We start from the raw sequence: 72089 nt of genomic DNA, 5'->3' as shown, positions 1-72089 counted from the left end.
TTGAAGCTACTGACTGAATGAAAGGGGCTGGCATCTCACTCTCTTTGAATCTTCTTTATCATGCTAAGAGGAGAAGGAAAAAGCAAAAAATTTCAGAATTGCACCTTGCAATGCGGAGAAATTACTGGTTGTGCATTTACAGTATTCATTGATTTTTGCCATTGAAAAACATCATGTTATTCATATACCAGAAATGTTTGAAGCTACTGACTGAATGAAAGGAGCTGGCATCTCACTCTCTTTGAATCTTCTTTATCATGCTAAGAGGAGCAGGAAAAAGCAAAAAATTTCAGAATTGCACCTTGCAATGTGGAGAAATTACTGTTTGTGCATTTACAATATTCATTGATTTTTGCCATTGAAAAACGTCCAGAAATTATTGAAGCTACTGACTGAATGAAAGGAGCTGGCATCTCACTCTCTTTTAATCTTCTTTATCATGCTAAGAGGAGCAGGAAAAAGCAAAAAATTTCAGAATTGCACCTTGCAATGCGGAGAAATTACTGTTTGTGCATTTACAATATTCATTGATTTTTGCCATTGAAAAACGTCCAGAAATGATTGATGCTACTGACTGAATGAAAGGAGCTGGCATCTCACTCTCTTTGAATCTTCTTTATCATGCTAAGAGGAGCAGGAAAAAGCAAAAAATTTCAGAATTGCACCTTGCAATGTGGAGAAATTACTGTTTGTGCATTTACAATATTCATTGATTTTTGCCATTGAAAAACATCATGTTATTCATATACCAGAAATGTTTGAAGCTACTGACTGAATGAAAGGAGCTGGCATCTCACTCTCTTTGAATCTTCTTTATCATGCTAAGAGGAGCAGGAAAAAGCAAAAAATTTCAGAATTGCACCTTGCAATGCGGAGAAATTACTGTTTGTGCATTTACAATATTCATTGATTTTTGCCATTGAAAAACGTCATGTTATTCATATACCAGAAATGTTTGAAGCTACTGACTGAATGAAAGGAGCTGGCATCTCACTCTCTTTGAATCTTCTTTATCATGCTAAGAGGAGCAGGAAAAAGCAAAAAATTTCAGAATTGCACCTTGCAATGCGGAGAAATTACTGTTTGTGCATTTACAATATTCATTGATTTTTGCCATTGAAAAACGTCCAGAAATGATTGAAGCTACTGACTGAATGAAAGGAGCTGGCATCTCACTCTCTTTGAATCTTCTTTATCATGCTTAGAGGAGCAGGAAAAAGCAAAAAATTTTAGAATTGCACCTTGCAATGCGGAGAAATTACTGTTTGTGCATTTACAGTATTCATTGATTTTTGCCATTGAAAAACATCATATTATTCATATGCCAGAAATGTTTGAAGCTACTGACTGAATGAAATGAGCTGGCATCTCACTCTCTTTGAATCTTCTTTATCATGCTAAGAGGAGCAGGAAAAAGCAAAAAATTTCAGAATTGCACCTTGCAATGTGGAGAAATTACTGTTTGTGCATTTACAATATTCATTGATTTTTGCCATTGAAAAACGTCCAGAAATGATTGAAGCTACTGACTGAATGAAAGGAGCTGGCATCTCACTCTCTTTGAATCTTCTTTATCATGATAAGAGGAGCAGGAAAAAGCAAAATATTTCAGAATTGCACCTTGCAATGCGGAGAAATTACTGTTTGTGCATTTACAATATTCATTGATTTTTGCCATTGAAAAACATCATGTTATTCATATACCAGAAATGTTTGAAGCTACTGACTGAATGAAAGGAGCTGGCATCTCACTCTCTTTGCATCTTCTTTATCATGCTAAGAGGAGCAGGAAAAAGCAAAAAATTTCAGAATTGCACCTTGCAATGTGGAGAAATTACTGTTTGTGCATTTACAATATTCATTGATTTTTGCCATTGAAAAACGTCCAGAAATGATTGAAGCTACTGACTGAATGAAAGGAGCTGGCATCTCACTCTCTTTGAATCTTCTTTATCATGCTAAGAGGAGCAGGAAAAAGCAAAAAATTTCAGAATTGCATCTTGCAATGCGGAGAAATTACTGTTTGTGCATTTACAATATTCATTGATTTTTGCCATTGAAAAACATCATGTTATTCATATACCAGAAATGTTTGAAGCTACTGACTGAATGAAAAGAGCTGGCATCTCACTCTCTTTGAATCTTCTTTATCATGCTAAGAGGAGCAGGAAAAAGCAAAAAATTTCAGAATTGCACCTTGCAATGTGGAGAAATTACTGTTTGTGCATTTACAATATTCATTGATTTTTGCCATTGAAAAACGTCCAGAAATGTTTGAAGCTACTGACTGAATGAAAAGAGCTGGCATCTCACTCTCTTGGAATCTTCTTTATCATGCTAAGAGGAGCAGGAAAAAGCAAAAAATTTCAGAATTGCACATTGCAATGCGGAGAAATTACTGGTTGTGCATTTACAGTATTCATTGATTTTTGCCATTGAAAAACATCATGTTATTCATATACCAGAAATGTTTGAAGCTACTGACTGAATGAAAGGAGCTGGCATCTCACTCTCTTTGAATCTTCTTTATCATGCTAAGAGGAGCAGGAAAAAGCAAAAAATTTCAGAATTGCACCTTGCAATGTGGAGAAATTACTGTTTGTGCATTTACAATATTCATTGATTTTTGCCATTGAAAAACGTCCAGAAATTATTGAAGCTACTGACTGAATGAAAGGAGCTGGCATCTCACTCTCTTTTAATCTTCTTTATCATGCTAAGAGGAGCAGGAAAAAGCAAAAAATTTCAGAATTGCACCTTGCAATGCGGAGAAATTACTGTTTGTGCATTTACAATATTCATTGATTTTTGCCATTGAAAAACGTCCAGAAATGATTGATGCTACTGACTGAATGAAAGGAGCTGGCATCTCACTCTCTTTGAATCTTCTTTATCATGCTAAGAGGAGCAGGAAAAAGCAAAAAATTTCAGAATTGCACCTTGCAATGCCGAGAAATTACTGTTTGTGCATTTACAATATTCATTGATTTTTGCCATTGAAAAACATCATGTTATTCATATACCAGAAATGTTTGAAGCTACTGACTGAATGAAAAGAGCTGGCATCTCACTCTCTTTGAATCTTCTTTATCATGCTAAGAGGAGCAGGAAAAAGCAAAAAATTTCAGAATTGCACCTTGCAATGTGGAGAAATTACTGTTTGTGCATTTACAATATTCATTGATTTTTGCCATTGAAAAACATCATGTTATTCATATACCAGAAATGTTTGAAGCTACTGACTGAATGAAAGGAGCTGGCATCTCACTCTCTTTGAATCTTCTTTATCATGCTAAGAGGAGCAGGAAAAAGCAAAAAATTTCAGAATTGCACCTTGCAATGCGGAGAAATTACTGTTTGTGCATTTACAATATTCATTGATTTTTGCCATTGAAAAACGTCCAGAAATGATTGAAGCTACTGACTGAATGAAAGGAGCTGGCATCTCACTCTCTTTGAATCTTCTTTATCATGCTAAGAGGAGCAGGAAAAAGCAAAAAATTTCAGAATTGCACCTTGCAATGTGGAGAAATTACTGTTTGTGCATTTACAATATTCATTGATTTTTGCCATTGAAAAACGTCCAGAAATGATTGAAGCTACTGACTGAATGAAAGGAGCTGGCATCTCACTCTCTTTGAATCTTCTTTATCATGCTAAGAGGAGCAGGAAAAAGCAAAAAATTTCAGAATTGCACCTTGCAATGCGGAGAAATTACTGTTTGTGCATTTACAATATTCATTGATTTTTGCCATTGAAAAACGTCCAGAAATGATTGAAGCTACTGACTGAATGAAAGGAGCTGGCATCTCACTCTCTTTGAATCTTCTTTATCATGCTAAGAGGAGCAGGAAAAAGCAAAAAATTTCAGAATTGCACCTTGCAATGCGGAGAAATTACTGTTTGTGTATTTACAATATTCATTGATTTTTGCCATTGAAAAACGTCCAGAAATGATTGAAGCTACTGACTGAATGAAAGGAGCTGGCATCTCACTCTCTTTGAATCTTCTTTATCATGCTAAGAGGAGCAGGAAAAAGCAAAAAATTTCAGAATTGCACCTTGCAATGCGGAGAAATTACTGTTTGTGCATTTACAATATTCATTGATTTTTGCCATTGAAAAACGTCCAGAAATGTTTGAAGCTACTGACTGAATGAAAGGGGCTGGCATCTCACTCTCTTTGAATCTTCTTTATCATGCTAAGAGGAGAAGGAAAAAGCAAAAAATTTCAGAATTGCACCTTGCAATGCGGAGAAATTACTGGTTGTGCATTTACAGTATTCATTGATTTTTGCCATTGAAAAACATCATGTTATTCATATACCAGAAATGTTTGAAGCTACTGACTGAATGAAAGGAGCTGGCATCTCACTCTCTTTGAATCTTCTTTATCATGCTAAGAGGAGCAGGAAAAAGCAAAAAATTTCAGAATTGCACCTTGCAATGTGGAGAAATTACTGTTTGTGCATTTACAATATTCATTGATTTTTGCCATTGAAAAACGTCCAGAAATTATTGAAGCTACTGACTGAATGAAAGGAGCTGGCATCTCACTCTCTTTTAATCTTCTTTATCATGCTAAGAGGAGCAGGAAAAAGCAAAAAATTTCAGAATTGCACCTTGCAATGCGGAGAAATTACTGTTTGTGCATTTACAATATTCATTGATTTTTGCCATTGAAAAACGTCCAGAAATGATTGATGCTACTGACTGAATGAAAGGAGCTGGCATCTCACTCTCTTTGAATCTTCTTTATCATGCTAAGAGGAGCAGGAAAAAGCAAAAAATTTCAGAATTGCACCTTGCAATGTGGAGAAATTACTGTTTGTGCATTTACAATATTCATTGATTTTTGCCATTGAAAAACATCATGTTATTCATATACCAGAAATGTTTGAAGCTACTGACTGAATGAAAGGAGCTGGCATCTCACTCTCTTTGAATCTTCTTTATCATGCTAAGAGGAGCAGGAAAAAGCAAAAAATTTCAGAATTGCACCTTGCAATGCGGAGAAATTACTGTTTGTGCATTTACAATATTCATTGATTTTTGCCATTGAAAAACGTCATGTTATTCATATACCAGAAATGTTTGAAGCTACTGACTGAATGAAAGGAGCTGGCATCTCACTCTCTTTGAATCTTCTTTATCATGCTAAGAGGAGCAGGAAAAAGCAAAAAATTTCAGAATTGCACCTTGCAATGCGGAGAAATTACTGTTTGTGCATTTACAATATTCATTGATTTTTGCCATTGAAAAACGTCCAGAAATGATTGAAGCTACTGACTGAATGAAAGGAGCTGGCATCTCACTCTCTTTGAATCTTCTTTATCATGCTTAGAGGAGCAGGAAAAAGCAAAAAATTTTAGAATTGCACCTTGCAATGCGGAGAAATTACTGTTTGTGCATTTACAGTATTCATTGATTTTTGCCATTGAAAAACATCATATTATTCATATGCCAGAAATGTTTGAAGCTACTGACTGAATGAAATGAGCTGGCATCTCACTCTCTTTGAATCTTCTTTATCATGCTAAGAGGAGCAGGAAAAAGCAAAAAATTTCAGAATTGCACCTTGCAATGTGGAGAAATTACTGTTTGTGCATTTACAATATTCATTGATTTTTGCCATTGAAAAACGTCCAGAAATGATTGAAGCTACTGACTGAATGAAAGGAGCTGGCATCTCACTCTCTTTGAATCTTCTTTATCATGATAAGAGGAGCAGGAAAAAGCAAAATATTTCAGAATTGCACCTTGCAATGCGGAGAAATTACTGTTTGTGCATTTACAATATTCATTGATTTTTGCCATTGAAAAACATCATGTTATTCATATACCAGAAATGTTTGAAGCTACTGACTGAATGAAAGGAGCTGGCATCTCACTCTCTTTGCATCTTCTTTATCATGCTAAGAGGAGCAGGAAAAAGCAAAAAATTTCAGAATTGCACCTTGCAATGTGGAGAAATTACTGTTTGTGCATTTACAATATTCATTGATTTTTGCCATTGAAAAACGTCCAGAAATGATTGAAGCTACTGACTGAATGAAAGGAGCTGGCATCTCACTCTCTTTGAATCTTCTTTATCATGCTAAGAGGAGCAGGAAAAAGCAAAAAATTTCAGAATTGCATCTTGCAATGCGGAGAAATTACTGTTTGTGCATTTACAATATTCATTGATTTTTGCCATTGAAAAACATCATGTTATTCATATACCAGAAATGTTTGAAGCTACTGACTGAATGAAAAGAGCTGGCATCTCACTCTCTTTGAATCTTCTTTATCATGCTAAGAATAGCAGGAAAAAGCAAAAAATTTCAGAATTGCACCTTGCAATGTGGAGAAATTACTGTTTGTGCATTTACAATATTCATTGATTTTTGCCATTGAAAAACGTCCAGAAATGTTTGAAGCTACTGACTGAATGAAAAGAGCTGGCATCTCACTCTCTTGGAATCTTCTTTATCATGCTAAGAGGAGCAGGAAAAAGCAAAAAATTTCAGAATTGCACCTTGCAATGTGGAGAAATTACTGTTTGTGCATTTACAATATTCATTGATTTTTGCCATTGAAAAACGTCCAGAAATGTTTGAAGCTACTGACTGAATGAAAGGAGCTGGCATCTCACTCTCTTTTAATCTTCTTTATCATGCTAAGAGGAGCAGGAAAAAGCAAAAAATTTCAGAATTGCACCTTGCAATGCGGAGAAATTACTGTTTGTGCATTTACAATATTCATTGATTTTTGCCATTGAAAAACGTCCAGAAATGATTGATGCTACTGACTGAATGAAAGGAGCTGGCATCTCACTCTCTTTGAATCTTCTTTATCATGGTAAGAGGAGCAGGAAAAAGCAAAAAATTTCAGAATTGCACCTTGCAATGCCGAGAAATTACTGTTTGTGCATTTACAATATTCATTGATTTTTGCCATTGAAAAACATCATGTTATTCATATACCAGAAATGTTTGAAGCTACTGACTGAATGAAAAGAGCTGGCATCTCACTCTCTTTGAATCTTCTTTATCATGCTAAGAGGAGCAGGAAAAAGCAAAAAATTTCAGAATTGCACCTTGCAATGTGGAGAAATTACTGTTTGTGCATTTACAATATTCATTGATTTTTGCCATTGAAAAACATCATGTTATTCATATACCAGAAATGTTTGAAGCTACTGACTGAATGAAAGGAGCTGGCATCTCACTCTCTTTGAATCTTCTTTATCATGCTAAGAGGAGCAGGAAAAAGCAAAAAATTTCAGAATTGCACCTTGCAATGCGGAGAAATTACTGTTTGTGCATTTACAATATTCATTGATTTTTGCCATTGAAAAACGTCCAGAAATGATTGAAGCTACTGACTGAATGAAAGGAGCTGGCATCTCACTCTCTTTGAATCTTCTTTATCATGCTTAGAGGAGCAGGAAAAAGCAAAAAATTTTAGAATTGCACCTTGCAATGCGGAGAAATTACTGTTTGTGCATTTACAGTATTCATTGATTTTTGCCATTGAAAAACATCATATTATTCATATACCAGAAATGTTTGAAGCTACTGACTGAATGAAAGGAGCTGGCATCTCACTCTCTTTGAATCTTCTTTATCATGCTAAGAGGAGCAGGAAAAAGCAAAAAAATTTCAGAATTGCACCTTGCAATGTGGAGAAATTACTGTTTGTGCATTTACAATATTCATTGATTTTTGCCATTGAAAAACGTCCAGAAATGATTGAAGCTACTGACTGAATGAAAGGAGCTGGCATCTCACTCTCTTTGAATCTTCTTTATCATGCTAAGAGGAGCAGGAAAAAGCAAAAAATTTCAGAATTGCATCTTGCAATGCGGAGAAATTACTGTTTGTGCATTTACAATATTCATTGATTTTTGCCATTGAAAAACATCATGTTATTCATATACCAGAAATGTTTGAAGCTACTGACTGAATGAAAAGAGCTGGCATCTCACTCTCTTTGAATCTTCTTTATCATGCTAAGAGGAGCAGGAAAAAGCAAAAAATTTCAGAATTGCACCTTGCAATGTGGAGAAATTACTGTTTGTGCATTTACAATATTCATTGATTTTTGCCATTGAAAAACGTCCAGAAATGTTTGAAGCTACTGACTGAATGAAAAGAGCTGGCATCTCACTCTCTTGGAATCTTGTTTATCATGCTAAGAGGAGCAGGAAAAAGCAAAAAATTTCAGAATTGCACCTTGCAATGTGGAGAAATTACTGTTTGTGCATTTACAATATTCATTGATTTTTGCATTTGAAAAACGTCCAGAAATGATTGAAGCTACTGACTGAATGAAAGGAGCTGGCATCTCACTCTCTTTGAATCTTCTTTATCATGCTAAGAGGAGCAGGAAAAAGCAAAAAATTTCAGAATTGCACCTTGCAATGCGGAGAAATTACTGTTTGTGCATTTACAATATTCATTGATTTTTGCCATTGAAAAACATCATGTTATTCATATACCAGAAATGTTTGAAGCTACTGACTGAATGAAAGGAGCTGGCATCTCACTCTCTTTGAATCTTCTTTATCATGCTAAGAGGAGCAGGAAAAAGCAAAAAATTTCAGAATTGCACCTTGCAATGCGGAGAAATTACTGTTTGTGCATTTACAATATTCATTGATTTTTGCCATTGAAAAACATCATGTTATTCATATACCAGGAATGTTTGAAGCTACTGACTGAATGAAAGGAGCTGGCATCTCACTCTCTTTGAATCTTCTTTATCATGCTAAGAGGAGCAGGAAAAAGCAAAAAATTTCAGAATTGCACCTTGCAATGCGGAGAAATTACTGTTTGTGCATTTACAATATTCATTGATTTTTGCCATTGAAAAACATCATGTTATTCATATACCAGAAATGTTTGAAGCTACTGACTGAATGAAAGGAGCTGGCATCTCACTCTCTTTGAATCTTCTTTATCATGCTAAGAGGAGCAGGAAAAAGCAAAAAATTTCAGAATTGCACCTTGCAATGCGGAGAAATTACTGTTTGTGCATTTACAATATTCATTGATTTTTGCCATTGAAAAACATCATGTTATTCATATACCAGAAATGTTTGAAGCTACTGACTGAATGAAAGGAGCTGGCATCTCACTCTCTTTGAATCTTCTTTATCATGCTAAGAGGAGCAGGAAAAAGCAAAAAATTTCAGAATTGCACCTTGCAATGCGAAGAAATTACTGTTTGTGCATTTACAATATTCATTGATTTTTGCCATTGAAAAACATCATGTTATTCATATACCAGAAATGATTGAAGCTACTGACTGAATGAAAGGAGCTGGCATCTCACTCTCTTTGAATCCTCTTTATCATGCTTAGAGGAGCAGGAAAAAGCAAAAAATTTCAGAATTGCACCTTGCAATGCGGAGAAATTACTGTTTGTGCATTTACAATATTCATTGATTTTTGCCATTGAAAAACGTCCAGAAATGATTGAAGCTACTGACTGAATGAAAGGAGCTGGCATCTCACTCTCTTTGAATCTTCTTTATCATGCTAAGAGGAGCAGGAAAAAGCAAAAACTTTCAGAATTGCACCTTGCAATGCGGAGAAATTACTGTTTGTGCATTTACAATATTCATTGATTTTTGCCATTGAAAAACATCATGTTATTCATATACCAGAAATGATTGAAGCTACTGACTTAATGAAAGGAGCTGGCATCTCACTCTCTTTGAATCCTCTTTATCATGCTTATAGGAGCAGGAAAAAGCAAAAAATTTCAGAATTGCACCTTGCAATGCGGAGAAATTACTGTTTGTGCATTTACAATATTCATTGATTTTTGCCATTGAAAAACGTCCAGAAATGATTGAAGCTACTGACTGAATGAAAGGAGCTGGCATCTCACTCTCTTTGAATCTTCTTTATCATGCTAAGAGGAGCAGGAAAAAGCAAAAAATTTCAGAATTGCACCTTGCAATGCGGAGAAATTACTGTTTGTGCATTTACAATATTCATTGATTTTTGCCATTGAAAAACATCATGTTATTCATATACCAGAAATGTTTGAAGCTACTGACTGAATGAAAAGAGCTGGCATCTCACTCTCTTTGAATCTTCTTTATCATGCTAAGAGGAGCAGGAAAAAGCAAAAAATTTCAGAATTGCACCTTGCAATGTGGAGAAATTACTGTTTGTGCATTTACAATATTCATTGATTTTTGCCATTGAAAAACGTCCAGAAATGTTTGAAGCTACTGACTGAATGAAAAGAGCTGGCATCTCACTCTCTTTGAATCTTCTTTATCATCCTAAGAGGAGCAGGAAAAAGCAAAAAATTTCAGAATTGCACCTTGCAATGTGGAGAAATTACTGTTTGTGCATTTACAATATTCATTGAATTTTGCCATTGAAAAACGTCCAGAAATGATTGAAGCTACTGACTGAATGAAAGGAGCTGGCATCTCACTCTCTTTGAATCTTCTTTATCATGCTAAGAGGAGCAGGAAAAAGCAAAAAATTTCAGAATTGCACCTTGCAATGCGGAGAAATTACTGTTTGTGCATTTACAATATTCATTGATTTTTGCAATTGAAAAACATCATGTTATTCATATGCCAGAAATGTTTGAAGCTACTGACTGAATGAAAGGAGCTGGCATCTCACTCTCTTTGAATCTTCTTTATCATGCTAAGAGGAGCAGGAAAAAGCAAAAAATTTCAGAATTGCACCTTGCAATGCGGAGAAATTACTGTTTCTGCATTTACAATATTCATTGATTTTTGCCATTGAAAAACATCATGTTATTCATATACCAGAAATGATTGAAGCTACTGACTGAATGAAAGGAGCTGGCATCTCACTCTCTTTGAATCTTCTTTATCATGCTAAGAGGAGCAGGAAAAAGCAAAATATTTCAGAATTGCACCTTGCAATGCGGAGAAATTACTGTTTGTGCATTTACAATATTCATTGATTTTTGCCATTGAAAAACATCATGTTATTCATATACCAGAAATGTTTGAAGCTACTGACTGAATGAAAGGATCTGGCATCTCACTCTCTTTGCATCTTCTTTATCATGCTAAGAGGAGCAGGAAAAAGCAAAAAATTTCAGAATTGCACCTTGCAATGTGGAGAAATTACTGTTTGTGCATTTACAATATTCATTGATTTTTGCCATTGAAAAACATCCAGAAATGATTGAAGCTACTGACTGAATGAAAGGAGCTGGCATCTCACTCTCTTTGAATCTTCTTTATCATGCTTAGAGGAGCAGGAAAAAGCAAAAAATTTCAGAATTGCACCTTGCAATGCGGAGAAATTACTGTTTGTGCATTTACAATAATCATTGATTTTTGCCATTGAAAAACGTCCAGAAATGATTGAAGCTACTGACTGAATGAAAGGAGCTGGCATCTCACTCTCTTTGAATCTTCTTTATCATGCTAAGAGGAGCAGGAAAAAGCAAAAAATTTCAGAATTGCACCTTGCAATGCGGAGAAATTACTGTTTGTGCATTTACAATATTCATTGATTTTTGCCATTGAAAAACATCATGTTATTCATATACCAGAAATGTTTGAAGCTACTGACTGAATGAAAGGAGCTGGCATCTCACTCTCTTTGAATCTTCTTTATCATGCTAAGAGGAGCAGGAAAAAGCAAAAAATTTCAGAATTGCACCTTGCAATGCGGAGAAATTACTGTTTGTGCATTTACAATATTCATTGATTTTTGCCATTGAAAAACGTCCAGAAATGTTTGAAGCTACTGACTGAATGAAAGGAGCTGGCATCTCACTCTCTTTGAATCTTCTTTATCATGCTAAGAGGAGCAGGAAAAAGCAAAAAATTTCAGAATTGCACCTTGCAATGTGGAGAAATTACTGTTTGTGCATTTACAATATTCATTGATTTTTGCCATTGAAAAACGTCCAGAAATGATTGAAGCTACTGACTGAATGAAAGGAGCTGGCATCTCACTCTCTTTTAATCTTCTTTATCATGCTAAGAGGAGCAGGAAAAAGCAAAAAATTTCAGAATTGCACCTTGCAATGCGGAGAAATTACTGTTTGTGCATTTAAAATATTCATTGATTTTTGCCATTGAAAAACGTCCAGAAATGATTGAAGCTACTGACTGAATGAAAGGAGCTGGCATCTCACTCTCTTTGAATCTTCTTTATCATGCTAAGAGGAGCAGGAAAAAGCAAAAAATTTCAGAATTGCACCTTGCAATGCGGAGAAATTACTGTTTGTGCATTTACAATATTCATTGATTTTTGCCATTGAAAAACATCATGTTATTCATATACCAGAAATGTTTGAAGCTACTGACTGAATGAAAAGAGCTGGCATCTCACTCTCTTTGAATCTTATTTATCATGCTAAGAGGAGCAGGAAAAAGCAAAAAATTTCAGAATTGCACCTTGCAATGTGGAGAAATTACTGTTTGTGCATTTACAATATTCATTGATTTTTGCCATTGAAAAACGTCCAGAAATGTTTGAAGCTACTGACTGAATGAAAAGAGCTGGCATCTCACTCTCTTTGAATCTTCTTTATCATCCTAAGAGGAGCAGGAAAAAGCAAAAAATTTCAGAATTGCACCTTGCAATGTGGAGAAATTACTGTTTGTGCATATACAATATTCATTGATTTTTGCCATTGAAAAACGTCCAGAAATGATTGAAGCTACTGACTGAATGAAAGGAGCTGGCATCTCACTCTCTTTGAATCTTCTTTATCATGCTAAGAGGAGCAGGAAAAAGCAAAAAATTTCAGAATTGCACCTTGCAATGCGGAGAAATTACTGTTTGTGCATTTACAATATTCATTGATTTTTGCCATTGAAAAACATCATGTTATTCATATACCAGAAATGTTTGAAGCTACTGACTGAATGAAAAGAGCTGGCATCTCACTCTCTTTGAATCTTCTTTATCATGCTAAGAGGAGCAGGAAAAAGCAAAAAATTTCAGAATTGCACGTTGCAATGTGGAGAAATTACTGTTTGTGCATTTACAATATTCATTGATTTTTGCCATTGAAAAACGTCCAGAAATGTTTGAAGCTACTGACTGAATGAAAAGAGCTGGCATCTCACTCTCTTTGAATCTTCTTTATCATCCTAAGAGGAGCAGGAAAAAGCAAAAAATTTCAGAATTGCACCTTGCAATGTGGAGAAATTACTGTTTGTGCATATACAATATTCATTGATTTTTGCCATTGAAAAACGTCCAGAAATGATTGAAGCTACTGACTGAATGAAAGGAGCTGGCATCTCACTCTCTTTGAATCTTCTTTATCATGCTAAGAGGAGCAGGAAAAAGCAAAAAATTTCAGAATTGCACCTTGCAATGCGGAGAAATTACTGTTTGTGCATTTACAATATTCATTGATTTTTGCCATTGAAAAACATCATGTTATTCATATACCAGAAATGTTTGAAGCTACTGACTGAATGAAAGGAGCTGGCATCTCACTCTCTTTGAATCTTCTTTATCATGCTAAGAGGAGCAGGAAAAAGCAAAAAATTTCAGAATTGCACCTTGCAATGCCGAGAAATTACTGTTTGTGCATTTACAATATTCATTGATTTTTGCCATTGAAAAACATCATGTTATTCAGATACCAGAAATGATTGAAGCTACTGACTGAATGAAAGGAGCTGGCATCTCACTCTCTTTGAATCTTCTTTATCATGCTAAGAGGAGCAGGAAAAAGCAAAATATTTCAGAATTGCACCTTGCAATGCGGAGAAATTACTGTTTGTGCATTTACAATATTCATTGATTTTTGCCATTGAAAAACATCATGTTATTCATATACCAGAAATGTTTGAAGCTACTGACTGAATGAAAGGAGCTGGCATCTCTCTCTCTTTGCATCTTCTTTATCATGCTAGGAGGAGCAGGAAAAAGCAAAAAATTTCAGAATTGCACCTTGCAATGTGGAGAAATTACTGTTTGTGCATTTACAATATTCATTGATTTTTGCCATTGAAAAACATCCAGAAATGATTGAAGCTACTGACTGAATGAAAGGAGCTGGCATCTCACTCTCTTTGAATCTTCTTTATCATGCTTAGAGGAGCAGGAAAAAGCAAAAAATTTCAGAATTGCACCTTGCAATGCGGAGAAATTACTGTTTGTGAATTTACAATAATCATTGATTTTTGCCATTGAAAAACGTCCAGAAATGATTGAAGCTACTGACTGAATGAAAGGAGCTGGCATCTCACTCTCTTTGAATCTTCTTTATCATGCTAAGAGGAGCAGGAAAAAGCAAAAAATTTCAGAATTGCACCTTGCAATGCGGAGAAATTACTGTTTGTGCATTTACAATATTCATTGATTTTTGCCATTGAAAAACATCATGTTATTCATATACCAGAAATGTTTGAAGCTACTGACTGAATGAAAGGAGCTGGCATCTCACTCTCTTTGAATCTTCTTTATCATGCTAAGAGGAGCAGGAAAAAGCAAAAAATTTCAGAATTGCACCTTGCAATGCGGAGAAATTACTGTTTGTGCATTTACAATATTCATTGATTTTTGCCATTGAAAAACGTCCAGAAATGTTTGAAGCTACTGACTGAATGAAAGGAGCTGGCATCTCACTCTCTTTGAATCTTCTTTATCATGCTAAGAGGAGCAGTAAAAAGCAAAAAATTTCAGAATTGCACCTTGCAATGCGGAGAAATTACTGTTTGTGCATTTACAATATTCATTGATTTTTGCCATTGAAAAACATCATGTTATTCATATACCAGAAATGTTTGAAGCTACTGACTGAATGAAAGGAGCTGGCATCTCACTCTCTTTGAATCTTCTTTCTCATGCTAAGAGGAGCAGGAAAAAGCAAAAAATTTCAGAATTGCACCTTGCAATGCGGAGAAATTTCTGTTTGTGCATTTACAATATTCATTGATTTTTGCCATTGAAAAACATCATGTTATTCATATACCAGAAATGTTTGAAGCTACTGACTGAATGAAAGGAGCTGGCATCTCACTCTCTTTGAATCTTCTTTATCATGCTAAGAGGAGCAGGAAAAAGCAAAAAATTTCAGAATTGCACCTTGCAATGCGGAGAAATTACTGTTTGTGCATTTACAATATTCATTGATTTTTGCCATTGAAAAACATCATGTTATTCATATACCAGAAATGTTTGAAGCTACTGACTGAATGAAAGGAGCTGGCATCTCACTCTCTTTGAATCTTCTTTATCATGCTAAGAGGAGCAGGAAAAAGCAAAAAATTTCAGAATTGCACCTTGCAATGCGGAGAAATTACTGTTTGTGCATTTACAATATTCATTGATTTTTGCCATTGAAAAACGTCCAGAAATGATTGAAGCTACTGACTGAATGAAAGGAGCTGGCATCTCACTCTCTTTGAATCTTCTTTATCATGCTTAGAGGAGCAGGAAAAAGCAAAAAATTTTAGAATTGCACCTTGCAATGCGGAGAAATTACTGTTTGTGCATTTACAGTATTCATTGATTTTTGCCATTGAAAAACATCATATTATTCATATACCAGAAATGTTTGAAGCTACTGACTGAATGAAAGCAGCTGGCATCTCACTCTCTTTGAATCTTCTTTATCATGCTAAGAGGAGCAGGAAAAAGCAAAAAATTTCAGAATTGCACCTTGCAATGTGGAGAAATTACTGTTTGTGCATTTACAATATTCATTGATTTTTGCCATTGAAAAACGTCCAGAAATGATTGAAGCTACTGACTGAATGAAAGGAGCTGGCATCTCACTCTCTTTTAATCTTCTTTATCATGCTAAGAGGAGCAGGAAAAAGCAAAAAATTTCATAATTGCACCTCGCAATGCGGAGAAATTACTGTTTGTGCATTTACAATATTCATTGATTTTTGCCATTGAAAAACGTCCAGAAATGATTGAAGCTACTGACTGAATGAAAGGAGCTGGCATCTCACTCTCTTTGAATCTTCTTTATCATGCTAAGAGGAGCAGGAAAAAGCAAAAAATTTCAGAATTGCATCTTGCAATGCGGAGAAATTACTGTTTGTGCATTTACAATATTCATTGATTTTTGCCATTGAAAAACATCATGTTATTCATATACCAGAAATGTTTGAAGCTACTGACTGAATGAAAAGAGCTGGCATCTCACTCTCTTTGAATCTTCTTTATCATGCTAAGAGGAGCAGGAAAAAGCAAAAAATTTCAGAATTGCACCTTGCAATGTGGAGAAATTACTGTTTGTGCATTTACAATATTCATTGATTTTTGCCATTGAAAAACGTCCAGAAATGTTTGAAGCTACTGACTGTATGAAAAGAGCTGGCATCTCACTCTCTTGGAATGTTCTTTATCATGCTAAGAGGAGCAGGAAAAAGCAAAAAATTTCAGAATTGCACCTTGCAATGTGGAGAAATTACTGTTTGTGCATTTACAATATTCATTGATTTTTGCATTTGAAAAACGTCCAGAAATGATTGAAGCTACTGACTGAATGAAAGGAGCTGGCATCTCACTCTCTTTGAATCTTCTTTATCATGCTAAGAGGAGCAGGAAAAAGCAAAAAATTTCAGAATTGCACCTTGCAATGCGGAGAAATTACTGTTTGTGCATTTACAATATTCATTGATTTTTGCCATTGAAAAACATCATGTTATTCATATACCAGAAATGTTTGAAGCTACTGACTGAATGAAAAGAGCTGGCATCTCACTCTCTTTGAATCTTCTTTATCATGCTAAGAGGAGCAGGAAAAAGCAAAAAATTTCAGAATTGCACCTTGCAATGCGGAGAAATTACTGTTTGTGCATTTACAATATTCATTGATTTTTGCCATTGAAAAACATCATGTTATTCATATACCAGAAATGTTTGAAGCTACTGACTGAATGAAAGGAGCTGGCATCTCACTCTCTTTGAATCTTCTTTATCATGCTAAGAGGAGCAGGAAAAAGCAAAAAATTTCAGAATTGCACCTTGCAATGCGGAGAAATTACTGTTTGTGCATTTACAATATTCATTGATTTTTGCCATTGAAAAACATCATGTTATTCATATACCAGAAATGTTTGAAGCTACTGACTGAATGAAAGGAGCTGGCATCTCACTCTCTTTGAATCTTCTTTATCATGCTAAGAGGAGCAGGAAAAAGCAAAAAATTTCAGAATTGCACCTTGCAATGCGGAGAAATTACTGTTTGTGCATTTACAATATTCATTGATTTTTGCCATTGAAAAACATCATGTTATTCATATACCAGAAATAATTGAAGCTACTGACTGAATGAAAGGAGCTGGCATCTCACTCTCTTTGAATCCTCTTTATCATGCTTAGAGGAGCAGGAAAAAGCAAAAAATTTCAGAATTGCACCTTGCAATGCGGAGAAATTACTGTTTGTGCATTTACAATATTCATTGATTTTTGCCATTGAAAAACGTCCAGAAATGATTGAAGCTACTGACTGAATGAAAGGAGCTGGCATCTCACTCTCTTTGAATCTTCTTTATCATGCTAAGAGGAGCAGGAAAAAGCAAAAACTTTCAGAATTGCACCTTGCAATGCGGAGAAATTACTGTTTGTGCATTTACAATATTCATTGATTTTTGCCATTGAAAAACATCATGTTATTCATATACCAGAAATGTTTGAAGCTACTGACTGAATGAAAAGAGCTGGCATCTCACTCTCTTTGAATCTTCTTTATCATGCTAAGAGGAGCAGGAAAAAGCAAAAAATTTCAGAATTGCACCTTGCAATGTGGAGAAATTACTGTTTGTGCATTTACAATATTCATTGATTTTTGCCATTGAAAAACGTCCAGAAATGTTTGAAGCTACTGACTGAATGAAAAGAGCTGGCATCTCACTCTCTTGGAATCTTCTTTATCATGCTAAGAGCAGCAGGAAAAAGCAAAAAATTTCAGAATTGCACCTTGCAATGTGGAGAAATTACTGTTTGTGCATTTACAATATTCATTGATTTTTGCATTTGAAAAACGTCCAGAAATGATTGAAGCTACTGACTGAATGAAAGGAGCTGGCATCTCACTATCTTTGAATCTTCTTTATCATGCTAAGAGGAGCAGGAAAAAGCAAAAAATTTCAGAATTGCACCTTGCAATGCGGAGAAATTACTGTTTGTGCATTTACAATATTCATTGATTTTTGCCATTGAAAAACATCATGTTATTCATATACCAGAAATGTTTGAAGCTACTGACTGAATGAAAGGAGCTGGCATCTCACTCTCTTTGAATCTTCTTTATCATGCTAAGAGGAGCAGGAAAAAGCAAAAAATTTCAGAATTGCACCTTGCAATGCGGAGAAATTACTGTTTGTGCATTTACAATATTCATTGATTTTTGCCATTGAAAAACATCATGTTATTCATATACCAGGAATGTTTGAAGCTACTGACTGAATGAAAGGAGCTGGCATCTCACTCTCTTTGAATCTTCTTTATCATGCTAAGAGGAGCAGGAAAAAGCAAAAAATTTCAGAATTGCACCTTGCAATGCGGAGAAATTACTGTTTGTGCATTTACAATATTCATTGATTTTTGCAATTGAAAAACATCATGTTATTCATATACCAGAAATGTTTGAAGCTACTGACTGAATGAAAGGAGCTGGCATCTCACTCTCTTTGAATCTTCTTTATCATGCTAAGAGGAGCTGGAAAAAGCAAAAAATTTCAGAATTGCACCTTGCAATGCGGAGAAATTACTGTTTGTGCATTTACAATATTCATTGATTTTTGCCATTGAAAAACATCATGTTATTCATATACCAGAAATGATTGAAGCTACTGACTGAATGAAAGGAGCTGGCATCTCACTCTCTTTGAATCCTCTTTATCATGCTTAGAGGAGCAGGAAAAAGCAAAAAATTTCAGAATTGCACCTTGCAATGCGGAGAAATTACTGTTTGTGCATTTACAATATTCATTGATTTTTGCCATTGAAAAACGTCCAGAAATGATTGAAGCTACTGACTGAATGAAAGGAGCTGGCATCTCACTCTCTTTGAATCTTCTTTATCATGCTAAGAGGAGCAGGAAAAAGCAAAAACTTTCAGAATTGCACCTTGCAATGCGGAGAAATTACTGTTTGTGCATTTACAATATTCATTGATTTTTGCCATTGAAAAACATCATGTTATTCATATACCAGAAATGATTGAAGCTACTGACTTAATGAAAGGAGCTGGCATCTCACTCTCTTTGAATCCTCTTTATCATGCTTAGAGGAGCAGGAAAAAGCAAAAAATTTCAGAATTGCACCTTGCAATGCGGAGAAATTACTGTTTGTGCATTTACAATATTCATTGATTTTTGCCATTGAAAAACGTCCAGAAATGATTGAAGCTACTGACTGAATGAAAGGAGCTGGCATCTCACTCTCTTTGAATCTTCTTTATCATGCTTAGAGGAGCAGGAAAAAGCAAAAAATTTCAGAATTGCACCTTGCATTGCGGAGAAATTTCTGTTTGTGCATTTACAGTATTCATTGATTTTTGCCATTGAAAAACATCATGTTATTCATATACCAGAAATGTTTGAAGCTACTGACTGAATGAAAGGAGCTGGCATCTCACTCTCTTTGAATCTTCTTTATCATGCTAAGAGGAGCAGGAAAAAGCAAAAAATTTCAGAATTGCACCTTGCAATGTGGAGAAATTACTGTTTGTGCATTTACAATATTCATTGATTTTTGCCATTGAAAAACGTCCAGAAATGATTGAAGCTACTGACTGAATGAAAGGAGCTGGCATCTCACTCTCTTTTAATCTTCTTTATCATGCTAAGAGGAGCAGGAAAAAGCAAAAAATTTCATAATTGCACCTTGCAATGCGGAGAAATTACTGTTTGTGCATTTACAATATTCATTGATTTTTGCCACTGAAAAACGTCCAGAAATGATTGAAGCTACTGACTGAATGAAAGGAGCTGGCATCTCACTCTCTTTGAATCTTCTTTATCATGCTAAGAGGAGCAGGAAAAAGCAAAAAATTTCAGAATTGCACCTTGCAATGCGGAGAAATTACTGTTTGTGCATTTACAATATTCATTGATTTTTGCCATTGAAAAACATCATGTTATTCATATACCAGAAATGTTTGAAGCTACTGACTGAATGAAAAGAGCTGGCATCTCACTCTCTTTGAATCTTCTTTATCATGCTAAGAGGAGCAGGAAAAAGCAAAAAATTTCAGAATTGCACCTTGCAATGTGGAGAAATTACTGTTTGTGCATTTACAATATTCATTGATTTTTGCCATTGAAAAACGTCCAGAAATGTTTGAAGCTACTGACTGAATGAAAAGAGCTGGCATCTCTCTCTCTTTGAATCTTCTTTATCATCCTAAGAGGAGCAGGAAAAAGCAAAAAATTTCAGAATTGCACCTTGCAATGTGGAGAAATTACTGTCTGTGCATTTACAATATTCATTGATTTTTGCCATTGAAAAACGTCCAGAAATGATTGAAGCTACTGACTGAATGAAAGGAGCTGGCATCTCACTCTCTTTGAATCTTCTTTATCATGCTAAGAGGAGCAGGAAAAAGCAAAAAATTTCAGAATTGCACCTTGCAATGCGGAGAAATTACTGTTTGTGCATTTACAATATTCATTGATTTTTGCCATTGAAAAACATCATGTTATTCATATACCAGAAATGTTTGAAGCTACTGACTGAATGAAAGGAGCTGGCATCTCACTCTCTTTGAATCTTCTTTATCATGCTAAGAGGAGCAGGAAAAAGCAAAAAATTTCAGAATTGCACCTTGCAATGCGGAGAAATTACTGTTTGTGCATTTACAATATTCATTGATTTTTGCCATTGAAAAACATCTTGTTATTCATATACCAGAAATGATTGAAGCTACTGACTGAATGAAAGGAGCTGGCATCTCACTCTCTTTGAATCTTCTTTATCATGCTAAGAGGAGCAGGAAAAAGCAAAATATTTCAGAATTGCACCTTGCAATGCGGAGAAATTACTGTTTGTGCATTTACAATATTCATTGATTTTTGCCATTGAAAAACATCATGTTATTCATATACCAGAAATGTTTGAAGCTACTGACTGAATGAAAGGAGCTGGCATCTCACTCTCTTTGCATCTTCTTTATCATGCTAAGAGGAGCAGGAAAAAGCAAAAAATTTCAGAATTGCACCTTGCAATGTGGAGAAATTACTGTTTGTGCATTTACAATATTCATTGATTTTTGCCATTGAAAAACGTCCAGATATGATTGAAGCTACTGACTGAATGAAAGGAGCTGGCATCTCACTCTCTTTTAATCTTCTTTATCATGCTTAGAGGAGCAGGAAAAAGTAAAAAATTTCAGAATTGCACCTTGCAATGTGGAGAAATTACTGTTTGTGCATTTACAATATTCATTGATTTTTGCCATTGAAAAACGTCCAGAAATGTATGAAGCTACTGACTGAATGAAAGGAGCTGGCATCTCACTCTCTTTGAATCTTCTTTACCATGCTAAGAGGAGCAGGAAAAAGCAAAAAATTTCAGAATTTCACCTTGCAATGCGGAGAAATTACTGTTTGTGCATTTACAATATTCATTGATTTTTGCCATTGAAAAACATCATGTTATTCATATACCAGAAATGTTTGAAGCTACTGACTGAATGAAAGGAGCTGGCATCTCACTCTCTTTGAATCTTCTTTATCATGCTAAGAGGAGCAGGAAAAAGCAAAAAATTTCAGAATTGCACCTTGCAATGCGGAGAAATTACTGTTTGTGCATTTACAATATTCATTGATTTTTGCCATTGAAAAACATCATGTTATTCATATACCAGAAATGTTTGAAGCTACTGACTGAATGAAAGGAGCTGGCATCTCACTTTCTTTGAATCTTCTTTATCATGCTAAGAGGAGCAGGAAAAAGCAAAAAATTTCAGAATTGCACCTTGCAATGCGGAGAAATTACTGTTTGTGCATTTACAATATTCATTGATTTTTGCCATTGAAAAACATCATGTTATTCATATACCAGAAATGTTTGAAGCTACTGACTGAATGAAAGGAGCTGGCATCTCACTCTCTTTGAATCTTCTTTATCATGCTAAGAGGAGCAGGAAAAAGCAAAAAATTTCAGAATTGCACCTTGCAATGCGGAGAAATTACTGTTTGTGCATTTACAATATTCATTGATTTTTGCCATTGAAAAACGTCCAGAAATGATTGAAGCTACTGACTGAATGAAAGGAGCTGGCATCTCACTCTCTTTGAATCTTCTTTATCATGCTAAGAGGAGCAGGAAAAAGCAAAAAATTTCAGAATTGCACCTTGCAATGCGGAGAAATTACTGTTTGTGCATTTACAATATTCATTGATTTTTGCCATTGAAAAACATCATGTTATTCATATACCAGAAATGATTGAAGCTACTGACTGAATGAAAGGAGCTGGCATCTCACTCTCTTTGAATCCTCTTTATCATGCTTAGAGGAGCAGGAAAAAGCAAAAAATTTCAGAATTGCACCTTGCAATGCGGAGAAATTACTGTTTGTGCATTTACAATATTCATTGATTTTAGCCATTGAAAAACATCATGTTATTCATATACCAGAAATGATTGAAGCTACTGACTGAATGAAAGGAGCTGGCATCTCACTCTCTTTGAATCCTCTTTATCATGCTTAGAGGAGCAGGAAAAAGCAAAAAATTTCAGAATTGCACCTTGCAATGCGGAGAAATTACTGTTTGTGCACTTACAATATTCATTGATTTTTGCCATTGAAAAACATCCAGAAATGATTGAAGCTACTGACTGAATGAAAGGAGCTGGCATCTCACTCTCTTTGAATCTTCTTTATCATGCTAAGAGGAGCAGGAAAAAGCAAAAAATTTCAGAATTGCACCTTGCAATGCGGAGAAATTACTGTTTGTGCATTTACAATATTCATTGATTTTTGCCATTGAAAAACATCATGTTATTCATATACCAGAAATGATTGAAGCTACTGACTGAATGAAAGGAGCTGGCATCTCACTCTCTTTGAATCCTCTTTATCATGCTTAGAGGAGCAGGAAAAAGCAAAAAATTTCAGAATTGCACCTTGCAATGCGGAGAAATTACTGTTTGTGCATTTACAATATTCATTGATTTTTGCCATTGAAAAACGTCCAGAAATGTTTGAAGCTACTGACTGAATGAAAGGAGCTGGCATCTCACTCTCTTTGAATCTTCTTTATCATGCTAAGAGGAGCAGGAAAAAGCAAAAAATTTCAGAATTGCACCTTCCAATGCGGAGAAATTACTGTTTGTGCATTTACAATATTCATTGATTTTTGCCATTGAAAAACGTCCAGAAATGATTGAAGCTACTGACTGAATGAAAGGAGCTGGCATCTCACTCTCTTTTAATCTTCTTTATCATGCTTAGAGGAGCAGGAAAAAGTAAAAAATTTCAGAATTGCACCTTGCAATGTGGAGAAATTACTGTTTGTGCATTTACAATATTCATTGATTTTTGCCATTGAAAAACGTCCAGAAATGTATGAAGCTACTGACTGAATGAAAGGAGCTGGCATCTCACTCTCTTTGAATCTTCTTTACCATGCTAAGAGGAGCAGGAAAAAGCAAAAAATTTCAGAATTTCACCTTGCAATGCGGAGAAATTACTGTTTGTGCATTTACAATATTCATTGATTTTTGCCATTGAAAAACATCATGTTATTCATATACCAGAAATGTTTGAAGCTACTGACTGAATGAAAGGAGCTGGCAACTCACTCTCTTTGAATCTTCTTTATCATGCTAAGAGGAGCAGGAAAAAGCAAAAAATTTCAGAATTGCACCTTGCAATGCGGAGAAATTACTGTTTGTGCATTTACAATATTCATTGATTTTTGCCATTGAAAAACATCATGTTATTCATATACCAGAAATGATTGAAGCTACTGACTGAATGAAAGGAGCTGGCATCTCACTCTCTTTGAATCCTCTTTATCATGCTTAGAGGAGCAGGAAAAAGCAAAAAATTTCAGAATTGCACCTTGCAATGCGGAGAAATTACTGTTTGTGCATTTACAATATTCATTGATTTTTGCCATTGAAAAACGTCCAGAAATGATTGAAGCTACTGACTGAATGAAAGGAGCTGGCATCTCACTCTCTTTGAATCTTCTTTATCATGCTAAGAGGAGCAGGAAAAAGCAAAAAATTTCAGAATTGCACCTTGCAATGCGGAGAAATTACTGTTTGTGCATTTACAATATTCATTGATTTTTGCCATTGAAAAACATCATGTTATTCATATACCAGAAATGATTGAAGCTACTGACTGAATGAAAGGAGCTGGCATCTCACTCTCTTTGAATCCTCTTTATCATGCTTAGAGGAGCAGGAAAAAGCAAAAAATTTCAGAATTGCACCTTGCAATGCGGAGAAATTACTGTTTGTGCATTTACAATATTCATTGATTTTTGCCATTGAAAAACGTCCAGAAATGATTGAAGCTACTGACTGAATGAAAGGAGCTGGCATCTCACTCTCTTTGAATCTTCTTTATCATGCTTAGAGGAGCAGGAAAAAGCAAAAAATTTCAGAATTGCACCTTGCAATGCGGAGAAATTACTGTTTGTGCATTTACAATATTCATTGATTTTTGCCATTGAAAAACATCATGTTATTCATATACCAGAAATGATTGAAGCTACTGACTGAATGAAAGGAGCTGGCATCTCACTCTCTTTGAATCCTCTTTATCATGCTTAGAGGAGCAGGAAAAAGCAAAAAATTTCAGAATTGCACCTTGCAATGCGGAGAAATTACTGTTTGTGCATTTACAATATTCATTGATTTTTGCCATTGAAAAACGTCCAGAAATGATTGAAGCTACTGACTGAATGAAAGGAGCTGGCATCTCACTCTCTTTGAATCTTCTTTATCATGCTAAGAGGAGCAGGAAAAAGCAAAAAATTTCAGAATTGCACCTTGCAATGCGGAGAAATTACTGTTTGTGCATTTACAATATTCATTGATTTTTGCCATTGAAAAACATCATGTTATTCATATACCAGAAATGATTGAAGCTACTGACTGAATGAAAGGAGCTGGCATCTCACTCTCTTTGAATCCTCTTTATCATGCTTAGAGGAGCAGGAAAAAGCAAAAAATTTCAGAATTGCACCTTGCAATGCGGAGAAATTACTGTTTGTGCATTTACAATATTCATTGATTTTTGCCATTGAAAAACGTCCAGAAATGATTGAAGCTACTGACTGAATGAAAGGAGCTGGCATCTCACTCTCTTTGAATCTTCTTTATCATGCTTAGAGGAGCAGGAAAAAGCAAAAAATTTCAGAATTGCACCTTGCAATGCGGAGAAATTACTGTTTGTGCATTTACAATATTCATTGATTTTTGCCATTGAAAAACATCATGTTATTCATATACCAGAAATGATTGAAGCTACTGACTGAATGAAAGGAGCTGGCATCTCACTCTCTTTGAATCCTCTTTATCATGCTTAGAGGAGCAGGAAAAAGCAAAAAATTTCAGAATTGCACCTTGCAATGCGGAGAAATTACTGTTTGTGCATTTACAATATTCATTGATTTTTGCCATTGAAAAACGTCCAGAAATGATTGAAGCTACTGACTGAATGAAAGGAGCTGGCATCTCACTCTCTTTGAATCTTCTTTATCATGCTAAGAGGAGCAGGAAAAAGCAAAAAATTTCAGAATTGCACCTTGCAATGCGGAGAAATTACTGTTTGTGCATTTACAATATTCATTGATTTTTGCCATTGAAAAACATCATGTTATTCATATACCAGAAATGATTGAAGCTACTGACTGAATGAAAGGAGCTGGCATCTCACTCTCTTTGAATCCTCTTTATCATGCTTAGAGGAGCAGGAAAAAGCAAAAAATTTCAGAATTGCACCTTGCAATGCGGAGAAATTACTGTTTGTGCATTTACAATATTCATTGATTTTTGCCATTGAAAAACGTCCAGAAATGATTGAAGCTACTGACTGAATGAAAGGAGCTGGCATCTCACTCTCTTTGAATCTTCTTTATCATGCTTAGAGGAGCAGGAAAAAGCAAAAAATTTCAGAATTGCACCTTGCAATGCGGAGAAATTACTGTTTGTGCATTTACAATATTCATTGATTTTTGCCATTGAAAAACGTCCAGAAATGATCGAAGCTACTGACTGAATGAAAGGAGCTGGCATCTCACTCTCTTTGAATCTTCTTTATCATGCTAAGAGGAGCAGGAAAAAGCAAAAAATTTCAGAATTGCACCTTGCAATGCGGAGAAATTACTGTTTGTGCATTTACAATATTCATTGATTTTTGCCATTGAAAAACGTCCAGAAATGATTGAAGCTACTGACTGAATGAAATTAGCTGGCATCTCACTCTCTTTGAATCTTCTTTATCATGCTAAGAGGAGCAGGAAAAAGCAAAAAATTTCAGAATTGCACCTTGCAATGCGGAGAAATTACTGTTTGTGCATTTACAATATTCATTGATTTTTGCCATTGAAAAACATCATGTTATTCATATACCAGAAATGATTGAAGCTACTGACTGAATGAAAGGAGCTGGCATCTCACTCTCTTTGAATCCTCTTTATCATGCTTAGAGGAGCAGGAAAAAGCAAAAAATTTCAGAATTGCACCTTGCAATGCGGAGAAATTACTGTTTGTGCATTTACAATATTCATTGATTTTTGCCATTGAAAAACGTCCAGAAATGATTGAAGCTACTGACTGAATGAAAGGAGCTGGCATCTCACTCTCTTTGAATCTTCTTTATCATGCTAAGAGGAGCAGGAAAAAGCAAAAAATTTCAGAATTGCACCTTGCAATGCGGAGAAATTACTGTTTGTGCATTTACAATATTCATTGATTTTTGCCATTGAAAAACATCATGTTATTCATATACCAGAAATGATTGAAGCTACTGACTGAATGAAAGGAGCTGGCATCTCACTCTCTTTGAAGCCTCTTTATCATGCTTAGAGGAGCAGGAAAAAGCAAAAAATTTCAGAATTGCACCTTGCAATGCGGAGAAATTACTGTTTGTGCATTTACAATATTCATTGATTTTTGCCATTGAAAAACGTCCAGAAATGATTGAAGCTACTGACTGAATGAAAGGAGCTGGCATCTCACTCTCTTTGAATCTTCTTTATCATGCTTAGAGGAGCAGGAAAAAGCAAAAAATTTCAGAATTGCACCTTGCAATGCGGAGAAATTACTGTTTGTGCATTTACAATATTCATTGATTTTTGCCATTGAAAAACGTCCAGAAATGATTGAAGCTACTGACTGAATGAAAGGAGCTGGCATCTCACTCTCTTTGAATCTTCTTTATCATGCTAAGAGGAGCAGGAAAAAGCAAAAAATTTCAGAATTGCACCTTGCAATGCGGAGAAATTACTGTTTGTGCATTTACAATATTCATTGATTTTTGCCATTGAAAAACGTCCAGAAATGTTTGAAGCTACTGACTGAATGAAAGGAGCTGGCATCTCACTATCTTTGAATCTTCTTTATCATGCTTAGAGGAGCAGGAAAAAGCAAAAAATTTCAGAATTGCACCTTGCAATGTGGAGAAATTACTGTTTGTGCATTTACAATATTCATTGATTTTTGCCAATGAAAAACGTCCAGAAATGATTGAAGCTACTGACTGAATGAAAGGAGCTGGCATCTCAATCTCTTTGAATCTTCTTTATCATGCTAAGAGGAGTAGGAAAAAGCAAAAAATTTCAGAATTGCACCTTGCAATGCGGAGAAATTACTGTTTGTACATTTACAATATTCATTGATTTTTGCCATTGAAAAACATCCAGAAATGATTGAAGCTACTGACTGAATGAAAGGAGCTGGCATCTCACTCTCTTTGAATCTTCTTTATCATGCTTAGAGGAGCAGGAAAAAGCAAAAAATTTCAGAATTGCACCTTGCAATGCGGAGAAATTACTGTTTGTGCATTTACAATATTCATTGATTTTTGCCATTGAAAAACGTCCAGAAATGATCGAAGCTACTGACTGAATGAAAGGAGCTGGCATCTCACTCTCTTTGAATCTTCTTTATCATGCTAAGAGGAGCAGGAAAAAGCAAAATATTTCAGAATTGCACCTTGCAATGCGGAGAAATTACTGTTTGTGCATTTACAATATTCATTGATTTTTGCCATTGAAAAACGTCCAGAAATGATTGAAGCTACTGACTGAATGAAAGGAGCTGGCATCTCACTCTCTTTGAATCTTCTTTATCATGCTAAGAGGAGCAGGAAAAAGCAAAAAATTTCAGAATTGCACCTTGCAATGCGGAGAAATTACTGTTTGTGCATTTACAATATTCATTGATTTTTGCCATTGAAAAACATCATGTTATTCATATACCAGAAATGATTGAAGCTACTGACTGAATGAAAGGAGCTGGCATCTCACTCTCTTTGAATCCTCTTTATCATGCTTAGAGGAGCAGGAAAAAGCAAAAAATTTCAGAATTGCACCTTGCAATGCGGAGAAATTACTGTTTGTGCATTTACAATATTCATTGATTTTTGCCATTAAAAAACGTCCAGAAATGATTGAAGCTACTAACTGAATGAAAGGAGCTGGCATCTCACTCTCTTTGAATCTTCTTTATCATGCTAAGAGGAGCAGGAAAAAGCAAAAAATTTCAGAATTGCACCTTGCAATGCGGAGAAATTACTGTTTGTGCATTTACAATATTCATTGATTTTTGCCATTGAAAAACATCATGTTATTCATATACCAGAAATGATTGAAGCTACTGACTGAATGAAAGGAGCTGGCATCTCACTCTCTTTGAATCCTCTTTATCATGCTTAGAGGAGCAGGAAAAAGCAAAAAATTTCAGAATTGCACCTTGCAATGCGGAGAAATTACTGTTTGTGCATTTACAATATTCATTGATTTTTGCCATTGAAAAACGTCCAGAAATGATTGAAGCTACTGACTGAATGAAAGGAGCTGGCATCTCACTCTCTTTGAATCCTCTTTATCATGCTTAGAGGAGCAGGAAAAAGCAAAAAATTTCAGAATTGCACCTTGCAATGCGGAGAAATTACTGTTTGTGCATTTACAATATTCATTGATTTTTGCCATTGAAAAACGTCCAGAAATGATTGAAGCTACTGACTGAATGAAAGGAGCTGGCATCTCACTCTCTTTGAATCTTCTTTATCATGCTTAGAGGAGCAGGAAAAAGCAAAAAATTTCAGAATTGCACCTTGCAATGCGGAGAAATTACTGTTTGTGCATTTACAATATTCATTGATTTTTGCCATTGAAAAACATCATGTTATTCATATACCAGAAATGATTGAAGCTACTGACTGAATGAAAGGAGCTGGCATCTCACTCTCTTTGAATCCTCTTTATCATGCTTAGAGGAGCAGGAAAAAGCAAAAAATTTCAGAATTGCACCTTGCAATGCGGAGAAATTACTGTTTGTGCATTTACAATATTCATTGATTTTTGCCATTGAAAAACGTCCAGAAATGATTGAAGCTACTGACTGAATGAAAGGAGCTGGCATCTCACTCTCTTTGAATCTTCTTTATCATGCTAAGAGGAGCAGGAAAAAGCAAAAAATTTCAGAATTGCACCTTGCAATGCGGAGAAATTACTGTTTGTGCATTTACAATATTCATTGATTTTTGCCATTGAAAAACATCATGTTATTCATATACCAGAAATGATTGAAGCTACTGACTGAATGAAAGGAGCTGGCATCTCACTCTCTTTGAATCCTCTTTATCATGCTTAGAGGAGCAGGAAAAAGCAAAAAATTTCAGAATTGCACCTTGCAATGCGGAGAAATTACTGTTTGTGCATTTACAATATTCATTGATTTTTGCCATTGAAAAACGTCCAGAAATGATTGAAGCTACTGACTGAATGAAAGGAGCTGGCATCTCACTCTCTTTGAATCTTCTTTATCATGCTTAGAGGAGCAGGAAAAAGCAAAAAATTTCAGAATTGCACCTTGCAATGCGGAGAAATTACTGTTTGTGCATTTACAATATTCATTGATTTTTGCCATTGAAAAACGTCCAGAAATGATCGAAGCTACTGACTGAATGAAAGGAGCTGGCATCTCACTCTCTTTGAATCTTCTTTATCATGCTAAGAGGAGCAGGAAAAAGCAAAAAATTTCAGAATTGCACCTTGCAATGCGGAGAAATTACTGTTTGTGCATTTACAATATTCATTGATTTTTGCCATTGAAAAACGTCCAGAAATGATTGAAGCTACTGACTGAATGAAAGGAGCTGGCATCTCACTCTCTTTGAATCTTCTTTATCATGCTAAGAGGAGCAGGAAAAAGCAAAAAATTTCAGAATTGCACCTTGCAATGCGGAGAAATTACTGTTTGTGCATTTACAATATTCATTGATTTTTGCCATTGAAAAACATCATGTTATTCATATACCAGAAATGATTGAAGCTACTGACTGAATGAAAGGAGCTGGCATCTCACTCTCTTTGAAGCCTCTTTATCATGCTTAGAGGAGCAGGAAAAAGCAAAAAATTTCAGAATTGCACCTTGCAATGCGGAGAAATTACTGTTTGTGCATTTACAATATTCATTGATTTTTGCCATTGAAAAACGTCCAGAAATGATTGAAGCTACTGACTGAATGAAAGGAGCTGGCATCTCACTCTCTTTGAATCTTCTTTATCATGCTTAGAGGAGCAGGAAAAAGCAAAAAATTTCAGAATTGCACCTTGCAATGCGGAGAAATTACTGTTTGTGCATTTACAATATTCATTGATTTTTGCCATTGAAAAACGTCCAGAAATGATTGAAGCTACTGACTGAATGAAAGGAGCTGGCATCTCACTCTCTTTGAATCTTCTTTATCATGCTAAGAGGAGCAGGAAAAAGCAAAAAATTTCAGAATTGCACCTTGCAATGCGGAGAAATTACTGTTTGTGCATTTACAATATTCATTGATTTTTGCCATTGAAAAACGTCCAGAAATGTTTGAAGCTACTGACTGAATGAAAGGAGCTGGCATCTCACTATCTTTGAATCTTCTTTATCATGCTTAGAGGAGCAGGAAAAAGCAAAAAATTTCAGAATTGCACCTTGCAATGTGGAGAAATTACTGTTTGTGCATTTACAATATTCATTGATTTTTGCCAATGAAAAACGTCCAGAAATGATTGAAGCTACTGACTGAATGAAAGGAGCTGGCATCTCAATCTCTTTGAATCTTCTTTATCATGCTAAGAGGAGTAGGAAAAAGCAAAAAATTTCAGAATTGCACCTTGCAATGCGGAGAAATTACTGTTTGTACATTTACAATATTCATTGATTTTTGCCATTGAAAAACATCCAGAAATGATTGAAGCTACTGACTGAATGAAAGGAGCTGGCATCTCACTCTCTTTGAATCTTCTTTATCATGCTTAGAGGAGCAGGAAAAAGCAAAAAATTTCAGAATTGCACCTTGCAATGCGGAGAAATTACTGTTTGTGCATTTACAATATTCATTGATTTTTGCCATTGAAAAACGTCCAGAAATGATCGAAGCTACTGACTGAATGAAAGGAGCTGGCATCTCACTCTCTTTGAATCTTCTTTATCATGCTAAGAGGAGCAGGAAAAAGCAAAATATTTCAGAATTGCACCTTGCAATGCGGAGAAATTACTGTTTGTGCATTTACAATATTCATTGATTTTTGCCATTGAAAAACGTCCAGAAATGATTGAAGCTACTGACTGAATGAAAGGAGCTGGCATCTCACTCTCTTTGAATCTTCTTTATCATGCTAAGAGGAGCAGGAAAAAGCAAAAAATTTCAGAATTGCACCTTGCAATGCGGAGAAATTACTGTTTGTGCATTTACAATATTCATTGATTTTTGCCATTGAAAAACATCATGTTATTCATATACCAGAAATGATTGAAGCTACTGACTGAATGAAAGGAGCTGGCATCTCACTCTCTTTGAATCCTCTTTATCATGCTTAGAGGAGCAGGAAAAAGCAAAAAATTTCAGAATTGCACCTTGCAATGCGGAGAAATTACTGTTTGTGCATTTACAATATTCATTGATTTTTGCCATTAAAAAACGTCCAGAAATGATTGAAGCTACTAACTGAATGAAAGGAGCTGGCATCTCACTCTCTTTGAATCTTCTTTATCATGCTAAGAGGAGCAGGAAAAAGCAAAAAATTTCAGAATTGCACCTTGCAATGCGGAGAAATTACTGTTTGTGCATTTACAATATTCATTGATTTTTGCCATTGAAAAACATCATGTTATTCATATACCAGAAATGATTGAAGCTACTGACTGAATGAAAGGAGCTGGCATCTCACTCTCTTTGAATCCTCTTTATCATGCTTAGAGGAGCAGGAAAAAGCAAAAAATTTCAGAATTGCACCTTGCAATGCGGAGAAATTACTGTTTGTGCATTTACAATATTCATTGATTTTTGCCATTGAAAAACGTCCAGAAATGATTGAAGCTACTGACTGAATGAAAGGAGCTGGCATCTCACTCTCTTTGAATCTTCTTTATCATGCTAAGAGGAGCAGGAAAAAGCAAAAAATTTCAGAATTGCACCTTGCAATGCGGAGAAATTACTGTTTGTGCATTTACAATATTCATTGATTTTTGCCATTGAAAAACGTCCAGAAATGTTTGAAGCTACTGACTGAATGAAAGGAGCTGGCATCTCACTCTCTTTGAATCTTCTTTACCATGCTTAGAGGAGCAGGAAAAAGCAAAAAATTTCAGAATTGCACCTTGCAATGTGGAGAAATTACTGTTTGTGCATTTACAATATTCATTGATTTTTGCCAATGAAAAACGTCCAGAAATGATTGAAGCTACTGACTGAATGAAAGGAGCTGGCATCTCACTCTCTTTGAATCTTCTTTATCATGCTAAGAGGAGCAGGAAAAAGCAAAAAATTTCAGAATTGCACCTTGCAATGCGGAGAAATTACTGTTTGTGCATTTACAATAATCATTAATTTTTGCCATTGAAAAACGTCCAGAAATGTTTGAAGCTACTGACTGAATGAAAGGAGCTGGCATCTCACTCTCTTTGAATCTTCTTTATCATGCTAAGAGGAGCAGGAAAAAGCAAAAAATTTCAGAATTGCACCTTGCAATGCGGAGAAATTACTGTTTGTGCATTTACAATATTCATTGATTTTTGCCATTGAAAAACATCATGTTATTCATATACCAGAAATGTTTGAAGCTACTGACTGAATGAAAGGAGCTGGCATCTCACTCTCTTTGAATCTTCTTTATCATGCTAAGAGGAGCAGGAAAAAGCAAAAAATTTCAGAATTGCACCTTGCAATGCGGAGAAATTACTGTTTGTGCATTTACAATATTCATTGATTTTTGCCATTGAAAAACGTCCAGAAATGATTGAAGCTACTGACTGAATGAAAGGAGCTGGCATCTCACTCTCTTTGAATCTTCTTTATCATGCTAAGAGGAGCAGGAAAAAGCAAAAAATTTCAGAATTGCACCTTGCAATGCGGAGAAATTACTGTTTGTGCATTTACAATATTCATTGATTTTTGCCATTGAAAAACGTCCAGAAATGTTTGAAGCTACTGACTGAATGAAAGGAGCTGGCATCTCACTCTCTTTGAATCTTCTTTATCATGTTAAGAGGAGCAGGAAAAAGCAAAAAATTTCAGAATTGCACCTTGCAATGCGGAGAAATTACTGTTTGTGCATTTACAATATTCATTGATTTTTGCCATTGAAAAACATCATGTTATTCATATACCAGAAATGTTTGAAGCTACTGACTGAATGAAAGGAGCTGGCATCTCACTCTCTTTGAATCTTCTTTATCATGCTAAGAGGAGCAGGAAAAAGCAAAAAATTTCAGAATTGCACCTTGCAATGCGGAGAAATTACTGTTTGTGCATTTACAATATTCATTGATTTTTGCCAATGAAAAACGTCCAGAAATGATTGAAGCTACTGACTGAATGAAAGGAGCTGGCATATCACTCTCTTTGAATCTTCTTTATCATGCTAAGAGGAGCAGGAAAAAGCAAAAAATTTCAGAATTGCACCTTGCAATGCGGAGAAATTACTGTTTGTGCATTTACAATAATCATTAATTTTTGCCATTGAAAAACGTCCAGAAATGTTTGAAGCTACTGACTGAATGAAAGGAGCTGGCATCTCACTCTCTTTGAATCTTCTTTATCATGCTAAGAGGAGCAGGAAAAAGCAAAAAATTTCAGAATTGCACCTTGCAATGCGGAGAAATTACTGTTTGTGCATTTACAATATTCATTGATTTTTGCCATTGAAAAACATCATGTTATTCATATACCAGAAATGTTTGAAGCTACTAACTGAATGAAAGGAGCTGGCATCTCACTCTCTTTGAATCTTCTTTATCATGCTAAGAGGAGCAGGAAAAAGCAAAAAATTTCAGAATTGCACCTTGCAATGCGGAGAAATTACTGTTTGTGCATTTACAATATTCATTGATTTTTGCCATTGAAAAACATCATGTTATTCATATACCAGAAATGTTTGAAGCTACTGACTGAATGAAAGGAGCTGGCATCTCACACTCTTTGAATCTTCTTTATCATGCTAAGAGGAGCAGGAAAAAGCAAAAAATTTCAGAATTGCACCTTGCAATGCGGAGAAATTACTGTTTGTGCATTTACAATATTCATTGATTTTTGCCATTGAAAAACATCATGTTATTCATATACCAGAAATGTTTGAAGCTACTGACTGAATGAAAGGAGCTGGCATCTCACTCTCTTTGAATCTTCTTTATCATGCTAAGAGGAGCAGGAAAAAGCAAAAAATTTCAGAATTGCACCTTGCAATGCGGAGAAATTACTGTTTGTGCATTTACAATATTCATTGATTTTTGCCATTGATAAACGTCCAGAAATGATTGAAGCTACTGACTGAATGAAAGGAGCTGGCATCTCACTCTCTTTGAATCTTCTTTATCATGCTAAGAGGAGCAGGAAAAAGCAAAAAATTTCAGAATTGCAACTTGCAATGCGGAGAAATTACTGTTTGTGCATTTACAATATTCATTGATTTTTGCCATTGAAAAACGTCCAGAAATGTTTGAAGATACTGACTGAATGAAAGGAGCTGGCATCTCACTCTCTTTGAATCTTCTTTATCATGTTAAGAGGAGCAGGAAAAAGCAAAAAATTTCAGAATTGCACCTTGCAATGCGGAGAAATTACTGTTTGTGCATTTACAATATTCATTGATTTTTGCCATTGAAAAACGTCCAGAAATGTTTGAAGATACTGACTGAATGAAAGGAGCTGGCATCTCACTCTCTTTGAATCTTCTTTATCATGCTAAGCGGAGCAGGAAAAAGCAAATAATTTCAGAATTGCACCTTGCAATGCGGAGAAATTACTGTTTGTGCATTTACAATATTCATTGATTTTTGCCATTGAAAAACGTCCAGAAATGTTTGAAGCTACTGACTGAATGAAAGGAGCTGGCATCTCACTCTCTTTGAATCTTCTTTATCATGTTAAGAGGAGCAGGAAAAAGCAAAAAATTTCAGAATTGCACCTTGCAATGCGGAGAAATTACTGTTTGTGCATTTACAATATTCATTGATTTTTGCCATTGAAAAACATCATGTTATTCATATACCAGAAATGTTTGAAGCTACTGACTGAATGAAAGGAGCTGGCATCTCACTCTCTTTGAATCTTCTTTATCATGCTAAGAGGAGCAGGAAAAAGCAAAAAATTTCAGAATTGCACCTTGCAATGCGGAGAAATTACTGTTTGTGCATTTACAATATTCATTGATTTTTGCCATTGAAAAATGTCCAGAAATGATTGAAGCTACTGACTGAATGAAAGGAGCTGGCATCTCACTCTCTTTGAATCTTCTTTATCATGCTAAGAGGAGCAGGAAAAAGCAAAAAATTTCAGAATTGCACCTTGCAATGTGGAGAAATTACTGTTTGTGCATTTACAATATTCATTGATTTTTGCCATTGAAAAACGTCCAGAAATGATTGAAGCTACTGACTGAATGAAAGGAGCTGGCATCTCACTCTCTTTGAATCTTCTTTATCATGCTAAGAGGAGCAGGAAAAAGCAAAAAATTTCAGAATTGCACCTTGCAATGCGGAGAAATTACTGTTTGTGCATTTACAATATTCATTGATTTTTGCCATTGAAAAACGTCCAGAAATGATTGAAGCTACTGACTGAATGAAAGGAGCTGGCATCTCACTCTCTTTGAATCTTCTTTATCATGCTAAGAGGAGCAGGAAAAAGCAAAAAATTTCAGAATTGCACCTTGCAATGCGGAGAAATTACTGTTTGTGCATTTACAATATTCATTGATTTTTGCCATTGAAAAACATCATGTTATTCATATACCAGAAATGTTTGAAGCTACTGACTGAATGAAAGGAGCTGGCATCTCACTCTCTTTGAATCTTCTTTATCATGCTTAGAGGAGCAGGAAAAAGCAAAAAATTTCAGAATTGCACCTTGCAATGTGGAGAAATTACTGTTTGTGCATTTACAATATTCAATGATTTTTGCCAATGAAAAACGTCCAGAAATGATTGAAGCTACTGACTGAATGAAAGGAGCTGGCATCTCACTCTCTTTGAATCTTCTTTATCATGCTAAGAGGAGCAGGAAAAGGCAAAAAATTTCAGAATTGCACCTTGCAATGCGGAGAAATTACTGTTTGTGCATTTACAATATTCATTGATTTTTGCCATTGAAAAATGTCCAGAAATGATTGAAGCTACTGACTGAATGAAAGGAGCTGGCATCTCACTCTCTTTGAATCTTCTTTATCATGCTAAGAGGAGCAGGAAAAAGCAAAAAATTTCAGAATTGCACCTTGCAATGTGGAGAAATTACTGTTTGTGCATTTACAATATTCATTGATTTTTGCCATTGAAAAACGTCCAGAAATGATTGAAGCTACTGACTGAATGAAAGGAGCTGGCATCTCACTCTCTTTGAATCTTCTTTATCATGCTAAGAGGAGCAGGAAAAAGCAAAAAATTTCAGAATTGCACCTTGCAATGCGGAGAAATTACTGTTTGTGCATTTACAGTATTCATTGATTTTTGCCATTGAAAAACGTCCAGAAATGATTGAAGCTACTGACTGAATGAAAGGAGCTGGCATCTCACTCTCTTTGAATCTTCTTTATCATGCTAAGAGGAGCAGGAAAAAGCAAAAAATTTCAGAATTGCACCTTGCAATGCGGAGAAATTACTGTTTGTGCATTTACAATATTCATTGATTTTTGCCATTGAAAAACATCATGTTATTCATATACCAGAAATGTTTGAAGCTACTGACTGAATGAAAGGAGCTGGCATCTCACTCTCTTTGAATCTTCTTTATCATGCTTAGAGGAGCAGGAAAAAGCAAAAAATTTCAGAATTGCACCTTGCAATGTGGAGAAATTACTGTTTGTGCATTTACAATATTCATTGATTTTTGCCAATGAAAAACGTCCAGAAATGATTGAAGCTACTGACTGAATGAAAGGAGCTGGCATATCACTCTCTTTGAATCTTCTTTATCATGCTAAGAGGAGCAGGAAAAAGCAAAAAATTTCAGAATTGCACCTTGCAATGCGGAGAAATTACTGTTTGTGCATTTACAATAATCATTAATTTTTGCCATTGAAAAACGTCCAGAAATGTTTGAAGCTACTGACTGAATGAAAGGAGCTGGCATCTCACTCTCTTTGAATCTTCTTTATCATGCTAAGAGGAGCAGGAAAAAGCAAAAAATTTCAGAATTGCACCTTGCAATGCGGAGAAATTACTGTTTGTGCATTTACAATATTCATTGATTTTTGCCATTGAAAAACATCATGTTATTCATATACCAGAAATGTTTGAAGCTACTGACTGAATGAAAGGAGCTGGCATCTCACTCTCTTTGAATCTTCTTTATCATGCTAAGAGGAGCAGGAAAAAGCAAAAAATTTCAGAATTGCACCTTGCAATGCGGAGAAATTACTGTTTGTGCATTTACAATATTCATTGATTTTTGCCATTGAAAAACATCATGTTATTCATATACCAGAAATGTTTGAAGCTACTGACTGAATGAAAGGAGCTGGCATCTCACACTCTTTGAATCTTCTTTATCATGCTAAGAGGAGCAGGAAAAAGCAAAAAATTTCAGAATTGCACCTTGCAATGCGGAGAAATTACTGTTTGTGCATTTACAATATTCATTGATTTTTGCCATTGAAAAACATCATGTTATTCATATACCAGAAATGTTTGAAGCTACTGACTGAATGAAAGGAGCTGGCATCTCACTCTCTTTGAATCTTCTTTATCATGCTAAGAGGAGCAGGAAAAAGCAAAAAATTTCAGAATTGCACCTTGCAATGCGGAGAAATTACTGTTTGTGCATTTACAATATTCATTGATTTTTGCCATTGAAAAACGTCCAGAAATGATTGAAGCTACTGACTGAATGAAAGGAGCTGGCATCTCACTCTCTTTGAATCTTCTTTATCATGCTAAGAGGAGCAGGAAAAAGCAAAAAATTTCAGAATTGCACCTTGCAATGCGGAGAAATTACTGTTTGTGCATTTACAATATTCATTGATTTTTGCCATTGAAAAACGTCCAGAAATGTTTGAAGCTACTGACTGAATGAAAGGAGCTGGCATCTCACTCTCTTTGAATGTTCTTTATCATGTTAAGAGGAGCAGGAAAAAGCAAAAAATTTCAGAATTGCACCTTGCAATGCAGAGAAATTACTGTTTGTGCATTTACAATATTCATTGATTTTTGCCATTGAAAAACATCATGTTATTCATATACCAGAAATGTTTGAAGCTACTGACTGAATGAAAGGAGATGGCATCTCACTCTCTTTGAATCTTCTTTATCATGCTAAGAGGAGCAGGAAAAAGCAAAAAATTTCAGAATTGCACATTGCAATGCGGAGAAATTACTGTTTGTGCATTTACAATATTCATTGATTTTTGCCATTGAAAAATGTCCAGAAATGATTGAAGCTACTGACTGAATGAAAGGAGCTGGCATCTCACTCTCTTTGAATCTTCTTTATCATGCTAAGAGGAGCAGGAAAAAGCAAAAAATTTCAGAATTGCACCTTGCAATGTGGAGAAATTACTGTTTGTGCATTTACAATATTCATTGATTTTTGCCATTGAAAAACGTCCAGAAATGATTGAAGCTACTGACTGAATGAAAGGAGCTGGCATCTCACTCTCTTTGAATCTTCTTTATCATGCTAAGAGGAGCAGGAAAAAGCAAAAAATTTCAGAATTGCACCTTGCAATGCGGAGAAATTACTGTTTGTGCATTTACAATATTCATTGATTTTTGCCATTGAAAAACGTCCAGAAATGATTGAAGCTACTGACTGAATGAAAGGAGCTGGCATCTCACTCTCTTTGAATCTTCTTTATCATGCTAAGAGGAGCAGGAAAAAGCAAAAAATTTCAGAATTGCACCTTGCAATGCGGAGAAATTACTGTTTGTGCATTTACAATATTCATTGATTTTTGCCATTGAAAAACATCATGTTATTCATATACCAGAAATGTTTGAAGCTACTGACTGAATGAAAGGAGCTGGCATCTCACTCTCTTTGAATCTTCTTTATCTTGCTAAGAGGAGCAGGAAAAAGCAAAAAATTTCAGAATTGCACCTTGCAATACGGAGAAATTACTGTTTGTGCATTTACAATATTCATTGATTTTTGCCATTGAAAAACGTCCAGAAATGTTTGAAGCTACTGACTGAATGAAAGGAGCTGGCATCTCACTCTCTTTGAATCTTCTTTATCATGTTAAGAGGAGCAGGAAAAAGCAAAAAATTTCAGAATTGCACCTTGCAATGCGGAGAAATTACTGTTTGTGCATTTACAATATTCATTGATTTTTGCCATTGAAAAACATCATGTTATTCATATACCAGAAATGTTTGAAGCTACTGACTGAATGAAAGGAGCTGGCATCTCACTCTCTTTGAATCTTCTTTATCATGCTAAGAGGAGCAGGAAAAAGCAAAAAATTTCAGAATTGCACCATGCAATGCGGAGAAATTACTGTTTGTGCATTTGCAATATTCATTGATTTTTGCCATTGAAAAACGTCCAGAAATGATTGAAGCTACTGACTGAATGAAAGGAGCTGGCATCTCAATCTCTTTGAATCTTCTTTATCATGCTAAGAGGAGCAGGAAAAAGCAAAAAATTTCAGAATTGCACCTTGCAATGCGGAGAAATTACTGTTTGTGCATTTACAATATTCATTGATTTTTGCCATTGAAAAATATCATGTTATTCATATACCAGAAATGTTTGAAGCTACTGACTGAATGAAAGGAGCTGGCATCTCACTCTCTTTGAATCTTCTTTATCATGCTAAGAGGAGCAGGAAAAAGCATAAAATTTCAGAATTGCACCTTGCAATGCGGAGAAATTAAGGTTTGTGCATTTACAATATTCATTGATTTTTGCCATTGAAAAACGTCCAGAAATGTTTGAAGCTACTGACTGAATGAAAGGAGCTGGCATCTCACTCTCTTTGAATCTTCTTTATCATGCTTAGAGGAGCAGGAAAAAGCAAAAAATTTCAGAATTGCACCTTGCAATGTGGAGAAATTACTGTTTGTGCATTTACAATATTCATTGATTTTTGCCAATGAAAAACGTCCAGAAATGATTGAAGCTACTGACTGAATGAAAGGAGCTGGCATCTCACTCTCTTTGAATCTTCTTTATCATGCTAAGAGGAGCAGGAAAAAGCAAAAAATTTCAGAATTGCACCTTGCAATGCGGAGAAATTACTGTTTGTGCATTTACAATAATCATTAATTTTTGCCATTGAAAAACGTCCAGAAATGTTTGAAGCTACTGACTGAATGAAAGGAGCTGGCATCTCACTCTCTTTGAATCTTCTTTATCATGCTAAGAGGAGCAGGAAAAAGCAAAAAATTTCAGAATTGCACCTTGCAATGCGGAGAAATTACTGTTTGTGCATTTGCAATATTCATTGATTTTTGCCATTGAAAAACATCATGTTATTCATATACCAGAAATGTTTGAAGCTACTGACTGAATGAAAGGAGCTGGCATCTCACTCTCTTTGAATCTTCTTTATCATGCTAAGAGGAGCAGGAAAAAGCAAAAAATTTCAGAATTGCACCTTGCAATGCGGAGAAATTACTGTTTGTGCATTTACAATATTCATTGATTTTTGCCATTGAAAAACATCATGTTATTCATATACCAGAAATGTTTGAAGCTACTGACTGAATGAAAGGAGCTGGCATCTCACACTCTTTGAATCTTCTTTATCATGCTAAGAGGAGCAGGAAAAAGCAAAAAATTTCAGAATTGCACCTTGCAATGCGGAGAAATTACTGTTTGTGCATTTACAATATTCATTGATTTTTGCCATTGAAAAACATCATGTTATTCATATACCAGAAATGTTTGAAGCTACTGACTGAATGAAAGGAGCTGGCATCTCACTCTCTTTGAGTCTTCTTTATCATGCTAAGAGGAGCAGGAAAAAGCAAAAAATTTCAGAATTGCACCTTGCAATGCGGAGAAATTACTGTTTGTGCATTTACAATATTTATTGATTTTTGCCATTGAAAAACGTCCAGAAATGATTGAAGCTACTGACTGAATGAAAGGAGCTGGCATCTCACTCTCTTTGAATCTTCTTTATCATGCTAAGAGGAGCAGGAAAAAGCAAAAAATTTCAGAATTGCACCTTGCAATGCGGAGAAATTACTGTTTGTGCATTTACAATATTCATTGATTTTTGCCATTGAAAAACATCATGTTATTCATATACCAGAAATGTTTGAAGCTACTGACTGAATGAAAGGAGCTGGCATCTCACTCTCTTTGAATCTTCTTTATCATGCTTAGAGGAGCAGGAAAAAGCAAAAAATTTCAGAATTGCACCTTGCAATGTGGAGAAATTACTGTTTTTGCATTTACAATATTCATTGATTTTTGCCAATGAAAAACGTCCAGAAATGATTGAAGCTACTGACTGAATGAAAGGAGCTGGCATCTCACTCTCTTTGAATCTTCTTTATCATGCTAAGAGGAGCAGGAAAAAGCAAAAAATTTCAGAATTGCACCTTGCAATGCGGAGAAATTACTGTTTGTGCATTTACAATAATCATTAATTTTTGCCATTGAAAAACGTCCAGAAATGTTTGAAGCTACTGACTGAATGAAAGGAGCTGGCATCTCACTCTCTTTGAATCTTCTTTATCATGCTAAGAGGAGCAGGAAAAAGCAAAAAATTTCAGAATTGCACCTTGCAATGCGGAGAAATTACTGTTTGTGCATTTACAATATTCATTGATTTTTGCCATTGAAAAACATCATGTTATTCATATACCAGAAATGTTTGAAGCTACTGACTGAATGAAAGGAGCTGGCATCTCACTCTCTTTGAATCTTCTTTATCATGCTAAGAGGAGCAGGAAAAAGCAAAAAATTTCAGAATTGCACCTTGCAATGCGGAGAAATTACTGTTTGTGCATTTACAATATTCATTGATTTTTGCCATTGAAAAACATCATGTTATTCATATACCAGAAATGTTTGAAGCTACTGACTGAATGAAAGGAGCTGGCATCTCACACTCTTTGAATCTTCTTTATCATGCTAAGAGGAGCAGGAAAAAGCAAAAAATTTCAGAATTGCACCTTGCAATGCGGAGAAATTACTGTTTGTGCATTTACAATATTCATTGATTTTTGCCATTGAAAAACATCATGTTATTCATATACCAGAAATGTTTGAAGCTACTGACTGAATGAAAGGAGCTGGCATCTCACTCTCTTTGAATCTTCTTTATCATGCTAAGAGGAGCAGGAAAAAGCAAAAAATTTCAGAATTGCACCTTGCAATGCGGAGAAATTACTGTTTGTGCATTTACAATATTCATTGATTTTTGCCATTGAAAAACGTCCAGAAATGATTGAAGCTACTGACTGAATGAAAGGAGCTGGCATCTCACTCTCTTTGAATCTTCTTTATCATGCTAAGAGGAGCAGGAAAAAGCAAAAAATTTCAGAATTGCACCTTGCAATGCGGAGAAATTACTGTTTGTGCATTTACAATATTCATTGATTTTTGCCATTGAAAAACGTCCAGAAATGTTTGAAGCTACTGACTGAATGAAAGGAGCTGGCATCTCACTCTCTTTGAATCTTCTTTATCATGTTAAGAGGAGCAGGAAAATCAAAAAATTTCAGAATTGCACCTTGCAATGCGGAGAAATTACTGTTTGTGCATTTACAATATTCATTGATTTTTGCCATTGAAAAACATCATGTTATTCATATACCAGAAATGTTTGAAGCTACTGACTGAATGAAAGGAGCTGGCATCTCACTCTCTTTGAATCTTCTTTATCATGCTAAGAGGAGCAGGAAAAAGCAAAAAATTTCAGAATTGCACCATGCAATGCGGAGAAATTACTGTTTGTGCATTTACAATATTCATTGATTTTTGCCATTGAAAAACGTCCAGAAATGATTGAAGCTACTGACTGAATGAAAGGAGCTGGCATATCAATCTCTTTGAATCTTCTTTATCATGCTAAGAGGAGCAGGAAAAAGCAAAAAATTTCAGAATTGCACCTTGCAATGCGGAGAAATGACTGTTTGTGCATTTACAATATTCATTGATTTTTGCCATTGAAAAATATCATGTTATTCATATACCAGAAATGTTTGAAGCTACTGACTGAATGAAAGGAGCTGGCATCTCACTCTCTTTGAATCTTCTTTATCATGCTAAGAGGAGCAGGAAAAAGCAAAAAATTTCAGAATTGCACCATGCAATGCGGAGAAATTACTGTTTGTGCATTTACAATATTCATTGATTTTTGCCATTGAAAAACGTCCAGAAATGATTGAAGCTACTGACTGAATGAAAGGAGCTGGCATCTCAATCTCTTTGAATCTTCTTTATCATGCTAAGAGGAGCAGGAAAAAGCAAAAAATTTCAGAATTGCACCTTGCAATGCGGAGAAATTACTGTTTGTGCATTTACAATATTCATTGATTTTTGCCATTGAAAAATATCATGTTATTCATATTCCAGAAATGTTTGAAGCTACTGACTGAATGAAAGGAGCTGGCATCTCACTCTCTTTGAATCTTCTTTATCATGCTAAGAGGAGCAGGAAAAAGCATAAAATTTCAGAATTGCACCTTGCAATGCGGAGAAATTAAGGTTTGTGCATTTACAATATTCATTGATTTTTGCCATTGAAAAACGTCCAGAAATGATTGAAGCTACTGACTGAATGAAAGGAGCTGGCATCTCACTCTCTTTGAATCTTCTTTATCATGCTAAGAGAAGCAGGAAAAAGCAAAAAATTTCAGAATTGCACCTTGCAATGCGGAGAAATTACTGTTTGTGCATTTACAATATTCATTGATTTTTGCCATTGAAAAACGTCCAGAAATGATTAAAGCTACTGACTGAATGAAAGGAGCTGGCATCTCATTCTCTTTGAATCTTCTTTATCATGCTAAGAGGAGCAGGAAAAAGCAAAAAATTTCAGAATTGCACCTTGCAATGTGGAGAAATTACTGTTTGTGCAATTACAATATTCATTGATTTTTGCCATTGAAAAACGTCCAGAAATGATTGAAGCTACTGACTGAATGAAAGGAGCTGGCATCTCACTCTCTTTGAATCTTCTTTATCATGCTAAGAGGAGCAGGAAAAAGCAAAAAATTTCAGAATTGCTCCTTGCAATGCGGAGAAATTACTGTTTGTGCATTTACAATATTCATTGATTTTTGCCATTGAAAAACATCATGTTATTCATATACCAGAAATGTTTGAAGCTACTGACTGAATGAAAGGAGCTGGCATCTCACTCTCTTTGAATCTTCTTTATCTTGCTAAGAGGAGCAGGAAAAAGCAAAAAAATTAAGAATTGCACCTTGCAATGCGGAGAAATTACTGTTTGTGCATTTACAATATTCATTGATTTTTGCCGTTGAAAAACGTCCAGAAATGATTGAAGCTACTGACTGAATGAAAGGAGCTGGCATCTCACTCTCTTTGAATCTTCTTTATCATGCTAAGAGGAGCAGGAAAAAGCAAAAAATTTAAGAATTGCACGTTGCAATGCGGAGAAATTACTGTTTGTGCATTTACAATATTCATTGATTTTTGCCATTGAAAAACGTCCAGAAATGATTGAAGCTACTGACTGAATGAAAGGAGCTGGCATCTCACTCTCTTTGAATCTTCTTTATCATGCTAAGAGGAGCAGGAAAAAGCAAAAAATTTCAGAATTGCACCTTGCAATGCGGAGAAATTACTGCTTGTGCATTTACAATATTCATTGATTTTTGCCATTGAAAAACATCATGTTATTCATATACCAGAAATGTTTGAAGCTACTGACTGAATGAAAGGAGCTGGCATCTCACTCTCTTTGAATCTTCTTTATCATGCTAAGAGGAGCAGGAAAAAGCAAAAAATTTCAGAATTGCACCTTGCAATGCGGAGAAATTACTGTTTCTGCATTTACAATATTCATTGATTTTTGCCATTGAAAAACGTCCAGAAATGTTTGAAGCTACTGACTGAATGAAAGGAGCTGGCATCTCACTCTCTTTGAATCTTCTTTATCATGTTAAGAGGAGCAGTAAAAAGCAAAAAATTTCAGAATTGCACCTTGCAATGCGGAGAAATTACTGTTTGTGCATTTACAATATTCATTGATTTTTGCCATTGAAAAACATCATGTTATTCATATACCAGAAATGTTTGAAGCTACTGACTGAATGAAAGGAGCTGGCATCTCACTCTCTTTGAATCTTCTTTATCATGCTAAGAGGAGCAGGAAAAAGCAAAAAATTTCAGAATTGCACCTTGCAATGCGGAGAAATTACTGTTTGTGCATTTACAATATTCATTGATTTTTGCCATTGAAAAACGTCCAGAAATGATTGAAGCTACTGACTGAATGAAAGGAGCTGGCATCTCAGTCTCTTTGAATCTTCTTTATCATGCTAAGAGGAGCAGGCAAAAGCAAAAAATTTCAGAATTGCACCTTGCAATGCGGAGAAATTACTGTTTGTGCATTTACAATATTCATTGATTTTTGCCATTGAAAAACGTCCAGAAATGATTGAAGCTACTGACTGAATGAAAGGAGCTGGCATCTCACTCTCTTTGAATCTTCTTTATCATGCTAAGAGGAGCAGGAAAAAGCAAAAAATTTCAGAATTGCTCCTTGCAATGCGGAGAAATTACTGTTTGTGCATTTACAATATTCATTGATTTTTGCCATTGAAAAACATCATGTTATTCATATACCAGAAATGTTTGAAGCTACTGACTGAATGAAAGGAGCTGGCATCTCATTCTCTTTGAATCTTCTTTATCTTGCTAAGAGGAGCAGGAAAAAGCAAAAAATTTAAGAATTGCACCTTGCAATGCGGAGAAATTACTGTTTGTGCATTTACAATATTCATTGATTTTTGCCGTTGAAAAATGTCCAGAAATGATTGAAGCTACTGACTGAATGAAAGGAGCTGGCATCTCACTCTCTTTGAATCTTCTTTATCATGCTAAGAGGTGCAGGAAAAAGCAAAAAATTTAAGAATTGCACGTTGCAATGCGGAGAAATTACTGTTTGTGCATTTACAATATTCATTGATTTTTGCCATTGAAAAACGTCCAGAAATGATTGAAGCTACTGACTGAATGAAAGGAGCTGGCATCTCACTCTCTTTGAATCTTCTTTATCATGCTAAGAGGAGCAGGAAAAAGCAAAAAATTTCAGAATTGCACCTTGCAATGCGGAGAAATTACTGCTTGTGCATTTACAATATTCATTGATTTTTGCCATTGAAAAACATCATGTTATTCATATACCAGAAATGTTTGAAGCTACTGACTGAATGAAAGGAGCTGGCATCTCACTCTCTTTGAATCTTCTTTATCATGCTAAGAGGAGCAGGAAAAAGCAAAAAATTTCAGAATTGCACCTTGCAATGCGGAGAAATTACTGTTTCTGCATTTACAATATTCATTGATTTTTGCCATTGAAAAACGTCCAGAAATGTTTGAAGCTACTGACTGAATGAAAGGAGCTGGCATCTCACTCTCTTTGAATCTTCTTCATCATGTTAAGAGGAGCAGGAAAAAGCAAAAAATTTCAGAATTGCACCTTGCAATGCGGAGAAATTACTGTTTGTGCATTTACAATATTCATTGATTTTTGCCATTGAAAAACATCATGTTATTCATATACCAGAAATGTTTGAAGCTACTGACTGAATGAAAGGAGCTGGCATCTCACTCTCTTTGAATCTTCTTTATCATGCTAAGAGGAGCAGGAAAAAGCAAAAAATTTCAGAATTGCACCTTGCAATGCGGAGAAATTACTGTTTGTGCATTTACAATATTCATTGATTTTTGCCATTGAAAAACGTCCAGAAATGATTGAAGCTACTGACTGAATGAAAGGAGCTGGCATCTCAGTCTCTTTGAATCTTCTTTATCATGCTAAGAGGAGCAGGCAAAAGCAAAAAATTTCAGAATTGCACCTTGCAATGCGGAGAAATTACTGTTTGTGCATTTACAATATTCATTGATTTTTGCCATTGAAAAACGTCCAGAAATGATTGAAGCTACTGACTGAATGGAAGGAGCTGGCATCTCACTCTCTTTGAATCTTCTTTATCATGCTAAGAGGAGCAGGAAAAAGCAAAAAATTTCAGAATTGCACCTTGCAATGCGGAGAAATTACTGTTTGTGCATTTACAATATTCATTGATTTTTGCCATTGAAAAACGTCCAGAAATGATTGAAGCTACTGACTGAATGAAAGGAGCTGGCATCTCACTCTCTTTGAATCTTCTTTATCATGCTAAGAGGAGCAGGAAAAAGCAAAAAATTTCAGAATTGCACCTTGCAATGCGGAGAAATTACTGTTTGTGCATTTACAATATTCATTGATTTTTGCCATTGAAAAACATCATGTTATTCATATACCAGAAATGTTTGAAGCTACTGACTGAATGAAAGGAGCTGGCATCTCACTCTCTGTGAATCTTCTTTATCATTCTAAGAGGAGCAGGAAAAAGCAAAAAATTTCAGAATTGCACCTTGCAATGCGGAGAAATTACTGTTTGTGCATTTACAATATTCATTGATTTTTGCCATTGAAAAACGTCCAGAAATGATTGAAGCTACTGACTGAATGAAAGGAGCTGGCATCTCACTCTCTTTGAATCTTCTTTATCATGCTAAGAGGAGCAGGAAAAAGCAAAAAATTTCAGAATTGCACCTTGCAATGCGGAGAAATTACTGTTTGTGCATTTACAATATTCATTGATTTTTGCCATTGAAAAACGTCCAGAAATGATTGAAGCTACTGACTGAATGAAAGGAGCTGGCATCTCACTCTCTTTGAATCTTCTTTATCATGCTAAGAGGAGCAGGAAAAAGCAAAACATTTCAGAATTGCACCTTGCAATGCGGAGAAATTACTGTTTGTGCATTTACAATATTCATTGATTTTTGCCATTGAAAAACATCATGTTATTCATATACCAGAAATGTTTGAAGCTACTGACTGAATGAAAGGAGCTGGCATCTCACTCTCTTTGAATCTTCTTTATCATGCTAAGAGGAGCAGGAAAAAGCAAAAAATTTCAGAATTGCACCTTGCAATGCGGAGAAATTACTGTTTGTGCATTTACAATATTCATTGATTTTTGCCATTGAAAAACGTCCAGAAATGTTTGAAGCTACTGACTGAATGAAAGGAGCTGGCATCTCACTCTCTTTGAATCTTCTTTATCATGTTAAGAGGAGCAGGAAAAAGCAAAAAATTTCAGAATTGCACCTTGCAATGCGGAGAAATTACTGTTTATGCATTTACAATATTCATTGATTTTTGCCATTGAAAAACATCATGTTATTCATATACCAGAAATGTTTGAAGCTACTGACTGAATGAAAGGAGCTGGCATCTCACTCTCTTTGAATCTTCTTTATCATGCTAAGAGGAGCAGGAAAAAGCAAAAAATTTCAGAATTGCACCATGCAATGCGGAGAAATTACTGTTTGTGCATTTACAATATTCATTGATTTTTGCCATTGAAAAACGTCCAGAAATGATTGAAGCTACTGACTGAATGAAAGGAGCTGGCATCTCAATCTCTTTGAATCTTCTTTATCATGCTAAGAGGAGCAGGAAAAAGCAAAAAATTTCAGAATTGCACCTTGCAATGCGGAGAAATTACTGTTTGTGCATTTACAATATTCATTGATTTTTGCCATTGAAAAATATCATGTTATTCATATACCAGAAATGTTTGAAGCTACTGACTGAATGAAAGGAGCTGGCATCTCACTCTCTTTGAATCTTCTTTATCATGCTAAGAGGAGCAGGAAAAAGCAAAAAATTTCAGAATTGCACCATGCAATGCAGAGAAATTACTGTTTGTGCATATACAATATTCATTGATTTTTGCCATTGAAAAACGTCCAGAAATGATTGAAGCTACTGACTGAATGAAAGGAGCTGGCATCTCAATCTCTTTGAATCTTCTTTATCATGCTAAGAGGAGCAGGAAAAAGCAAAAAATTTCAGAATTGCACCTTGCAATGCGGAGAAATTACTGTTTGTGCATTTACAATATTCATTGATTTTTGCCATTGAAAAATATCATGTTATTCATATACCAGAAATGTTTGAAGCTACTGACTGAATGAAAGGAGCTGGCATCTCACTCTCTTTGAATCTTCTTTATCATGCTAAGAGGAGCAGGAAAAAGCATAAAATTTCAGAATTGCACCTTGCAATGCGGAGAAATTAAGGTTTGTGCATTTACAATATTCATTGATTTTTGCCATTGAAAAACGTCCAGAAATGATTGAAGCTACTGACTGAATGAAAGGAGCTGGCATCTCACTCTCTTTGAATCTTCTTTATCATGCTAAGAGGAGCAGGAAAAAGCAAAAAATTTCAGAATTGCACCTTGCAATGCGGAGAAATTACTGTTTGTGCATTTACAATATTCATTGATTTTTGCCATTGAAAAACGTCCAGAAATGATTGAAGCTACTGACTGAATGAAAGGAGCTGGCATCTCATTCTCTTTGAATCTTCTTTATCATGCTAAGTGGAGCAGGAAAAAGCAAAAAATTTAAGAATTGCACGTTGCAATGCGGAGAAATTACTGTTTGTGCATTTACAATATTCATTGATTTTTGCCATTGAAAAACGTCCAGAAATGATTGAAGCTACTGACTGAATGAAAGGAGCTGGCATCTCACTCTCTTTGAATCTTCTTTATCATGCTAAGAGGAGCAGGAAAAAGCAAAAAATTTCAGAATTGCACCTTGCAATGCGGAGAAATTACTGCTTGTGCATTTACAATATTCATTGATTTTTGCCATTGAAAAACATCATGTTATTCATATACCAGAAATGTTTGAAGCTACTGACTGAATGAAAGGAGCTGGCATCTCACTCTCTTTGAATCTTCTTTATCATGCTAAGAGGAGCAGGAAAAAGCAAAAAATTTCAGAATTGCACCTTGCAATGCGGAGAAATTACTGTTTCTGCATTTACAATATTCAATGATTTTTGCCATTGAAAAACGTCCAGAAATGTTTGAAGCTACTGACTGAATGAAAGGAGCTGGCATCTCACTCTCTTTGAATCTTCTTTATCATGTTAAGAGGAGCAGGAAAAAGCAAAAAATTTCAGAATTGCACCTTGCAATGCGGAGAAATTACTGTTTGTGCATTTACAATATTCATTGATTTTTGCCATTGAAAAACATCATGTTATTCATATACCAGAAATGTTTGAAGCTACTGACTGAATGAAAGGAGCTGGCATCTCACTCTCTTTGAATCTTCTTTATCATGCTAAGAGGAGCAGGAAAAAGCAAAAAATTTCAGAATTGCACCTTGCAATGCGGAGAAATTACTGTTTGTGCATTTACAATATTCATTGATTTTTGCCATTGAAAAACGTCCAGAAATGATTGAAGCTACTGACTCAATGAAAGGAGCTGGCATCTCACTCTCTTTGAATCTTCTTTATCATGCTAAGAGGAGCAGGCAAAAGCAAAAAATTTCAGAATTGCACCTTGCAATGCGGAGAAATTACTGTTTGTGCATTTACAATATTCATTGATTTTTGCCATTGAAAAACGTCCAGAAATGATTGAATCTACTGACTGAATGAAAGGAGCTGGCATCTCACTCTCTTTGAATCTTCTTTATCATGCTAAGAGGAGCAGGAAAAAGCAAAAAATTTCAGAATTGCACCTTCCAATGCGGAGAAATTACTGTTTGTGCATTTACAATATTCATTGATTTTTGCCATTGAAAAACGTCCAGAAATGATTGAAGCTACTGACTGAATGAAAGGAGCTGGCATCTCACTCTCTTTGAATCTTCTTTATCATGCTAAGAGGAGCAGGAAAAAGCAAAAAATTTCAGAATTGCACCTTGCAATGCGGAGAAATTACTGTTTGTGCATTTACAATATTCATTGATTTTTGCCATTGAAAAACATCATGTTATTCATATACCAGAAATGTTTGAAGCTACTGACTGAATGAAAGGAGCTGGCATCTCACTCTCTTTGAATCTTCTTTATCTTGCTAAGAGGAGCAGGAAAAAGCAAAAAATTTCAGAATTGCACCTTGCAATGCGGAGAAATTACTGTTTGTGCATTTACAATATTCATTGATTTTTGCCGTTGAAAAACGTCCAGAAATGATTGAAGCTACTGACTGAATGAAAGGAGCTGGCATCTCACTCTCTTTGAATCTTCTTTATCATGCTAAGTGGAGCAGGAAAAAGCAAAAAATTTAAGAATTGCTGGTTGCAATGCGGAGAAATTACTGTTTGTGCATTTACAATATTCATTGATTTTTGCCATTGAAAAACGTCCAGAAATGATTGAAGCTACTGACTGAATGAAAGGAGCTGGCATCTCACTCTCTTTGAATCTTCTTTATCATGCTAAGAGGAGCAGGAAAAAGCAAAAAATTTCAGAATTGCACCTTGCAATGCGGAGAAATTACTGCTTGTGCATTTACAATATTCATTGATTTTTGCCATTGAAAAACATCATGTTATTCATATACCAGAAATGTTTGAAGCTACTGACTGAATGAAAGGAGCTGGCATCTCACTCTCTTTGAATCTTCTTTATCATGCTAAGAGGAGCAGGAAAAAGCAAAAAATTTCAGAATTGCACCTTGCAATGCGGAGAAATTACTGTTTCTGCATTTACAATATTCATTGATTTTTGCCATTGAAAAACGTCCAGAAATGTTTGAAGCTACTGACTGAATGAAAGGAGCTGGCATCTCACTCTCTTTGAATCTTCTTTATCATGTTAAGAGGAGCAGGAAAAAGCAAAAAATTTCAGAATTGCACCTTGCAATGCGGAGAAATTACTGTTTGTGCATTTACAATATTCATTGATTTTTGCCATTGAAAAACATCATGTTATTCATATACCAGAAATGTTTGAAGCTACTGACTGAATGAAAGGAGCTGGCATCTCACTCTCTTTGAATCTTCTTTATCATGCTAAGAGGAGCAGGAAAAAGCAAAAAATTTCAGAATTGCACCTTGCAATGCGGAGAAATTACTGTTTGTGCATTTACAATATTCATTGATTTTTGCCATTGAAAAACGTCCAGAAATGATTGAAGCTACTGACTCAATGAAAGGAGCTGGCATCTCACTCTCTTTGAATCTTCTTTATCATGCTAAGAGGAGCAGGCAAAAGCAAAAAATTTCAGAATTGCACCTTGCAATGCGGAGAAATTACTGTTTGTGCATTTACAATATTCATTGATTTTTGCCATTGAAAAACGTCCAGAAATGATTGAATCTACTGACTGAATGAAAGGAGCTGGCATCTCACTCTCTTTGAATCTTCTTTATCATGCTAAGAGGAGCAGGAAAAAGCAAAAAATTTCAGAATTGCACCTTCCAATGCGGAGAAATTACTGTTTGTGCATTTACAATATTCATTGATTTTTGCCATTGAAAAACGTCCAGAAATGATTGAAGCTACTGACTGAATGAAAGGAGCTGGCATCTCACTCTCTTTGAATCTTCTTTATCATGCTAAGAGGAGCAGGAAAAAGCAAAAAATTTCAGAATTGCACCTTGCAATGCGGAGAAATTACTGTTTGTGCATTTACAATATTCATTGATTTTTGCCATTGAAAAACATCATGTTATTCATATACCAGAAATGTTTGAAGCTACTGACTGAATGAAAGGAGCTGGCATCTCACTCTCTTTGAATCTTCTTTATCATGCTAAGAGGAGCAGGAAAAAGCAAAAAATTTCAGAATTGCACCTTGCAATGCGGAGAAATTACTGTTTGTGCATTTACAATATTCATTGATTTTTGCCATTGAAAAACGTCCAGAAATGATTGAAGCTACTGACTGAATGAAAGGAGCTGGCATCTCGCTCTCTTTGAATCTTCTTTATCATGCTAAGTGGAGCAGGAAAAAGCAAAAAATTTCAGAATTGCACCTTGCAATGCGGAGAAATTACTCTTTGTGCATTTACAATATTCATTGATTTTTGCCATTGAAAAACGTCCAGAAATGATTGAAGCTACTGACTGAATGAAAGGAGCTGGCATCTCACTCTCTTTGAATCTTCTTTATCATGCTAAGAGGAGCAGGAAAAAGCAAAAAATTTCAGAATTGCACCTTGCAATGCGGAGAAATTACTGTTTGTGCATTTACAATATTCATTGATTTTTGCCATTGAAAAACATCATGTTATTCATATACCAGAAATGTTTGAAGCTACTGACTGAATGAAAGGAGCTGGCATCTCACTCTCTGTGAATCTTCATTATCATTCTAAGAGGAGCAGGAAAAAGCAAAAAATTTCAGAATTGCACCTTGCAATGCGGAGAAATTACTGTTTGTGCATTTACAATATTCATTGATTTTTGCCATTGAAAAACGTCCAGAAATGATTGAAGCTACTGACTGAATGAAAGGAGCTGGCATCTCACTCTCTTTGAATCTTCTTTATCATGCTAAGAGGAGCAGGAAAAAGCAAAAAATTTCAGAATTGCACCTTGCAATGCGGAGAAATTACTGTTTGTGCATTTACAATATTCATTGATTTTTGCCATTGAAAAACATCATGTTATTCATATACCAGAAATGTTTGAAGCTACTGACTGAATGAAAGGAGCTGGCATCTCACTCTCTTTGAATCTTCTTTATCATGCTAAGAGGAGCAGGAAAAAGCAAAAAATTTCAGAATTGCACCTTACAATGCGGAGAAATTACTGTTTGTGCATTTACAATATTCATTGATTTTTGCCATTGAAAAACGTCCAGAAATGTTTGAAGCTACTGACTGAATGAAAGGAGCTGGCATCTCACTCTCTTTGAATCTTCTTTATCATGCTAAGAGGAGCAGGAAAAAGCAAAAAATTTCAGAATTGTACCTTGCAATGCGGAGAAATTACTGTTTGTGCATTTACAATATTCATTGATTTTTGCCATTGAAAAACGTCCAGAAATGTTTGAAGCTACTGACTTAATGAAAGGAGCTGGCATCTCACTCTCTTTGAATCTTCTTTATCATGTTTAGAGGAGCAGGAAAAAGCAAAAAATTTCAGAATTGCACCTTGCAATGCGGAGAAATTACTGTTTGTGCATTTACAATATTCATTGATTTTTGCCATTGAAAAACGTGAAGAAATGATTGAAGCTACTGACTGAATGAAAGGAGCTGGCATCTCACTCTCTTTGAATCTTCTTTATCATGCTAAGAGGAGCAGGAAAAAGCAAAAAATTTCAGAATTGCACCTTGCAATGCGGAGAAATTACTGTTTGTGCATTTACAATATTCATTGATTTTTGCCATTGAAAAACGTCCAGAAATGATTGAAGCTACTGACTGAATGAAAGGAGCTGGCATCTCACTCTCTTTGAATCTTCTTTATCATGCTAAGAGGAGCAGGAAAAAGCAAAAAATTTCAGAATTGCACCTTGCAATGCGGAGAAATTACTGTTTGTGCATTTACAATATTCATTGATTTTTGCCATTGAAAAACATCATGTTATTCATATACCAGAAATGTTTGAAGCTACTGACTGAATGAAAGGAGCTGGCATCTCACTCTCTTTGAATCTTCTTTATCATGCTAAGAGGAGCAGGAAAAAGCAAAAAATTTCAGAATTGCACCTTGCAATGCGGAGAAATTACTGTTTGTGCATTTACAATATTCATTGATTTTTGCCATTGAAAAACGTCCAGAAATGATTGAAGCTACTGACTGAATGAAAGGAGCTGGCATCTCGCTCTCTTTGAATCTTCTTTATCATGCTAAGAGGAGCAGGAAAAAGCAAAAAATTTCAGAATTGCACCTTGCAATGCGGAGAAATTACTGTTTGTGCATTTACAATATTCATTGATTTTTGCCATTGAAAAACGTCCAGAAATGATTAAAGCTACTGACTGAATGAAAGGAGCTGGCATCTCACTCTCTTTGAATCTTCTTTATCATGCTAAGAGGAGCAGGAAAAAGCAAAAAATTTCAGAATTGTACCTTGCAATGCGGAGAAATTACTGTTTGTGCATTTACAATATTCATTGATTTTTGCCATTGAAAAACATCATGTTATTCATATACCAGAAATGTTTGAAGCTACTGACTGAATGAAAGGAGCTGGCATCTCACTCTCTTTGAATCTTCTTTATCATGCTAAGAGGAGCAGGAAAAAGCAAAAAATTTCAGAATTGCACCATGCAATGCGGAGAAATTACTGTTTGTGCATTTACAATATTCATTGATTTTTGCCTTTGAAAAACGTCCAGAAATGATTGAAGCTACTGACTGAATGAAAGGAGCTGGCATCTCACTCTCTTTGAATCTTCTTTATCATGCTAAGAGGAGCAGGAAAAAGCAAAAAATTTCAGAATTGCACCTTGCAATGCGGAGAAATTACTGCTTGTGCATTTACAATATTCATTGATTTTTGCCATTGAAAAACATCATGTTATTCATATACCAGAAATGTTTGAAGCTACTGACTGAATGAAAGGAGCTGGCATCTCACTCTCTTTGAATCTTCTTTATCATGCTAAGAGGAGCAGGAAAAAGCAAAAAATTTCAGAATTGCACCTTGCAATGCGGAGAAATTACTGTTTCTGCATTTACAATATTCATTGATTTTTGCCATTGAAAAACGTCCAGAAATGTTTGAAGCTACTGACTGAATGAAAGGAGCTGGCATCTCACTCTCTTTGAATCTTCTTTATCATGTTAAGAGGAGCAGGAAAAAGCAAAAAATTTCAGAATTGCACCTTGCAATGCGGAGAAATTACTGTTTGTGCATTTACAATATTCATTGATTTTTGCCATTGAAAAACATCATGTTATTCATATACCAGAAATGTTTGAAGCTACTGACTGAATGAAAGGAGTTGGCATCTCACTCTCTTTGAATCTTCTTTATCATGCTAAGAGGAGCAGGAAAAAGCAAAAAATTTCAGAATTGCACCTTGCAATGCGGAGAAATTACTGTTTGTGCATTTACAATATTCATTGATTTTTGCCATTGAAAAACGTCCAGAAATGATTGAAGCTACTGACTGAATGAAAGGAGCTGGCATCTCACTCTCTTTGAATCTTCTTTATCATGCTAAGAGGAGCAGGCAAAAGCAAAAAATTTCAGAATTGCACCTTGCAATGCAGAGAAATTACTGTTTGTGCATTTACAATATTCATTGATTTTTGCCATTGAAAAACATCATGTTATTCATATACCAGAAATGTTTGAAGCTACTGACTGAATGAAAGGAGCAGGCATCTCACTCTCTTTGAATCTTCTTTATCATGCTAAGAGGAGCAGGAAAAAGCAAAAAATTTCAGAATTGCACCTTGCAATGCGGAGAAATTACTGTTTGTGCATTTACAATATTCATTGATTTTTGCCATTGAAAAATGTCCAGAAATGATTGAAGCTACTGACTGAATGAAAGTAGCTGGCATCTCGCTCTCTTTGAATCTTCTTTATCATGCTAAGTGGAGCAGGAAAAAGCAAAAAATTTCAGAATTGCACCTTGCAATGCGGAGAAATTACTCTTTGTGCATTTACAATATTCATTGATTTTTGCCATTGAAAAACGTCCAGAAATGATTGAAGCTACTGACTGAATGAAAGGAGCTGGCATCTCGCTCTCTTTGAATCTTCTTTATCATGCTAAGTGGAGCAGGAAAAAGCAAAAAATTTCAGAATTGCACCTTGCAATGCGGAGAAATTACTGTTTGTGCATTTACAATATTCATTGATTTTGCCATTGAAAAACATCATGTTATTCATATACCAGAAATGTTTGAAGCTACTGACTGAATGAAAGGAGCTGGCATCTCACTCTCTGTGAATCTTCTTTATCATTCTAAGAGGAGCAGGAAAAAGCAAAAAATTTCAGAATTGCACCTTGCAATGCGGAGAAATTACTGTTTGTGCATTTACAATATTCATTGATTTTTGCCATTGAAAAACGTCCAGAAATGATTGAAGCTACTGACTGAATGAAAGGAGCTGGCATCTCACTCTCTTTGAATCTTCTTTATCATGCTAAGAGGAGCAGGAAAAAGCAAAAAATTTCAGAATTGCACCTTGCAATGCGGAGAAATTACTGTTTGTGCATTTACAATATTCATTGATTTTTGCCATTGAAAAACATCATGTTATTCATATACCAGAAATGTTTGAAGCTACTGACTGAATGAAAGGAGCTGGCATCTCACTCTCTTTGAATCTTCTTTATCATGCTAAGAGGAGCAGGAAAAAGCAAAAAATTTCAGAATTGCACCTTACAATGCGGAGAAATTACTGTTTGTGCATTTACAATATTCATTGATTTTTGCCATTGAAAAACGTCCAGAAATGTTTGAAGCTACTGACTGAATGAAAGGAGCTGGCATCTCACTCTCTTTGAATCTTCTTTATCATGCTAAGAGGAGCAGGAAAAAGCAAAAAATTTCAGAATTGTACCTTGCAATGCGGAGAAATTACTGTTTGTGCATTTACAATATTCATTGATTTTTGCCATTGAAAAACGTCCAGAAATGTTTGAAGCTACTGACTTAATGAAAGGAGCTGGCATCTCACTCTCTTTGAATCTTCTTTATCATGTTTAGAGGAGCAGGAAAAAGCAAAAAATTTCAGAATTGCACCTTGCAATGCGGAGAAATTACTGTTTGTGCATTTACAATATTCATTGATTTTTGCCATTGAAAAACGTCCAGAAATGATTGAAGCTACTGACTGAATGAAAGGAGCTGGCATCTCACTCTCTTTGAATCTTCTTTATCATGCTAAGAGGAGCAGGCAAAAGCAAAAAATTTCAGAATTGCACCTTGCAATGCGGAGAAATTACTGTTTGTGCATTTACAATATTCATTGATTTTTGCCATTGAAAAACATCATGTTATTCATATACCAGAAATGTTTGAAGCTACTGACTGAATGAAAGGAGCAGGCATCTCACTCTCTTTGAATCTTCTTTATCATGCTAAGAGGAGCAGGAAAAAGCAAAAAATTTCAGAATTGCACCTTGCAATGCGGAGAAATTACTGTTTGTGCATTTACAATATTCATTGATTTTTGCCATTGAAAAATGTCCAGAAATGATTGAAGCTACTGACTGAATGAAAGGAGCTGGCATCTCGCTCTCTTTGAATCTTCTTTATCATGCTAAGTGGAGCAGGAAAAAGCAAAAAATTTCAGAATTGCACCTTGCAATGCGGAGAAATTACTCTTTGTGCATTTACAATATTCATTGATTTTTGCCATTGAAAAACGTCCAGAAATGATTGAAGCTACTGACTGAATGAAAGGAGCTGGCATCTCACTCTCTTTGAATCTTCTTTATCATGCTAAGAGGAGCAGGAAAAAGCAAAAAATTTCAGAATTGCACCTTGCAATGCGGAGAAATTACTGTTTGTGCATTTACAATATTCATTGATTTTGCCATTGAAAAACATCATGTTATTCATATACCAGAAATGTTTGAAGCTACTGACTGAATGAAAGGAGCTGGCATCTCACTCTCTGTGAATCTTCTTTATCATTCTAAGAGGAGCAGGAAAAAGCAAAAAATTTCAGAATTGCACCTTGCAATGCGGAGAAATTACTGTTTGTGCATTTACAATATTCATTGATTTTTGCCATTGAAAAACGTCCAGAAATGATTGAAGCTACTGACTGAATGAAAGGAGCTGGCATCTCACTCTCTTTGAATCTTCTTTATCATGCTAAGAGGAGCAGGAAAAAGCAAAAAATTTCAGAATTGCACCTTACAATGCGGAGAAATTACTGTTTGTGCATTTACAATATTCATTGATTTTTGCCATTGAAAAACGTCCAGAAATGTTTGAAGCTACTGACTGAATGAAAGGAGCTGGCATCTCACTCTCTTTGAATCTTCTTTATCATGTTAAGAGGAGCAGGAAAAAGCAAAAAATTTCAGAATTGTACCTTGCAATGCGGAGAAATTACTGTTTGTGCATTTACAATATTCATTGATTTTTGCCATTGAAAAACGTCCAGAAATGTTTGAAGCTACTGACTTAATGAAAGGAGCTGGCATCTCACTCTCTTTGAATCTTCTTTATCATGTTTAGAGGAGCAGGAAAAAGCAAAAAATTTCAGAATTGCACCTTGCAATGCGGAGAAATTACTGTTTGTGCATTTACAATATTCATTGATTTTTGCCATTGAAAAACGTCCAGAAATGATTGAAGCTACTGACTGAATGAAAGGAGCTGGCATCTCACTCTCTTTGAATCTTCTTTATCATGCTAAGAGGAGCAGGAAAAAGCAAAAAATTTCAGAATTGCACCTTGCAATGCGGAGAAATTACTGTTTGTGCATTTACAATATTCATTGATTTTTGCCATTGAAAAACGTCCAGAAATGATTGAAGCTACTGACTGAATGAAAGGAGCTGGCATCTCACTCTCTTTGAATCTTCTTTATCATGCTAAGAGGAGCAGAAAAAAGCAAAAAATTTCAGAATTGCACCTTGCAATGCGGAGAAATTACTGTTTGTGCATTTACAATATTCATTGATTTTTGCCATTGAAAAACATCATGTTATTCATATACCAGAAATGTTTGAAGCTACTGACTGAATGAAAGGAGCTGGCATCTCACTCTCTTTGAATCTTCTTTATCATGCTAAGAGGAGCAGGAAAAAGCAAAAAATTTCAGAATTGCACCTTGCAATGCGGAGAAATTACTGTTTGTGCATTTACAATATTCATTGATTTTTGCCATTGAAAAACGTCCAGAAATGATTGAAGCTACTGACTGAATGAAAGGAGCTGGCATCTCGCTCTCTTTGAATCTTCTTTATCATGCTAAGAGGAGCAGGAAAAAGCAAAAAATTTCAGAATTGCACCTTGCAATGCGGAGAAATTACTGTTTGTGCATTTACAATATTCATTGATTTTTGCCATTGAAAAACGTCCAGAAATGATTAAAGCTACTGACTGAATGAAAGGAGCTGGCATCTCACTCTCTTTGAATCTTCTTTATCATGCTAAGAGGAGCAGGAAAAAGCAAAAAATTTCAGAATTGCACCTTGCAATGCGGAGAAATTACTGCTTGTGCATTTACAATATTCATTGATTTTTGCCATTGAAAAACATCATGTTATTCATATACCAGAAATGTTTGAAGCTACTGACTGAATGAAAGGAGCTGGCATCTCACTCTCTTTGAATCTTCTTTATCATGCTAAGAGGAGCAGGAAAAAGCAAAAAATTTCAGAATTGCACCTTGCAATGCGGAGAAATTACTGTTTCTGCATTTACAATATTCATTGATTTTTTCCATTGAAAAACGTCCAGAAATGTTTGAAGCTACTGACTGAATGAAAGGAGCTGGCATCTCACTCTCTTTGAATCTTCTTTATCATGTTAAGAGGAGCAGGAAAAAGCAAAAAATTTCAGAATTGCACCTTGCAATGCGGAGAAATTACTGTTTGTGCATTTACAATATTCATTGATTTTTGCCATTGAAAAACATCATGTTATTCATATACCAGAAATGTTTGAAGCTACTGACTGAATGAAAGGAGTTGGCATCTCACTCTCTTTGAATCTTCTTTATCATGCTAAGAGGAGCAGGAAAAAGCAAAAAATTTCAGAATTGCACCTTGCAATGCGGAGAAATTACTGTTTGTGCATTTACAATATTCATTGATTTTTGCCATTGAAAAACGTCCAGAAATGATTGAAGCTACTGACTGAATGAAAGGAGCTGGCATCTCACTCTCTTTGAATCTTCTTTATCATGCTAAGAGGAGCAGGCAAAAGCAAAAAATTTCAGAATTGCACCTTGCAATGCGGAGAAATTACTGTTTGTGCATTTACAATATTCATTGATTTTTGCCATTGAAAAACGTCCAGAAATGATTGAAGCTACTGACTGAATGAAAGGAGCTGGCATCTCACTCTCTTTGAATCTTCTTTATCATGCTAAGAGGAGCAGGGAAAAGCAAAAAATTTCAGAATTGCACCTTGCAATGCGGAGAAATTACTGTTTGTGCATTTACAATATTCATTGATTTTTGCCATTGAAAAACGTCCAGAAATTATTGAAGCTACTGACTGAATGAAAGGAGCTGGCATCTCACTCTCTTTGAATCTTCTTTATCATGCTAAGAGGAGCAGGAAAAAGCAAAAAATTTCAGAATTGCACCTTGCAATGCGGAGAAATTACTGTTTGTGCATTTACAATATTCATTGATTTTTGCCATTGAAAAACATCATGTTATTCATATACCAGAAATGTTTGAAGCTACTGACTGAATGAAAGGAGCTGGCATCTCACTCTCTTTGAATCTTCTTTATCATGCTAAGAGGAGCAGGAAAAAGCAAAAAATTTCAGAATTGCACCATGCAATGCGGAGAAATTACTGTTTGTGCATTTACAATATTCATTGATTTTTGCCTTTGAAAAACGTCCAGAAATGATTGAAGCTACTGACTGAATGAAAGGAGCTGGCATCTCACTCTCTTTGAATCTTCTTTATCATGCTAAGAGGAGCAGGAAAAAGCAAAAAATTTCAGAATTGCACCTTGCAATGCGGAGAAATTACTGTTTGTGCATTTACAATATTCATTGATTTTTGCCATTGAAAAACATCATGTTATTCATATACCAGAAATGTTTGAAGCTACTGACTGAATGAAAGGAGCTGGCATCTCACTCTCTGTGAATCTTCTTTATCATGCTAAGAGGAGCAGGAAAAAGCAAAAAATTTCAGAATTGCACCTTGCAATGCGGAGAAATTACTGTTTGTGCATTAAGAATATTCATTGATTTTTGCCATTGAAAAACGTCCAGAAATGATTGAAGCTACTGACTGAATGAAAGGAGCTGGCATCTCACTCTCTTTGAATCTTCTTTATCATGCTAAGAGGAGCAGGAAAAAGCAAAAAATTTCAGAATTGCACCTTACAATGCGGAGAAATTACTGTTTGTGCATTTACAATATTCATTGATTTTTGCCATTGAAAAACGTCCAGAAATGTTTGAAGCTACTGACTGAATGAAAGGAGCTGGCATCTCACTCTCTTTGAATCTTCTTTATCATGCTAAGAGGAGCAGGAAAAAGCAAAAAATTTCAGAATTGTACCTTGCAATGCGGAGAAATTACTGTTTGTGCATTTACAATATTCATTGATTTTTGCCATTGAAAAACGTCCAGAAATGTTTGAAGCTACTGACTTAATGAAAGGAGCTGGCATCTCACTCTCTTTGAATCTTCTTTATCATGTTAAGAGGAGCAGGAAAAAGCAAAAAATTTCAGAATTGCACCTTGCAATGCGGAGAAATTACTGTTTGTGCATTTACAATATTCATTGATTTTTGCCATTGAAAAACATCATGTTATTCATATACCAGAAATGTTTGAAGCTACTGACTGAATGAAAGGAGCTGGCATCTCACTCTCTTTGAATCTTCTTTATCATGCTAAGAGGAGCAGGAAAAAGCAAAAAATTTCAGAATTGCACCATGCAATGCGGAGAAATTACTGTTTGTGCATTTACAATATTCATTGATTTTTGCCTTTGAAAAACGTCCAGAAATGATTGAAGCTACTGACTGAATGAAAGGAGCTGGCATCTCACTCTCTTTGAATCTTCTTTATCATGCTAAGAGGAGCAGGAAAAAGCAAAAAATTTCAGAATTGCACCTTGCAATGCGGAGAAATTACTGCTTGTGCATTTACAATATTCATTGATTTTTGCCATTGAAAAACATCATGTTATTCATATACCAGAAATGTTTGAAGCTACTGACTGAATGAAAGGAGCTGGCATCTCACTCTCTTTGAATCTTCTTTATCATGCTAAGAGGAGCAGGAAAAAGCAAAAAATTTCAGAATTGCACCTTGCAATGCGGAGAAATTACTGTTTCTGCATTTACAATATTCATTGATTTTTGCCATTGAAAAACGTCCAGAAATGTTTGAAGCTACTGACTGAATGAAAGGAGCTGGCATCTCACTCTCTTTGAATCTTCTTTATCATGTTAAGAGGAGCAGGAAAAAGCAAAAAATTTCAGAATTGCACCTTGCAATGCGGAGAAATTACTGTTTGTGCATTTACAATATTCATTGATTTTTGCCATTGAAAAACATCATGTTATTCATATACCAGAAATGTTTGAAGCTACTGACTGAATGAAAGGAGCTGGCATCTCACTCTCTTTGAATCTTCTTTATCATGCTAAGAGGAGCAAGAAAAAGCAAAAAATTTCAGAATTGCACCTTGCAATGCGGAGAAATTACTGTTTGTGCATTTACAATATTCATTGATTTTTGCCATTGAAAAACGTCCAGAAATGATTGAAGCTACTGACTGAATGAAAGGAGCTGGCATCTCACTCTCTTTGAATCTTCTTTATCATGCTAAGAGGAGCAGGAAAAAGCAAAAAATTTCAGAATTGCACCTTGCAATGCGGAGAAATTACTGTTTGTGCATTTACAATATTCATTGATTTTTGCCATTGAAAAACGTCCAGAAATGATTGAAGCTACTGACTGAATGAAAGGAGCTGGCATCTCACTCTCTTTGAATCTTCTTTATCATGCTAAGAGGAGCAGGAAAAAGCAAAAAATTTCAGAATTGCACCTTGCAATGCGGAGAAATTACTGTTTGTGCATTTACAATATTCATTGATTTTTGCCATTGAAAAACATCATGTTATTCATATACCAGAAATGTTTGAAGCTACTGACTGAATGAAAGGAGCTGGCATCTCACTCTCTTTGAATCTTCTTTATCATGCTAAGAGGAGCAGGAAAAAGCAAAAAATTTCAGAATTGCACCTTGCATTGCGGAGAAATTACTGTTTGTGCATTTACAATATTCATTGATTTTTGCCATTGAAAAACGTCCAGAAATGATTGAAGCTACTGACTGAATGAAAGGAGCTGGCATCTCACTCTCTTTGAATCTTCTTTATCATGCTAAGAGGAGCAGGAAAAAGCAAAAAATTTCAGAATTGCACCTTGCAATGCGGAGAAATTACTGTTTGTGCATTTACAATATTCATTGATTTTTGCCATTGAAAAACGTCCAGAAATGATTGAACTACTGACTGAATGAAAGGAGCTGGCATCTCACTCTCTGTGAATCTTCTTTATCATGCTAAGAGGAGCAGGAAAAAGCAAAAAATTTCAGAATTGTACCTTGCAATGCGGAGAAATTACTGTTTGTGCATTTACAATATTCATTGATTTTTGCCATTGAAAAACGTCCAGAAATGTTTGAAGCTACTGACTTAATGAAAGGAGCTGGCATCTCACTCTCTTTGAATCTTCTTTATCATGTTAAGAGGAGCAGGAAAAAGCAAAAAATTTCAGAATTGCACCTTGCAATGCGGAGAAATTACTGTTTGTGCATTTACAATATTCATTGATTTTTGCCATTGAAAAACATCATGTTATTCATATACCAGAAATGTTTGAAGCTACTGACTGAATTAAAGGAGCTGGCATCTCACTCTCTTTGAATCTTCTTTATCATGCTAAGAGGAGCAGGAAAAAGCAAAAAATTTCAGAATTGCACCTTGCAATGCGGAGAAATTACTGTTTGTGCATTTACAATATTCATTGATTTTTGCCTTTGAAAAACGTCCAGAAATGATTGAAGCTACTGACTGAATGAAAGGAGCTGGCATCTCACTCTCTTTGAATCTTCTTTATCATGCTAAGAGGAGCAGGAAAAAGCAAAAAATTTCAGAATTGCACCTTGCAATGCGGAGAAATTACTGTTTGTGCATTTACAATATTCATTGATTTTTGCCATTGAAAAACATCATGTTATTCATATACCAGAAATGTTTGAAGCTACTGACTGAATGAAAGGAGCTGGCATCTCACTCTCTGTGAATCTTCTTTATCATGCTAAGAGGAGCAGGAAAAAGCAAAAAATTTCAGAATTGCACCTTGCAATGCGGAGAAATTACTGTTTGTGCATTTAGAATATTCATTGATTTTTGCCATTGAAAAACGTCCAGAAATGATTGAAGCTACTGACTGAATGAAAGGAGCTGGCATCTCACTCTCTTTGAATCTTCTTTATCATGCTAAGAGGAGCAGGAAAAAGCAAAAAATTTCAGAATTGCACCTTACAATGCGGAGAAATTACTGTTTGTGCATTTACAATATTCATTGATTTTTGCCATTGAAAAACGTCCAGAAATGTTTGAAGCTACTGACTGAATGAAAGGAGCTGGCATCTCACTCTCTTTGAATCTTCTTTATCATGCTAAGAGGAGCAGGAAAAAGCAAAAAATTTCAGAATTGTACCTTGCAATGCGGAGAAATTACTGTTTGTGCATTTACAATATTCATTGATTTTTGCCATTGAAAAACGTCCAGAAATGTTTGAAGCTACTGACTTAATGAAAGGAGCTGGCATCTCACTCTCTTTGAATCTTCTTTATCATGTTAAGAGGAGCAGGAAAAAGCAAAAAATTTCAGAATTGCACCTTGCAATGCGGAGAAATTACTGTTTGTGCATTTACAATATTCATTGATTTTTGCCATTGAAAAACATCATGTTATTCATATACCAGAAATGTTTGAAGCTACTGACTGAATGAAAGGAGCTGGCATCTCACTCTCTTTGAATCTTCTTTATCATGCTAAGAGGAGCAGGAAAAAGCAAAAAATTTCAGAATTGCACCATGCAATGCGGAGAAATTACTGTTTGTGCCTTTACAATATTCATTGATTTTTGCCTTTGAAAAACGTCCAGAAATGATTGAAGCTACTGACTGAATGAAAGGAGCTGGCATCTCACTCTCTTTGAATCTTCTTTATCATGCTAAGAGGAGCAGGAAAAAGCAAAAAATTTCAGAATTGCACCTTGCAATGCGGAGAAATTACTGCTTGTGCATTTACAATATTCATTGATTTTTGCCATTGAAAAACATCATGTTATTCATATACCAGAAATGTTTGAAGCTACTGACTGAATGAAAGGAGCTGGCATCTCACTCTCTTTGAATCTTCTTTATCATGCTAAGAGGAGCAGGAAAAAGCAAAAAATTTCAGAATTGCACCTTGCAATGCGGAGAAATTACTGTTTCTGCATTTACAATATTCATTGATTTTTGCCATTGAAAAACGTCCAGAAATGTTTGAAGCTACTGACTGAATGAAAGGAGCTGGCATCTCACTCTCTTTGAATCTTCTTTATCATGTTAAGAGGAGCAGGAAAAAGCAAAAAATTTCAGAATTGCACCTTGCAATGCGGAGAAATTACTGTTTGTGCATTTACAATATTCATTGATTTTTGCCATTGAAAAACATCATGTTATTCATATACCAGAAATGTTTGAAGCTACTGACTGAATGAAAGGAGCTGGCATCTCACTCTCTTTGAATCTTCTTTATCATGCTAAGAGGAGCAGGAAAAAGCAAAAAATTTCAGAATTGCACCTTGCAATGCGGAGAAATTACTGTTTGTGCATTTACAATATTCATTGATTTTTGCCATTGAAAAACGTCCAGAAATGATTGAAGCTACTGACTGAATGAAAGGAGCTGGCATCTCAGTCTCTTTGAATCTTCTTTATCATGCTAAGAGGAGCAGGAAAAAGCAAAAAATTTCAGAATTGCACCTTGCAATGCGGAGAAATTACTGTTTGTGCATTTACAATATTCATTGATTTTTGCCATTGAAAAACGTCCAGAAATGATTGAAGCTACTGACTGAATGAAAGGAGCTGGCATCTCACTCTCTTTGAATCTTCTTTATCATGCTAAGAGGAGCAGGAAAAAGCAAAAAATTTCAGAATTGCACCTTGCAATGCGGAGAAATTACTGTTTGTGCATTTACAATATTCATTGATTTTTGCCATTGAAAAACATCATGTTATTCATATACCAGAAATGTTTGAAGCTACTGACTGAATGAAAGGAGCTGGCATCTCACTCTCTTTGAATCTTCTTTATCATGCTAAGAGGAGCAGGAAAAAGAAAAAAATTTCAGAATTGCACCTTGCAATGCGGAGAAATTACTGTTTGTGCATTTACAATATTCATTGATTTTTGCCATTGAAAAACGTCCAGAAATGATTGAAGCTACTGACTGAATGAAAGGAGCTGGCATCTCACTCTCTTTGAATCTTCTTTATCATGCTAAGAGGAGCAGGAAAAAGCAAAAAATTTCAGAATTGCACCTTGCAATGCGGAGAAATTACTGTTTGTGCATTTACAATATTCATTGATTTTTGCCATTGAAAAACGTCCAGAAATGATTGAACTACTGACTGAATGAAAGGAGCTGGCATCTCACTCTCTGTGAATCTTCTTTATCATGCTAAGAGGAGCAGGAAAAAGCAAAAAATTTCAGAATTGCACCTTGCAATGCGGAGAAATTACTGTTTGTGCATTTACAATATTTATTGATTTTTGCCATTGAAAAACGTCCAGAAATGATTGAAGCTACTGACTGAATGAAAGGAGCTGGCATCTCACTCTCTTTGAATCTTTTTTATCATGCTAAGAGGAGCAGGAAAAAGCAAAAAATTTCAGAATTGCACCTTGCAATGCGGAGAAATTACTGTTTGTGCATTTACAATATTCATTGATTTTTGCCATTGAAAAACATCATGTTATTCATATACCAGAAATGTTTGAAGCTACTGACTGAATGAAAGGAGCTGGCATATCACTCTCTTTGAATCTTCTTTATCATGCTAAGAGGAGCAGGAAAAAGCAAAAAATTTCAGAATTGCACCTTACAATGCGGAGAAATTACTGTTTGTGCATTTACAATATTCATTGATTTTTGCCATTGAAAAACGTCCAGAAATGTTTGAAGCTACTGACTGAATGAAAGGAGCTGGCATCTCACTCTCTTTGAATCTTCTTTATCATGCTAAGAGGAGCAGGAAAAAGCAAAAAATTTCAGAATTGTACCTTGCAATGCGGAGAAATTACTGTTTGTGCATTTACAATATTCATTGATTTTTGCCATTGAAAAACGTCCAGAAATGTTTGAAGCTACTGACTTAATGAAAGGAGCTGGCATCTCACTCTCTTTGAATCTTCTTTATCATGTTAAGAGGAGCAGGAAAAAGCAAAAAATTTCAGAATTGCACCTTGCAATGCGGAGAAATTACTGTTTGTGCATTTACAATATTCATTGATTTTTGCCATTGAAAAACATCATGTTATTCATATACCAGAAATGTTTGAAGCTACTGACTGAATTAAAGGAGCTGGCATCTCACTCTCTTTGAATCTTCTTTATCATGCTAAGAGGAGCAGGAAAAAGCAAAAAATTTCAGAATTGCACCATGCAATGCGGAGAAATTACTGTTTGTGCATTTACAATATTCATTGATTTTTGCCTTTGAAAAACGTCCAGAAATGATTGAAGCTACTGACTGAATGAAAGGAGCTGGCATCTCACTATCTTTGAATCTTCTTTATCATGCTAAGAGGAGCAGGAAAAAGCAAAAAATTTCAGAATTGCACCTTGCAATGCGGAGAAATTACTGTTTGTGCATTTACAATATTCATTGATTTTTGCCATTGAAAAACATCATGTTATTCATATACCAGAAATGTTTGAAGCTACTGACTGAATGAAAGGAGCTGGCATCTCACTCTCTTTGAATCTTCTTTATCATGCTAAGAGGAGCAGGAAAAAGCAAAAAATTTCAGAATTGCACCTTGCAATGCGGAGAAATTACTGTTTGTGCATTTACAATATTCATTGATTTTTGCCATTGAAAAACATCATGTTATTCATATACCAGAAATGTTTGAAGCTACTGACTGAATGAAAGGAGCTGGCATCTCACTCTCTTTGAATCTTCTTTATCATGCTAAGAGGAGCAGGAAAAAGCAAAAAATTTCAGAATTGCACCTTACAATGCGGAGAAATTACTGTTTGTGCATTTACAATATTCATTGATTTTTGCCATTGAAAAACGTCCAGAAATGTTTGAAGCTACTGACTGAATGAAAGGAGCTGGCATCTCACTCTCTTTGAATCTTCTTTATCATGCTAAGAGGAGCAGGAAAAAGCAAAAAATTTCAGAATTGTACCTTGCAATGCGGAGAAATTACTGTTTGTGCATTTACAATATTCATTGATTTTTGCCATTGAAAAACGTCCAGAAATGTTTGAAGCTACTGACTTAATGAAAGGAGCTGGCATCTCACTCTCTTTGAATCTTCTTTATCATGTTAAGAGGAGCAGGAAAAAGCAAAAAATTTCAGAATTGCACCTTGCAATGCGGAGAAATTACTGTTTGTGCATTTACAATATTCATTGATTTTTGCCATTGAAAAACATCATGTTATTCATATACCAGAAATGTTTGAAGCTACTGACTGAATGAAAGGAGCTGGCATCTCACTCACTTTGAATCTTCTTTATCATGCTAAGAGGAGCAGGAAAAAGCAAAAAATTTCAGAATTGCACCATGCAATGCGGAGAAATTACTGTTTGTGCATTTACAATATTCATTGATTTTTGCCTTTGAAAAACGTCCAGAAATGATTGAAGCTACTGACTGAATGAAAGGAGCTGGCATCTCACTCTCTTTGAATCTTCTTTATCATGCTAAGAGGAACAGGAAAAAGCAAAAAATTTCAGAATTGCACCTTGCAATGCGGAGAAATTACTGTTTGTGCATTTACAATATTCATTGATTTTTGCCATTGAAAAACAACATGTTATTCATATACCAGAAATGTTTGAAGCTACTGACTGAATGAAAGGAGCTGGCATCTCACTCTCTTTGAATCTTCTTTATCTTGCTAAGAGGAGCAGGAAAAAGCAAAAAATTTCAGAATTGCACCTTGCAATGCGGAGAAATTACTGTTTGTGCATTTACAATATTCATTGATTTTTGCCATTGAAAAACGTCCAGAAATGATTGAAGCTACTGACTGAATGAAAGGAGCTGGCATCTCACTCTCTTTGAATCTTCTTTATCATGCTAAGAGGAGCAGGCAAAAGCAAAATATTTCAGAATTGCACCTTGCAATGCGGAGAAATTACTGTTTGTGCATTTACAATATTCATTGATTTTTACCATTGAAAAACGTCCAGAAATGATTGAAGCTACTGACTGAATGAAAGGAGCTGGCATCTCACTCTCTTTGAATCTTCTTTATCATGCTAAGAGGAGCAGGAAAAAGCAAAAAATTTCAGAATTGCACCTTGCAATGCGGAGAAATTACTGTTTGTGCATTTACAATATTCATTGATTTTTGCCATTGAAAAACGTCCAGAAATGATTGAAGCTACTGACTGAATGAAAGGAGCTGGCATCTCACTCTCTTTGAATCTTCTTTATCATGATAAGAGGAGCAGGAAAAAGCAAAAAATTTCAGAATTGCACCTTGCAATGCGGAGAAATTACTGTTTGTGCATTTACAATATTCATTGATTTTTGCCATTGAAAAACATCATGTTATTCAAATACCAGAAATGTTTGAAGCTACTGACTGAATGAAAGGAGCTGGCATCTCACTCTCTTTGATTCTTCTTTATCATGCTAAGAGGAGCAGGAAAAAGCAAAAAATTTCAGAATTGCACCTTGCAATGCGGAGAAATTACTGTTTGTGCATTTACAATATTCATTGATTTTTGCCATTGAAAAACGTCCAGAAATGATTGAAGCTACTGACTGAATGAAAGGAGCTGGCATCTCACTCTCTTTGAATCTTCTTTATCATGCTAAGAGGAGCAGGAAAAAGAAAAAAAAATTCAGAATTGCACCTTACAATGCGGAGAAATTACTGTTTGTGCATTTACAATATTCATTGATTTTTGCCATTGAAAAACGTCCAGAAATGATTGAAGCTACTGACTGAATGAAAGGAGCTGGCATCTCACGCTCTTTGAATCTTCTTTATCATGCTAAGAGGAGCAGGAAAAAGCAAAAAATTTCAGAATTGCACCTTGCAATGCGGAGAAATTACTGTTTGTGCATTTACAATATTCATTGATTTTTGCCATTGAAAAACATCATGTTATTCATATACCAGAAATGTTTGAAGCTACTGACTGAATGAAAGGAGCTGGCATCTCACTCACTTTGAATCTTTTTTATCATGCTAAGAGGAGCAGGAAAAAGCAAAAAATTTCAGAATTGCACCTTGCAATGCGGAGAAATTACGGTTTGTGCATTTACAATATTCATTGATTTTTGCCATTGAAAAACGTAGAGAAATGATTGAAGCTACTGACTGAATGAAAGGAGCTGGCATCTCACTCTCTTTGAATTTTCTTTATCATGCTAAGAGGAGCAGGAAAAAGCAAAAAATTTCAGAATTGCACCGTGCAATGCGGAGAAATTACTGTTTGTGCATTTACAATATTTATTGATTTTTGCCATTGAAAAACGTCCAGAAATGATTGAAGCTACTGACTGAATGAAAGGAGCTGGCATCTCACTCTCTTTGAATCTTCTTTATCATGCTAAGAGGAGCAG

Source organism: Phyllobates terribilis, unplaced genomic scaffold (assembly GCF_046119375.1).
Source record: "Phyllobates terribilis strain yellow unplaced genomic scaffold, ASM4611937v1 Scaffold_12__6_contigs__length_324123572, whole genome shotgun sequence".
Taxonomy (NCBI): domain Eukaryota; kingdom Metazoa; phylum Chordata; class Amphibia; order Anura; family Dendrobatidae; genus Phyllobates; species Phyllobates terribilis.
The sequence above is the reverse complement of the archived record's forward strand: the minus strand, read 5'-3'. Positions refer to the sequence as shown.